At 39.0% G+C, this 54149-nt stretch overlaps 2 protein-coding genes and 1 long non-coding RNA gene across 8 annotated transcripts; 1 reads left to right on the plus strand and 2 right to left on the minus strand.

Moving 5' to 3' along the window:
- Positions 1-847: 847 nt before the first annotated feature.
- Positions 848-39477, minus strand: SPAST (spastin). Of its 5 annotated transcripts, none has more exons than XM_063151886.1 (17): positions 38996-39477; positions 34974-35057; positions 33639-33722; positions 28134-28229; positions 22048-22232; positions 20933-21066; positions 20540-20633; positions 17214-17288; positions 15916-15987; positions 15321-15396; positions 14692-14783; positions 12843-12922; positions 11994-12036; positions 11311-11390; positions 9631-9701; positions 7766-7806; positions 848-6514 (listed from the first exon to the last, which is right to left on the minus strand). In XM_063151886.1, the coding sequence occupies exons 1-17, from the start codon at positions 39399-39401 to the stop codon at positions 6392-6394; spliced, it is 1836 nt and encodes a 611-aa protein (XP_063007956.1). In that variant the 5' UTR covers positions 39402-39477; the 3' UTR covers positions 848-6391. The 5 variants fall into 5 exon arrangements, with proteins under 5 accessions (XP_063007956.1, XP_063007955.1, XP_063007958.1 ...); XM_063151885.1 differs by having other exon boundaries at positions 34974-35060; XM_063151888.1 differs by lacking the exon at positions 28134-28229.
- Positions 39478-41235: 1758 nt separating this feature from the next.
- Positions 41236-42412, minus strand: LOC134416766 (uncharacterized). The gene is made up of 2 exons (XR_010027376.1): positions 42264-42412; positions 41236-41919 (listed from the first exon to the last, which is right to left on the minus strand). It is a non-coding gene; the product is annotated as an uncharacterized LOC134416766 (long non-coding RNA).
- Positions 42413-42497: 85 nt separating this feature from the next.
- Positions 42498-48048, plus strand: DPY30 (dpy-30 histone methyltransferase complex regulatory subunit). 2 transcript variants are annotated; one of them, XM_063151890.1, is made up of 5 exons: positions 42498-42625; positions 43062-43135; positions 43220-43267; positions 44442-44584; positions 47816-48048. In XM_063151890.1, the coding sequence occupies exons 2-5, from the start codon at positions 43100-43102 to the stop codon at positions 47886-47888; spliced, it is 300 nt and encodes a 99-aa protein (XP_063007960.1). In that variant the 5' UTR covers positions 42498-42625; positions 43062-43099; the 3' UTR covers positions 47889-48048. The 2 variants fall into 2 exon arrangements, with proteins under 2 accessions (XP_063007960.1, XP_063007961.1); XM_063151891.1 differs by lacking the exon at positions 42498-42625 and adding an exon at positions 42835-42971.
- The last annotated feature ends 6101 nt before the right edge of the window (positions 48049-54149 follow it).

Here is a 54149-nt window from a genome sequence, read left to right on the forward strand (position 1 = left end):
CTTGTCTCCCCTCCTTCCTTGGCTGGAATGGGAACAATTTGTTGAGTCCAAGATAAACTTCAGTCCAGAGTATGCTGCCAAAACCAAAATCTCTGTAGATTTTAAAATAGCAAATGGTGAGATATGTTTTTTCATGCTCTTCTTTCTTCACTGATTTTAATTTATCTGATTATCTCCTCTACAACAATAAAATATTTGAATGTCTGTAAACTATATGCAAAATTACCAATAGAAATCATTTTAGTGGTTCAAAATCTACCTTCAAGCAGCAGTATTTCAGCCAAAGAGAGATACCTTCAATAGACACCAGTGATGTCTTTCTGCCCTAAGGAATTATTCCTTGACAGAGGCAGGAATAGCTCACATGCCTCTGTCCAAAACACTGGGGTTTTTTCCCCCCTTCCTGTATTGATTTTTATTTGGTTGGTTTGTTTTAGCAGTGATTGACATGATGATGTGTGGAAGGCAGTGGTCATGGCTGTTTTTTGGGGACCCCTAATGCTGCCAGATACGTAATATTAAAATGAATCTTAAAAAAATAAAGTTTGATTAATTTTATCTTCAGGATGTAACTGTAATAACAGAAGTAGCTGTAAGCAGTCCAGATGCAGCCTCAAGACAGAGAATTACAAAGGGTAAGGCAGTGGGGATAAGTAAAGAAATTATATTGTTAACTCAGAATTAACAGCAGCAATCTCCCCCAGGCAAAATTAAAAAAAGAAAAGCCATTTTGAGGCCAAGCAAATTTGCTCCAAAATTTTCAGGACTTCTCCATGACCACCAGAATTAGTTATGTGAAAACTCCTGGTTTTCACCATGATCTAGCAAGACTAGGATGAGCACACACTTTCAGTTTAAGCACATTTATTTAGGAAGTAGCACTTCTGTTTACATTAGTTTTAAGAACTTGAGTTATGTTCTTTAGAAACTGATTTATTTACATATTTATTGTTCCATCATCTGGTATACAACACCTGATGTTTTTAAATGTTTTTTTTAAAACCAGCAGCAATTTAATAGGCTTCAAGTTTAATGAAAAGGCTTTTAGTTTTGGACATTTTATCTGATAAACAGACAAGAAAACAGTAATAACAGGACAAACGAAACATTTTATTGTAAGCTAAAGCTATGTGACTGCTCGTCATGCTTTTTTACATTGCTATTAGTAAAATGGTGTTTAACATTTCAAAAAACATTCTTAAAAGAACAATGAAACAAAAGTGCTTCTAAACAACAAAATACAAAAATGAATCCCATCCCAGACTGGAGTTGTCCAATATATTTTACAGGGGTGGGGTATGGTGTTTAGCTCCACCTTTGGTTTTCATCACTTTAATACAAATTTCTGAAAAATACTGACTAGCCCTTCAGACGACTAAAAATGGGAATCATGTGGCAAGACCAACTTCTGTGTTTGCAGTCCCTTTGACAGGTGTGTGACCGTTAGACAAAATGCTTTCTTCCCCACTTCTAATGGGAGAGAACCTGCACAAGTGAGAGCCACACCCCGGCATCTTTGAGCACCACACCTGCGTTAACCAGCTACAAAGAGCACCGACCTTTAATCCTCAAAGCCACTTCTCTGAAGAAAGGGTTTTTTAACAAGTGTGTCTTATGAAGGCAAGGAAAGTCTTACAGCAAAACAAGGTTCATCACCATAGTTTCCAGAAGTAATGTCAAGCATTTTGAAATCAAACCATCAGACTCTGAAGAATCTGCAGTGTTGAGCCAGTATGTTGTATCCACCGGAGGAGTGTGTACCTTGCCAATTATTGCTGAACTCAGGAGGTAGTTATTGACAAGGTAAGAAGCTTCCACTCTAAGACAGTTAATGATTTACACAAGAAGCAGGAAAAACAGAATACACATTTCCCCATATTTTACAAGATGATTTTGTATTTGCAGGAAGTGACAGCTTAACTTCCTCATCCTGTGGAATTCTAATTACCGTAATTAAAAGAAAAGACACTGAAAGTTATAATTAAATAAGAAATTCTAAAAGAAAATAGGTGATCAATTGGTCATCTCTTAGGATGTCTGCAGATCATCCTAAGCATGAAAATTCACATAGGTCAGTAAAACAACATTCTTCAACACTAAACAGCAGCTCAAGAGAAACTAATAGTAAAACTCTCTAATTAGCACAATGACTGAGATAACTAGTTGCATTGACTACTTGCTTGCTACTCTTCATTCCATTTTTGATATCTGGTAGAAACCCCAACGACTTAAAGCATCACAAAAGCTTGAGGGCACCACAGAAAAAGAATGAAAACCTTTTCAGGTACAGTAGCACTGGCCCCCTCCCAAAGCTGCCACATGCAGAAGCATCACTAAAGCACTGGAGAAGCACATCCTAGGCACAGCTATGCATCATCCATGTCTTGGGCAGGAAAGCACTATGGAAATCTAGGGCACCAAGTCTCACCACAGGTGATGAAGGAAACCCTAAGGAGAACGCTGCTTTCCAGTTCAGAACAGATGTCTCAGTTCCATTTGCCAGCATATATGACTTCAGTATTCCCAGTACAAAGTACTTAAATTTCACAAGAGGGACATGGCAGCAGTACAAAGCAGTGCTAAGCCCCAGTTGTCTAGAATAGAAAAAATACTATTTATCCTACACCAGAAGGTAAGGTTAATTGAGTTATATGTATAAAAACGGTCATTTTAAAAACACTTCCAGAAAGGAACAGAAGAAACAGCAGTAGTCTCTAATTACTGCAGTGACAACACACCTTCTCAGTTCAGAGATCCCATTCTTGCTCTTATTTTAAAGTGTTATTATCACATTTGTTACCTACTAAAGTTGCAGGGCCATATTCAACAGAACTGTACCTAGCAACTGGCTTTGAGTCAGCAATACATCTCAGGGGCACAGTGCCTATTTCTGATACTCTAAAAGCTGTAAAGTCTAAGAAACTAACAGGACAGATTTATTTGTGCATGAATATCCTAGTTTAAGGCTTATCTTTAGTATTCTGTGTTGATTTTGTCTTTGCATACGCAGAGAACCTGTACAGGTTTGCTGTAGTCCACAGAAAAGTCAACATTAGCAAAGGGAGCATCATAACAGAGAAAATATTCTCTTTTTAAGGAGAAAGAGCAATCTACATACTATTCTTCCAGTATGTTGAAAGACAAAAGATGTGGCTCCTGCTTAATAAAAGCAGAAAGATATATGAAGAAGGTTGTTAGAAAAACACAAGGGGTTTGGGTTGGTTTTATTTTCTCCCTCCAGTAACTGCTACACTTGAAAGTCAGTAAAACACGCTGGCAGAGAGCCAGACAAGCTGCTTACTAATCATGTCAAAAAAGTGGGTCAAGTTGCTCATTCACTAGCAGTGGGCAGATTCACAGAAAATAAAAGGCGGGGGGGAAAAAGAAAAAAAGAAAGGAAAAAATCAGTCCAGAGAGCTAATGGACTCGTAGTTTTCACAAAAGTTAAAAGCACCCAAGCTGCTGTCCTGTTTATCCTGATTTGAGACATTGATTTAGAACATAACCTGATTTTATGGAAAATACAGCTGGTAAAGTTCTGTCTAAGTACTACAGCCTTGGGAAATACAGGTAATTTGTGGTTATTTGGGGTGGTTTTTTGTTTTGTTTTTTTTTTTTTGGGGGGGGGGTGGTGGAAGGTTTGGTGGTTTCTTTCTGTTGTTGTGGTTGTTTTTCCCCAGATCTTATATACGGTTAATCCAACATATAGATGGAATCACTGAGCGGGGACTTAGTACATTTAAAATTAGGAGTAAGATGCAAGATAATGCCTTAAGCAGAACAGAATTACTCTTAAAATACACTATTCAGAAAATAGCATAAGACAAGACATTTAAAGGAGATTTATGAACCAAAGAGCACCTGGCCATGGGCTAAGAGTCCAGCAGCTGTGGGGCAAACTGATGTTGCAGAACAAAATTTTCTTCTTTTTACTGTGTTCCAGCAATAATTTATAGGGCTGTAGTTCATCCACTAAGCAGAAAACAATCAGGCATAATGAAAGACCAAAAAGCAGCTGTACCAGTCACACAGATTCTCTTGAGCTGAACTGGTTGTACAAACTAGTGAAAGAGCTGGTCTCTTTATGTAGCAGCTGGTGATTCTGACTCCTTGTGCTGCATACTGGTGCTACTTTAGAGGATGAGGACTTCTAGCTCAACATTTCAGGTACCTATCCCAGGCCAGTGAGTATGCATTTGAAATAAATAACCAGTATGTTCCTCAAAATTAAGTGGACAAAACCAGCCGTTTTGTAACAATCATTTAGGAACACTCAAAACCAGAAGCATTACCTCCAAAGTTCTCATTTGCAAAGGATCTCAAGGAATGTCTACCAGAGCTTTATTCATAAAACCAAGGCCCTTTCTTAGCTGTAGCTATTTGACAGATGCTAATACAACAGTAATATTCATGCTTAGCAATATGAAGAATATTACAAATATGGATCAAGTCAGCCAGGAATCTCCAACAACCAAGATGGTCTACTGAAGGCAGAGCTAAGGCAAAACAAGACATGAGACTTAAGAATCTGAAGTCTTTTAGCATTTCTCCAGAAAAGTGAATCAGAGGAACCAAAGTCACGTTTCATTTACATAAGACATAGAAATTTGAGAGAGTCCTATCCTTAGAAGGCTAGAAGTGGTTTGGTTAGACTATTTCAAAAGGCATAGTAGTGGAACACAATCTTCTCTTATTTGATTGCTTTTAATCTTAAGATCAGTTAAAAGCATCTCTGGTTGGAAAAAAAACAAACAAAAGAATCCCAAACATATTGCATATGTGCATCTCAAAGGTATGACAGAGTTTCTGCTACTTAGTACTCAATACCACACAGTGAGCACAGTCCTCTCAGAGTATTACTATACCTACAACTGCATCTCTCAGCTAGGGTTGTTTTTTTTCATATATACATATAATATATTATTTATAATCAACTTTCAGGTAAGTAGTTCGAAAAATAAGTTAAATGAAAAATTAAAACAAATTTTCTGTTAAGACCAAAAGCAAACAACACAACATATTTTCATTAAAACAACAACAAACAATATGCATTTTCGCAGTAGCGCTAAGTTGGGAGAGGTGTAAAAAAAAACCAAACCAACCAAAAAAACAAAGAACCCAACAACCCACAAACCTGCTTTAACAAGGAACTAGTGTTCTGCCTTGCAAACATCTGTGTTTAATCTGTGTAGAATTTGTAAACAAGATGTTGGGCCTTTAAAAGTAAAGGCAAAAATGCTTTCCTTTATTATGGTATTTAAAGGCTATCATTTAAGAGTTTGTTTTTTTAATAGCTTGTCATTTATATAATAAAAACAAGTATTTGTACAAAGATGCAGTTTCTTTTTAAAAAAGCAGATCAGTTGAGTGTTTCATACTTTAATATATAAACTGAAACATATGAAAGCTATAAAAACATTAATGTGTGCCATGTATTAAACATGTAGCCTCATATTTAAATGCTTACATGTGGAGATTAAAAAAATTATCACAATGGAAATTTTACTTTCAATTATCATAAACAGACCAAAATACAGAGTAGAAACACGTCATTTCTGAAACTCAACAATTAGCATCACCTACTCTCTCAAACATCAGCTGGGCTCAAGTTGTACACTGAAAGCATAAGCTAACATTCTACCAATGGAAGCGTTACAAAATGCATTAAGAGAAAATACTGCCACTAATGAGTATCTCAGTCTATTCTTTTATTTAGTAGTTTTTCTTTTAAAAGGCAGTTTGAATTGGTTTTATAAGGTTGGGGTTTTTTGCTGTTCTGCTATCAAAGGTCTTCTTTAAACCTATCCTGTGAACAACTCCGTCACATTACAACAAAACAAAAAGACAAATAATAACAGACCAGCTACTTTTAACATTTTAATAATCATAAGTCCCCAATGCTGTTCTTCCACTCTGCACAGGGAAATTGTTTTATTTGGCACATTAAGGATAAAAAAGTCAAAAAAATGAACTGCAGTTTACAAACCTCAAATTGAACATCATTGTTCCAAGTCCATTGTTCATCAATGTCATGGCAAAATTAAAAACAAAAAAAACCACACACACAACATAGGGAAAGGTTCTCCAATGATCAATATCATCAGAGCCTTGTAGCAGAAACAATATACATATATTAATGTTCAAACCAGGATCAGATTGCTAGCAATCTTACTTCTCTCAAGTCCTGTTGTGCTCTTACTTACAGTGTGTAAATCCTCACTAAATGGCAAGGAGGCTTTGATGAACACATTTCATATTGTATAATTTTCTCTTAATCTCAAGTTTTAATGCAGATACTTAAATATCTGTAAAGTCCTGTAAACTCTGGCTGCTTCCCAGTTGTCTGCACCAACTGCTCCCCAGGCAGGAGTGTTTCACTTCAAGCAGTGTCTCACACTGTGGTATCTCCAAAGTCCTTGTTCCAGCGGATGTACGCCTCCAGGGTCTGAGGGCTCAAACTGCGCTTGATCTTCTTCAGAGACTCCGTGAAATCTGACAGCTTGATGTTTCTCATCTAAAAGGAAAATGAAAGACATCAGGGTCATAAGTGGTTTATGTACTTTGGTTTATTCAGGAAGTACTTGAGTATTCACTTTTAACAAAACATATTCTATGAGTGCTGCATCTTAATGTAAGAATGAATTTTTTTTGCAGAGTAGACATTCACTGCAACGACCCCCCAAGAATGTGGTAGAGTCTCCATTGCTGGAGGTTTTGAAAGTATGAGTGAGCAGGGTGCTAAATAATCTCATCTAAGTCCCCCTTCTCACAAAAGGATGGATCAGGTGATCTTTCAAGGTCCCTTCCAAACCAGAGTGTTCTATTATTCTATGACCTGATGCACGAATCTTGTAATTTAAGACTACCAGTAGGTACCATTTTAATAAAATAACTTGGCAATAGTAAGATCTGCCTTGTTACTTAACAGCTCATTAGACTGTGTCATTTCTTCCTGTTTCAGTAGGTGGTGTGAGCTGGTACATATGAGGACATCACAACAAATTATCACAGATGCTGTTATCCTCCTGCAGCAAATCCTTCCAGCTTATAGCTTTGGCCATGACCTCAAGCTAAACACAAAAAGCAACTGAGAAATGAAGCTTTGCTTCATTTTCTCCTGTGTAACCATGCTTTGCACACACCTGAACAGAAACTTCTGAACTTCTGTACACACAACCGATCGCTTCCTTTTTTTTCCATATTTACAGTACAGCTGCAGTTTGTGGTCAGAAGCTTAATCTTTCTCTTCATGATGGCACATGTCAATGAATGCAAGTATTATACATACACATGCACAAATCTGTTTTAGGTTCTCCCCAAGTTAACCTCCTTTGTGTAAAGATGGGGTGGAGGGGGTAGAAGTAATTTCACATAATACTTCTGGGAATGTTCTTGGGAAGTAACACTGAGTAAATAATAGCCAGTGCTCTGACATCATCAGCTAGGTAACAAATACTGCAGTTCAGTGTGAAGGAAAAGACAGGACAGTCAGATGAAATTAAGAACAGACTTACTAACAGAAAAAGAAGTGCTCTGAAGCCTGAAAGCCAACAAACTACCCATGAACCTCTGACATCTGAGGACAGATCTTCTCAATCTCTATTTCTACAGAATTTTCTTTAAGGATGCAGCGATTAAAAAGGATGATATCCCCCAAAATTATCCTATCTTGTATGATACTACACATAAAAAAAGGGACTTAAATAGTTTCTAGTGAGAAAACCTTCTATTGAAAGGGGAATATACAGCTGCTAAAACAGCTTACCTCACTGGCAGACATGTTCTTCACCTGTTCTGGTTTTAATTCTGTAAAAATAAAAATAGATGGGTGAGTTTAATAAGAAAACTTTCATCACTTCTGACAAATAAAACATGCTAAAAGCACTTATATTCTGGAAAAAACTCCTGCAGCTAAAAATTACACCTTTCTGCCTCAACACAGTCTCTTATAAAGAAAGGTACATGGTGGTTTTGCCTCCTCCTTCCCCATTTATCAGCTCCTCAACCAGGCTGCTCCCACACTCAGTTACTGCAGGTGCAGCACAAAGTGATAGCAGAATTATTCCTTCTTCCTAAAGTATGGAAAACACACAAGCCAACAGAGCTACCTCCCCCATATTAATTGTGGTATCCACAGCCTCCCTACTGCATTTCAGGAAACAGAAGGTACAGTCAGCCAAGAACACTGAAACAAAATCAGGCAGGGCACATCAGAGTGCTTCTTGCCCTATGCTGCACTCATGGGATCTGAACATTCTTGCATCATTCACCAATTTTTTTTTCCTTGGAACTTGCAATAATCTCATGATATCAACACGTAACAGCAAACATTTTGCTAGGAGAGTACAAGAAAAAACCTAGACAGGATTGGCAAGGATAATATCACAAAACATTTTCCAAAATATACTGTTTTATATGGAAAACAAGTGAAGGAGCAAGTGAAAGAATGTGTTGCACAATGTTACAGGGTCTCTTCTTGAAATGGACTCGCGTGTGAAGTGAGCTGTCAGCAAAGTAAAGCCTGCATACCTAAATGCATACATTATTAATTCCACCACTCTAAATAAATATATTCAATGCTTAGGAGACATGATGTCTCTTATGAGAGCCATTTAATGCAGTTCTGTTTCCCAGTTATTATGCAGGATTGTGAAAGATGTGCTTTACAAATTCAGCAGCTGAAAGAAAATGTGTAAAAACATTACATTCCAACAGCTGCTTTCAAAAGGGAGAGTGCACTGGCAAAAATGCATGCTACAGGATTTAAAAAAAAATAAACACACCCACAAAACATGAACAGACCTCTCCTCCCCGTAAATAATGTAAGAGAGTTGCAATAATTTTTATTTACACATAGGCTGATATTACAGAACACTTCTGCTCTGCCTGCCTTTAGTACCTTTCTGTAAAGTAGGACAATATGTCTACAAACAGAAAACTAACACCAAACCTTCATAATCTTTTCTACACAAAAATCCTGCTACTGATCTCCACTAAACCAGATCAGTTCCCTCAGATGTGGCTACTGGACACATAATTAGCTAGTTAAAGAGAACAAAGAGAAGAGGTTTTGGAAAAAAGTATTCACATTAAAACTGGGTTTTTTCTAGCTGAACATGTCAGAGAAAGAACAAATATAAGCAAAACTCTAGATCATTCACAGTTGTCATCTGGATCACAATTCACCATTAAGAGTTAAAGATATAAAAAGCTATGCCATTCAAACTGTATCTAGAAAAATCCCATAAAATAGCTTGTTTCAGTTTTCTTTCCCTTAGACTTCAAAGACATTTGACTCTTTTATAAAGGCAAGTAACGCAAGTAGCAATTGCTATTCAAGTAGTAATTTAGCTACAACAGAACTGACACCAGCCTCAGAAAGACACTAGTTAAAAACCCTAAAAATCAGCAAGAAACACTTCACACTGCTTTTCTCCTATGACACAAAAGCTTTGTTTCACATGCTGAGATGCTGAAGGGTTTTGTGTAAGTAAATCTTATAAAGATGCTATTATGACGAACAGACTAAAATCCAATGAAAAAGTTAAATTCCAGAGGTTTGAGAATTATAAAGATGCAAGAAAATGTAACTCTAATGTCAAAACCTCAATAAAAATCTCTGCAGCTTACCTCGAATGGGGCCAAGTGCTGCATCCTTCGCTAATGCAGTGAGGTCACTTCCAGAGTATCCATCTGTCATTCTTTGGCAAAGGAAAAAGTGGGGTCAAGGAGGAAGCAAAAAAACCAAAAAGCTGCTTCAAATCAATTTAATTGCAGATAATCAAAGTGTTGGTTAATCAGAATAAGTATTACTTTGATGTTATTTTTCAAGTTTAAAAAATCAGAAGTGTGTTCAGTATAAGTGATCTTTCACAGATTAAAGTACAGATATTCAAGTCCCAAATAACATTCTAGAAAAAAAAAAAGGCAGCACCTAGGATTTGTAGATGAAAACTGATTCCAATCACATTTACTATTTCTGTAGGAGAATTCTGTACCAGTAGTTTATCAACATTTGTCAATTACCATAAAACCAAAACTTCTATTGTCCTGTACACTCTGTCAGAGCTGTTCCAGAATTAGACTTAATATCCAAGTTAACCACTGAAACACTCTGGAGAATAAAGGCCTCCACTGAACCAGGAAGCCAATAATACCAAATGCCAGCATAAGTGAAAATCAGTACTTCAGGTTACCTAAAGGAAAATTTAAAAACAAAACCAGCACCCTTGTAAGAACAGTGGCTAGCTGCAGCAACATGAGCTTAGTCTTCTGGAGATCATAAAGTCTGTAATAGCTTGTAGAAAAAGTTGCAGAGGGGCAAAGGAACACAAAATCATAATGGAAGTTAAATACTTCTCTCTTTCAAAACAATGTAAAGATGTAAAAAGAAGCAGGCAGGATGCTCAACTTTTACATTTCCTCTAAACCCTTTAAAAAAGGTTGCTCAAGTTGCATTTGTAATTTGGTTCTTACATTTGCAGTTAGAATACAGGACACTGACTGCGTTTTTCCTCCATTTAGCTATTACTGCAGCTTAAACAAGGCCTGAGCTAACAACCTTCAAGCACAGAGGCAATATATTCAGTTGGATGACACATCAACTTCTGCAACATTACTAAGAGGCTGACAAATGCTACATCCAAGACTGTACTAACCTATGTTGTCCTACCACAAGGAGAAACAGACTGAAGTACATCCACCTGTCCATCTTTGCTATCTCACAGAATGTCTTCACTCCTTCCTGCCCTACCTGCTTTTTAGTCTAATCTCCTTCACACAAATTATTAGATTTAGGTGACTAACAGCAGTACTGTGTCAATCTCAAAAATGAAGAACATAAAACAACTCTATTTCATAAGAGGAGGGAAAAATTAACCCACATTTTCCCAATCAAATTTGAAAGTGAAAAGAACCTAAAATTATCCAGTGCTAGCAAGGCACCAGCAAAGAGAACTTGCCTTTTATGCGAAATGAATGCCAAGTGCAAAACTGGTGCTATCTTTTTGCATCAGGGAGGAGAGCTGGACTCCTTGAGGGACGGGTGGAAAGAAGCATCCTCCTCCCTCCTCCTCAAAGGAAAGAGCTGATGAGCATGTTTCAACAACAGAAACCTGACTGGGTGTATCTTATATATGCATATATAAAACCACTCTCATACAGCCTGACAGGGAACCATCTTCCCCAAATAAATGAATTCATGTTGTTGCTATTGGATGAGTTACATGAGTTACATTTTGAATGAATTAAACAGTCTGAATGAATGCAGTAGAGGAACATATTTATTTAGTATGGTTACAAAATACTTACCTAGCTAGTTGAGCCAACTCTTTCTGGGTTAATGGACTTCCTTGCTTGCTTAGAAGATTTTTAAGCAAAATCAATCTTGTCTGAAAAGAAGATAAAATTATCAGATGCAAAACTCGTTTTCACGGAACACTTAAAATTGTGTTGCAAGAACAGAACAACGCTTTTGTCAGTTTTGCTTTTGTGCTTCACCAGTTTAAACTTGCCCATAGTGCTTGTGCAATTAGACTGTGCAGTATCATTCCTTCAGGAGCAGAGATAAGGACTAGGTAAAATCAAGACCAAGAGCCTAACTATTAGTATCAAGAAGAATTAGAATCTTCATCAAAATTCCTGATCTCCTGTTGAACTGACAAACATTAGGAAAATTACTTCTGTCTTTAGCAATAAAACACTCCTTCAGCCAAACAAACATGCTCCTCTAAGTCCTACTTCAGACTTGCCCACGTCTGCCAGTCTGTCAGCAACACCTCACTAGTCAAGAAGTACTGAGCAGCTACCACCAGATCTGCTACTAGTATGAGTGAAAAAACCCCACAAATCTTAAAATACTTCTCAGAATTAATGCACCGTGTATATGGTCAAGGTGAGCCAGAAATTAGTTCACAGAACTGTAACCATCCACAAGGGCAGGTTAAGAATTGCCTAGAAGTGTCTTAAAAATGTGAGTAGAAAACAATACTTACCTCCTCGTTTGGTAAAGACACATATACCCGTTTGGTGAAGCGTCTGAAAAAAACCCAAACATGTATACATTGTTCACACTATTATGTAACTATTTATCCCATACAAATCTAACATTTGGTTTGGTTAAGTGACAAAATTTCACTTTCAGCATCAAATTCTAGGAAGCAGAATTGGAGATTTTGAAAAAACCAACAACAACCAAACAAAAAATATGTAGAAACTACTGGTGCCACCTTACTCTTATCTGAATTTATAAGACTCCTCCCAGAGGGGAAACATTCTAAAGGCAGAAATACCACTGACTACCAGCAACGAAATGAAGCCTCTCTTAATTTTTACACAAGAAAAGTCTTTGGAATAATTTCTTCAGGCAATGCTGACATATCTATTTTCCTCAATCAAGAATGAAAAGAGAATAAAATATGAGTACCTTTAACAAAAAAAGCCCTAAGGCAAATCTACAGCAAATCTGTAATTGCATGGGATGTCAGAAGACAATATTCACAGAGAAGAAATACTAGATTTCTGGTCAATCTGGAATACTGATCAAATTTTCTCCTTTATTTTGCCATTAAGATCCAAATAACAAAAAAGTAAAATATTAAATTAATTTAAAAACCACTGACGTGACCTCAACAGGTACTACTGTTTCAGACTATTCCAAGACCACCGTGATTGTGCAGATGCATCTCAAAAGAAAAGAGCCCCTCCCTCTTTGAGAGGTTAAATAATTTAGCCTTGCTGAACAGCTTTTACATATTACAAAACTTCACTGAGACACTAGGCAAAACCTGTTCTTCATAATGAGTATCACCTTACTGTGTATTCAGAAAAAGATGTTTTGATACCTGAGAACAGCATCATCAAGCTCCTGAGGCCTGTTTGTTGCTCCCATCACAAGTATTCTGTCCTCTCCAGAAGACTGCACCTATATAATGTGGGAAGGCAAGCCAGCTCAGTTCACACACTCTACATTAGGCAGAAATACAACAAAACCAGTTAGAGACTTGTCATGGATTCAGCACATTGATGGGATCTTTATATATATACATATGTATGTATGTATATGTTTTGGGTTTTTTTCCCAATAAAGTAGGTTTAAAATATTCCTTAGAAAATTGTAAAGTCAAACCAGGAAAAGGTAAAAAAAACCCAAAAAAACAACAAAACCAAAACCAAAAAAAGGCTTTCTGAAAAAATCTGAGACCATAAAGCTATAAAAGGCACTCATAAGTTTAGTTACCAGGAGATAATTATGTTGAAAAAAAAGAGAGACATTCTGCTGTTCTGGGGTTTTTACACCAAACATTGTTTTGAAGCTGATAGGGTGAGAATCAAAACTTTAAACTGAAGTATAGCCAGAACCACAAAATCAGAACAGAGATCCATCTAACACAGGTCTCACACAAATTCAGTAATCAGGCCATAAAATAACCATAATAGCAGAAAGGCACAGCAAATTCCTTCCCAATTCACTTATTTTATACCCCAGAATATGGAGACTTACACCTTCCAAACTTTAGAGGAAACTTTATAGATTTATGCTCACTGCTACCATACCATGTTCAAAAGGTTCACCAAAAATACTCTACGACATAGATACACTTCAAATATTAAGTCAGCAGACTTTACATTATGCTTATTTTTCTCTTTTCATTTTAAGGGAAAACTCTGCATGTGTGTGTAAATAATCTCAGCATATCACTGTCACATTGCATCACTTGTCCTGATTCATCCACTTTGGAGTTTTTCCCAACCTTGCTGCCTCTCCATGTTGTTACCTGCTCCTCCTGTACCTCATTACTATTGCTTCACCACTGCAGCAATATTCCATTGTGCTAATGGAAAACAAACTAAAATTATTCACTACAAGAACAGTGCTGTAACAGAAAAATACTCTGATATCATTTGTGTCTGTGTCCCACTATGAAATCCAGTTCCTCTTCCTGGGTATTGCATTCATGCCATTAAATACTTCTTACTGAATTCTGTCTTCTCTAGCTTATGATACCAAAAAAAAAGTTATATAAAGCTGTAACAAAAGGTGTACTAACACAGAAATTAATCCTTCTGATGTGTCAGAACTGTGTATACGTGAGATATATATGTATATATATATATATATGTTTTTATATATGTGTATATATGTTTATATAATACCTGAACTGGTCTCTTGGAAATCCTCATACCTCAAGTCTCACCCCTTGACAGTGCACGTTTGTGATACACATTCCTTTGAAAGCAAAAACTATTTAAATGGTTTTTAATCTTGTTTTGCTCTGCCAGAATAAAAAGAAGTGACTCATGAAGCCATACAATTGCAAACATGGATTCAGCTCTCTGTGACCCTCAAATGTCCCTCTTGCCCTGTAAGAACAGCTGTCCTCACGGCTCCTTTGCTACTGCCATCTGTTATCCTTTCTTCTCTGTCCATAATCTTCCAAGACATTATTACAGCTCATTTCCAGATCACTACCTTTCAGTCCATCAGTGCATATTCCAGAATATCACAGTAAGCAGGTAGAAAATTAAAAACAACCAAAAAAAGCTGTTTAAGCTGTTTTATGGTGGGGTGGGAGGGAGGCTGAGCTAAGCCTCAGCAGCCAAACCCTTTGTAATTCACCTATAGGTTTTACTGGCACCCATCACAATTACCCAATTTAGCTAAATCAAACAATACCAAGATTAAATACTTACACCATCAAATTCTATTAAAAACTCTGTTTTTAGACGCCTGCTAGCATCATGTTCACCTTCTCGTCTTTCACACAAAAGGCTATCAACTTCATCTAAAAAACAAAAATACATCTTAACTAAGCATACAACATCAAAGTTTTTGTATTTGCCTAAGTTCCTTTGCTAATATAAAGCTCCTTTAAGGAAGACCAGATCTTCATTCTTTAGGAGACAGACAGATCTTAGGAAAGTTTTAAAACCTGCATGATGTGTTGGCCTTTGAATAGGTAATACCAAGCACAAATGAGAGGGGGAAAAAAAATATCTTTCTGATGATAAACTACTACTCAGGACAAGCAAAATATATTTTCATGTTTGAAGTTTAATGGACTCAATCTGTAAAGGCAGTATTTTTCTTTTAGAGAGCACCTCTTCCCACTATTACCACCAACTAAATAACATAACAGCAATCTAACATGCTTTATATGAACCACTGATTGCCCAGCAGGTGATATCTGAGACAGCTGTCCTGAGCTGCAGAATTACCCAAAAGAAGTTTACCCAACTATTCCAATAGTTAAATACTTACTAATCTTTGGTAAGTAAGATTATTTAAGAAAGTAAATAGAAGTCAAAATTTAAGGTCTTACCAATAAAAATTATAGAAGGTTGAAGTTCTCTCGCTACTGCAAATAGAGCACGCACCAGTTTCTCCCCTTCACCCACCTAAAATAACAATAAACTGGTTTTTAGGGGGTTAAACATTTTTACTACAAGACAGCTAACAGAAGGACCTACAGAAAATCTTGCTAGTAACCTACACTACCTCAGTCCATTTATACATATTCAGATTATCACTGGTTCAGTACATAGAATGGAACTGTTTGCATCTTAAAAGAAACACTACAACTTGTCTTATGATCACAACTGAGTTAACTGTCAACAGATTTTCGTGCCTAAATTACCAGAGTGAAAAAGAGCTGGGACCAAACGAATTCACTTTTTAAGGATGGAAAATCCCACAACCACTCACCTGCAGTACTGCCATTGCCGAGCTGAAAAAACTTTTGACACTGCTTTATCACAAGCACAAACCAAAATTTTTTTACTTCACTAGTCACTTTAAAAAATATGTTCATTATAGGCTAACAGTTCACCAAGGACTCATCAGAAGTCTCTGGGTTTCTTAAGCCTAATTAAAGCATGAGTGTTTTCAAATCAATATATTTTACAGCCACTACTTACGTATTTTGAAGTCAGACTCGCTGCACTGATGTTAAAGAAAGTAGCATTTGATTCTGCAGCAACTGCTTTGGCCTAGGAAAGGAGGGGAAAACAAAAACACTTTTAAAAGCTATCATATTGAAGATAGTTCTCTGCATCTGCAGTGACCACTCATGTCCTGATGGACAGTTTTGAAAACCCCTATTTCTTCAAAGGGAGCACCTTGTAAATGGAACACAAAACTTCTGTCCAGGTCACTTATAAATGAGAATGGCTATGCAGTCAAACCAACAGAGAAATTTCCAGACTCCCATAGACTTTTCCAATCCCCTTAGCTCCATAGCCAACTACAACTAGCTATGGAAGAATAAAAGCCTCCAGTTCCTTTCAATTTATCCTGAATAGAGATCTAAGCCAGTTTTTACTAATTTAGGGTGGCAATTTAAGGCATCGGTTGGATCAAATCACATAAAAAAATATGGTATTTTTTCCCCTTCTCTATATATGCAAAAGCTGTTTTCAGAGGAAAGCTAGAGAAAATAATCAGTTGGAATGCTCATTCTCCTTTAAGAGTTTCACCATATTCAAGAAATTATGATTCCCTGCTTATAGAATCTAATTTTAGTGATTAGCAATTATGTTCCAGTATGTCAAACATAACAGATGAGCCTACACGAGCTGCTCTACATTCACACTCCTGCACTTGAGAGCTGCTCCAGCTCCAGTGTCAGCAGGAGTGCAGCTGCAGCCACACCATGTGATCAGGACGATGTGCCCGGCTCAGCCGCATCAGGACACTCGATGCTCCCTGCCTGATGCACAGCCATGGAGCTCCAGCTCCCTGCAGCTAGCACAGCAGGCTGAGGAAAAAAGCTCTGGCTAGGCAGTTCCACAGCTCTTACACTCTTTGCACAGCAGTGTGCAAGTGAGACAATCCCTTTTTTTTGCTACTGTGCTCCCTTCTCATTTCCAAAATGTACTTCTAGTATGTTTCAGCAGAGAGCAGATAACTTCTGATCAATCACTGCTATACAAAACAATGACCCCACTTCCTTTTGCTCTCTCTGAAAATGAAACCTGGACTTGGTGGTTTAAAATATTACTTGTCATAATGAAAATAATTAAAGAGAGAACAGTTTAGCAATTCCCTCTGTAAAGTCCACGGTTAAGAACAATTTTGCCCTTTTATGTATGAAATGACACCATAATATATATTCTGTAAGAATGTACAGTTTTCTAGTCCAAGCCCCACACTGAAAGCCATCCCTTGTGGTTACATTTTAGGCCCACCAACTCATGCAGGAAGTTGATTTTCTCACCAACATTGTCTTCCCATTTCCTGGTGGGCCAAACAGCAATAAACCACGTGCAGGAGCTCTCAGACCTGTAAATAACTGAAAAGGACATCATCATAAGTTATCATCAAAGACCTGAATATAATGTTACTTTACCTTGGCAAGAAAATGGTTTAAGACTGAGGACACTGGCTAGTACTGATAGCAACAGTAGCAGTGAGTGCCACAACAGTGCAGGCTTTGAGAGAACCACACTCTGCTACTAACTTGACCTAATGCACACCACTATTGTTTCCCAAGCAGCAGCTAAATTATGTTGTAATTGTTCTGTGCCTGGATGCACTGTGCAAGCAGTTTAAAACACTTTCCACAAGACAGACTAGCCTATCAAGTTTAAAGCATCAATTCCAGTTAAAAAGGGACTAATGAAGGTGTACAGTAGGAGAGTTAGTGTTCTTAGTAATTCCATATGGAACTGCTCCTTAATCTTTCCTTATTAAATGAAACTTGAGAAGACAAGCTTTCAACAAAATTACTTAAAATATTACTTAACAACCACCTACTCTCTCTATGCTACTGACAGTCATCTCTCTCACTTTGCACTAGATTCATCTTCCCTACTCTATAAAATTGCTCCCACCACACCTAGTGCAAGCAAGTCTACAAATTCTCACAGAATACATAACTTTCAGTTATTACTCTTGCCTATTTTCTCTAGCACTTTGTCTTTACCCCTTCCCTCAAAAGTTTCAGAGTTTCTCTTTTGGTCTCATACTCACCCCTCCCTTCCAGCTTCCAATAATTCCAATAAACAAGCAAAAGCAATAGGAGGGTATCTGTAAACAGCTCTGTCTGCAGGCATTTCTTTCCACAATATCCTACAAATAGCTCCATTTCTAGTGTTATATTTCTGATCTGACTGACCAACATGTGTTTTCTCTTATCATTTCATCATCCACAGCATTTTGTTTGTGCTTGACTCTGATCCCTAAAAGTAGTCACCCAGCTATTCACTAAGTGAACACTCCATGGCTTACCACAATGTACATTTTTTGTCTGACTTCTTTTGTTTGAAATAATTCTTGCAAAGTTCCACCATTTTCACACAGCCCAGATCAGATCTGTAACTTTTTCTCACCTTGACCATTACCTACAGTTCAGCTGCACTGACATTTATTACTGAGAGACACAAAGCTTTTCAAGTTTTTGTTAACAAGGTAATTATCCTTAACATGGTCTGAACTGCTAGCATTTCATTAGCATCTAACCACTGAAATGGTTTCAACCAATGTTTCCTGCTTATGTACCCCAACTTTTGCTCTCCTATAAAAATACCACTGGCTCGTTAAACATGAATTTGAGTTGAAAACTCATTAAGACTAAAACTGAACTAGTGTTAATTTACTAAGTATCCCCCTACAGTTGCCACATCTACTGTGCTCATTTATAAGGAATAAAACCAACCCTCTCTACTTCCAAGGAAAGTTTAAAAATTCATGGGATTCTCTGTCCTTATTACATCTCACCCTACACCAAGGTCAGGCCCAGTGCAATATGAGACAACCTCATTGAAAATACCATGTTACTGGAAAAGCCACTCTAAGCCTCCCATCTCCAAGTCCTTCCCACCCAGCTCACAGTGTTGGTGTCACTGAACAACACCCTTGACATGCTATTGCACTGTAGTAACAGAGATGCTGTAATGACATCTTCCTTTTGCATAACATCTGAGCACACACATTTGTTGCCAAAGCTTTTTTCTCCTTACAGCTCATATTTCTGTGATGCTATGCCAGGTTTAAGGTTTCTTCTCTATGCTGCTTCAAAACCAGTAGCTGCATTAAGGGGAAAACCACAGGGCAACTCCAGTCACCTGTCCATGTAACAAATGAGACACACTAGCAAACAAAAAGTACAAACAGCATTTTTTCTTCAATAATCACAGAATCACAAAGTGGGACTGGGTTGGAAAGAACTTTGAAGATCTGCTTCCAGCTTCCCTGTCATGGATAGGAACATTTTCCACTAAAGCACACTGCTCAAAGCCCCTTCCAATCTGGCTTTGGACAACTCCAGGATGGGGCATCCACAACTTCTCTGGGGAACCTGTTCTAGTGTCTCATCATCCTCACAGTGAATAATTTCTTCATAATATCCAAATCTAATCCTACTCTCGGTTTGAAGCCATTTTCCCTTGTTCTGTCACTACCTGCCCTTGTAAACAGCTCCTCACCGCTTTTCTTTTAGGTCTCCTTCAGGTACTGAAATAATGCAATAAGGTCAGCCTGGAGCCCTTCTCTTCTCCACACTTAACAACCCCAATTCTCAGCCTTTCCTTACAGAAGAGGTGCTCCAGTCCCCTGATCATCTAGCTGTTCCTCCTCTGGACTTGCTCCAACAGGTCCATGCCCTTCCTGTGCTGGGGACCCCAGAACTGACACAGCAATCCAGGTGGGGTCTCATGACAGCATTGCAGGAAATCATTGCATGCAATTTCCTCAAAAGTACGGCAACTTTTAGTAAGTTCAGCTGTAGAAAATGACCAATTTTTTTTTTCCTTAAAAGTAGCTCAGAATATTCCAGCACTATGCAGACTAGGCCTGAATTTAAACAGTCACAGTAGTTGAGGTACCATCTATGATAAATAAAAGTCTAAATTATCAACTTCCATACAGCCAAGTAAAGAGGAAATCTGCCCTCAAATGTTATATATATCAGTGTATTTGGTTGTTCACTACACTTCTTTGTATCCCTTCCATCTGTGAATAAAATATTCAGTGTTTGACCAACATCCTCACAGTGAGGATGACCACAATAAGAGTAACATATTTCCAAACAGAGAGTGTCACAAGCTAATTTACCTACACAAGCCTCTCCCATTTCACCCTTCCAGTTTGGGGCTTTGTCCCTTACATGGCCATACAGGGTTGGAGACACAGCTATAGCTATCTGGAACAGTCAGCCTGACAAACAGTGAGAATTTTTGTTTGTTTGCTTTTGCTGTTTGTTTTTTTTTTTTTATGGGGTTGTGGGGGTGTTGTGGTTTTGGTTTCTTTTAGGGGTTTGTGGTTTGCTGATTTGATTTGGGCATGGGTTTTTTGAGGGTTTCTGTTTTTTTTGCTTGCCCTAGTCACCTTCTGCAACATCGATTAACCAGAAGACAAGGAATTTCATGGCAGTATTTTACACATAAATCCTATATTTCCCTTTTGCAAGATGGCTAGGACCCCACAGCTACTCATAGCTGCATAATCAGTAAAAACAGGATTCAAGAATCATCATTTCATGTGTGAAGCACAGCACATCTATTTCATCCTGTCACAGATTGACAACAATACCCAGTTGCTTACCTCAGGTCTAAGAGAAGGAAGGATAACAATTTCTTGCAAAGCTTGTTTAGCCAGTTCCTGCCCTGCGATATCATCAAATTTGACAGCTGGCCCACTAACAAAGAAATGGAATACTGATTAGTCTAACAATGAGATACTCTTTTTCAGCTGCAGCTGACTAATTTAATGCATTTGACTATTTATACAGAACCCTTTTGAGAAAATCCACAATTTATATTGTTAAGTATTTCAAAACATTCTTTTGCCAAAGTAACAATAATAAAAACCCAACCAAAAAATCCCCAAGAAAACCCAACAAAGTAGAAATACTAATTTCATTCCAATTGGACCAAGATTGTACTGAATGCAAAACTGATTTACTGGATTGAAAAGCCTTCTTTTCTTCATACTCACCTATCAACGACTTCATTTAGGATAAGATTAGCCAGATTGCTGTCCACATTTCTAAATATCTTAGTGTCTTTCTTTTTTCGAGGAGCAGTGGTAGGAGTAGAAGGCTTATTTGCTCTGCTATTTTTAGGAGCAGCCTGGACAGGGGGAAAGAAAAAAAACCCCAAACCCCCAGATTAATACTTTGAAAGAGTAGTGTTAAACAAAGTAATATCTACATCTCATTTGCTCCAGTAAAAAGCATGTTCACAAATACCCAATGTTCTACTGCTGCATTTTGCTACGAATCATACTGTCATATTAATCAGCCATAAGTAGGCTATCTTAGAGTCCAGTGGTTAAACATCTTTGGTTTGAGGTTTTTTTGTTTGATAATTCATTTATTTAACTACAGTATTTCCCCCAGCATACCCTGGAAATAAGCATCACAAAGCATTTCAGGTTCTCAATACCTATAAGCAAGAATTTCTACTACTGTTGTACTTTGTAACAGGCCACTTTTAAGTCTTCATATTATAGCAGCAATAATGCTTTAGCAGAACACTTAGGTTCAGTCCATTCTGCTCTTTATTCCACTTTACTGGGTAACAAGGATGGAAGGGAAAAAGATAGGTCAAAAGAAATGCTGTAATTTTCTGTATTCTTACTGTAGGACTTCTGTGCTTTAGTTCCAGCCTAAGTATAATTTGCTTTTCAATGTGGTTGCAAAACAACCTGTGTGTGCATGCATGCTTTGGAAGAGAAGAACATGTAGGGGGAAAAACCTTGTAATTCTGGAATAAGAGGTTTTCCCCTCTAATCTTTTACATACTAGAAGTAACATTTATTTTTCTTCTAGGTAACTTTCATTCACTTCCCATGCAATTTAAAAAAAGTAGTATTTATTACTGTGATTATACTTAAAATCCTTTTTCCCATGCACCCACCTGATGCCCTCCAATTTCTAAAATCCACTCTGCAGCATACCTCAAGAGGCCTGGCTAAAAATTTGGAGTTTCAGTTTTTTCAAAAACTTTCTGCTGCTACAATACTGCAATTAAGGCATTAAATCCAAAGCTTCTTCAGGAATTTACACTTGATTTTTCAAGTGTATGCTTGCATATTTATCCTCACTATACCTTGTGAGCTGAAGGTGTAGGATTAGGTGCTGGTCTAGACACAGATGATGATACCCCACTGTAGCTGGGCGTTCTGTGGTGACCTGAAAGGCCTGTGGATCCAGTTTTTGCAACAGTCTTTGAACGAGGAAGGGAATTACTCGTGTGGGTTAGGGGGTCCTTCTTTTTTGGAACTGCTCCACTTTCTATAAAGAAAACCAGTGTTGTAAGAACATTTGCAGCAGTCATACTTTACCATCAACTGCAAGTAGAAGATAGAATTGTTGAAACATGTAATACTGCATTATAGAAGAACAACACACATTTCTAAAGAGATTTAGTGTTTTTAAGGGGATATTGACTGCTGTTTTCACCTACAGATAAAATTCAAATTTTTAGTTCTCAAAATTAACCCTAGTTAGCCATCTTAGAAAAGTCAGAGATAACTTAGTCCCGTTATCAAGGGAAGAACACCACCTACTCCTTACGATGCAAAGTCCTCTGCTGTCTTCTTTCCCAAGAACTCTTAAAAATAATCATCAGACTATCCCCCAAATTTCAAGCCTTTAGATTCTGAGTATTGATTCTTTAAGTGATGTTAGCAGGCTAGTCAATTGGATGCCAGTTAACATTATCTAGCACCTTCCACACAGAAGCTTCACCAAGGCATTTTAATCTGGAAAAATTACAGTAGTAGTTATACTTGCAAGTGACTGTCAGGTGTTTTTTCTTTCAACTTGCTTCCACTTTAGCAATCTTGTGGTGTAAGTAAATTCTGAATGGACCAGTCTGAAGCAGCTTACTTTCCTACATTAAAAATTAAGTCAAACTACATTTAAACATCACCAGACATTCCACTCACACTACTTATTCACCTCCATGATGAAGCAGAAAAGTCTCAAATTAGGTGACAGATAAACTTGAAATATTGGCCACAGGCCATCAAACTAGAAAGAGTCATTCTGGTTCAGAGTAAACAAAATAGCACTTGATGTTTACATTCTCCATATGGGATACATGGTAAAATAAAGTTCCTTAGCACAGAAATGACAAGCGTAAAACATCAAATCAGAGATTAAGAGGTAAGAAGGTGATACAGCAAGCAGGCAGGTTGGTCAGGCTGGTTAATGATTAGAGCATAGCTTCAGATTAGGGTACTTTTTGTGGTGGGAATACACTACTGGAAGCTGTCTAGTACAGTACTGTTGTTTGCAATGGAAACTATAAACACTGTCTTATTTCATATCCTTTTGAAAGGATTAAGGAGTCTTTTGATTAGGTAAGAGAAATAGGGCATCAGAGGTAAGGAAGCTCAAAATAGATTTGAGCTATTTCAGTGTCTTCACTAGGATTGTAGAAATTTGCAACTCAATTTGACCTGCTAGTCTTAAGGAACAGGCCAAAGAACTCTGATTTTTAAGGAAATTAGTGACTCTAAGAAGAATTTTTAACTTAAAACATTGCAGTTCAATGAAAAATACTTTAAGAAATAAACCTCATAATTTTAAATGTTGTGTTTAAAAAACTCAAAGAATACTTCAGTCAAACAGTATTATGGAAGGATCAACTAAGTACTGCTATGTTCTCAGCCTCTTTAAACATACTACAGGACCTAATCTCTACACAGCCTGCAGATAGCCTTAACAATTCAGTGAAAAAGTTTCTAAAGCCCTTCTTTAGTCACCAATCTATTCCTTTTTAGAGTTACAGAAACTCTGCTGGGGTCACAATAAACAGTGCAGATGTATCAATATGCAAGAAACAAGGCAACTTGACTAATATAATTAAGTATATTTACCTGTAATATGTTTCTTCTTAAAAACAAATGAACAAACAATAAACAAGAAAAATCACCAAAACTGGCTACTGTGACTAAACCACACACAGCTCCAAAGCTGGATCCAATTATTTAGACATTCCTGCACAGGAATTTCCAAGTCAAAAATGAGGTATACTTACTAACTTCCAAGTTCAAAGAGCAGTATATGAATCTGCTAACATATCTAGCTACTCAGCACTTTGACTGGTCCAATTTAATCAAAAGGTGGCATGCAGGTTGGTTGGGTTTTTTTTAGCCCACCTCAACCTCATTTGCACAGCTGGCTTGAAGTCAACATGGGAAGGCTTCAAAAACCAAAATTAGTTTTTCTCCATGTCCTTCACCCTAACATGCTGCTCAATTACCCCACTCTCCCAGAACCACTCCCACACATTGAGAACAATACACAGATACTGCAATTTTGAAGGTCATAAAATTGCACAGGTAAGGAGTATTTCAGGAAGCTGGAAACAGATGGGAGAAAAGAAGGGAAAAGAGACAAGGTTTAATTCAAATTATTATTTACTCTAACTGCACCTCCAGGACCCAAGACCTGTAGGTTTACATGTTTTGTTGTCAGTCCTCAAGGGTAGCACATAAAGAAGCACTGATGAACAGCTCCAGAACAGAGCTGTTTGCTGAATGTCAATTCCAGAGGGAAGCTTCATTTTATATACAAATTTTCATTGAAGTAACAAATAAAAATGTTATCAAATCATTCAGAATTACAGTTTCTATAAAGCTTATCTATTTCTAAAGCATGAGGTGTTTAAGTGAACATCACACATCAGTCAGCTCCTACTGTTCCACTATGCAAGACACATATTTTGCTGAAAAACCCCCCCAAACACATTTCTTACCCATTTTTATTTGTTATCTACTGAAAGTCTGGAAATACACAGCAAGTGACTTTAATGGCTTCATAATATCTCCAGCAGCATTTTGCCAAATGTTTCACTGTTCTGCATAAAACAATAAGGAAGTACCTAAAATATGTTCTAATCATAAAGAGACACCAAGGAATTGTTTCAAGTGTATTTGAAACACTGAACAGTTCAACTGTCTGCTTCATACATACTTATAGAATGGTAATAGATGCTTAATCAGTTTGATTTTACTCTCCAATTCAGGACAGAATAATTTACTTCATAGCTCCAGGCCAACACCACTGGATTACACAGACATAATAGCTGTCTGGTCCTGAAAGCATCCCTGCAATTTTCATCTGCCATCCAAATACACACACAACACAAATTACAAACAAGCAAGTAGAAAAATTTTGTCTGAAGTTTTCTATTGGCTAAATTGTGATAAGATGCAGACACAGGTGCCCAATTTCAGACTTCCTTACAGAAAGAATGTTATAAGTTATTATATAATATAGATACTTATTATGTTAAACTGGCTTTAAAGATAAAGTACAAATATGTTTGAAAAAATTTAAGAGAAGCTTGATTATATTAAATACCTGGAAATAAAAAAAAAAAATCTTAAAATTATTCAACTGTAGCTCATTTATTTAATATAACAACATCCTTTATATTTCCAAAAAAGCAAACCCATTGGTTTTTTTTCTGCACTTAAAGTAAATTAAAGCACATGTCAATAAACAAGTTTCTACTAGTCTCTAATTTCTTAAGCATCCAAAATAAAAGTTTAAATTCAAATTAACAGCAGCAATTCCAGCACCGCAGAACAATTTCCAGCCTTCAGTTGTGACATCTTAAAAATCATCAGGGAATATTCCTCAGAAATTCCCTACATATGCCTATTGAGAAGTAAGATAAAGGGACTAAGACAAGTTATTGTACATGGTCTATGGACACTAAGTTGGAAGAAAAAAATCTACCAGCCTAAAATTATCTGTAACTTTATGTATGTCATTTCATTTAAAAAAAAACAACAAAACCAAAAAACCTTAAATTGCTGCTTTAAACTTGCAGCAATTGCAAGACTGATTGTTATTCAGGATCAGCATTCACAACAGCCCCCAAAATCGCAATTCTTCAAAAATTCAATTCAGATTTTTCAAATAGGTAGATGCAAGTAATAAAAGCTATTTAACAGAAAGCTCCAGGAACTAAGAAGGACATGCTGCCTGTTTTCAGTGGTAGCACAGCTACACAAGCCAGGAGTTGCAGCTGCTTTCCTTTCTGAACTGACAGATCCAAATTAGTCAAAGATCTGCTTTTGTCAAATTATGCTGTTAAAAACAATATTATCACTACTTGTTCTTTCACTCAGGGAACTCCTTTGAAAACTTCAGTATTAAAAATAGAACTTCTGCACCATGACAAATACTGCCAGTATATGCCTACTATTAAAGACATACCAGCAACTCCTTCCATGTGAAAAATGAGAAAATACTAGCGAGCTGCACAGTATTCATGTTGAGGTAATAGAAATGTAATGCTCTGTCTGGCCATCCTTCATGCTGGCATTTACACATCAAATGGTATACACTGGAATTACTGTAACACTAAGTATTGTATGACAAGTAAATGAGTTCATAAAACTCAAACTCTGCCTTTGGCAAGACTGGCATAATCTCTTTCCCTAGCTTGTTAAAAAAAAAGAAAACAACAATCCACAATGAAAAGGAAAACAACCACATTTAGGGGGGAAAACACAGGTAAATTGTTTAACATCTTATTTAAAACTACTATGAGAAGAAGGATGATGAATAATAAATTAATATTATTTCCAAGTACAGGTTGGGTTCAAGGCTACTTGTTATTACTCTTTATACAAGTTACTGCATAGCCCTCTGCAACTGAAGGGGAGGTGATACTACTGCCATGAGGTCTTGAAAAACCTCAGCATAAAACTGGAAGATAAACTTCCAAGAAAAATCTCTACCTATTCATGTAAGTTTGGGAACCACAAATGCTGAAGACAGGGATGGGCAATCATTTGTGTTAGAATCAAGTAAATTGGGCAGGAAGGCTGACACAAATAGTGTCTTGAGAGAAGGAAGAATCTCAAATCAGTAACACTTTGGAAATAGAAAAAATGTGCAACATAGCTGTGAGAATAGTACCTTACTCAAAATTATGAAGCAAAAACATCTGTAAAGACTTTGGCCTTTAAAGGCAAATAAATTAAAGCAATGTAATTTTAGACCAAATGATAGGGGAAAAGGTACTTTGTTTATGTTAAAACTAAGAATGACCATGTATCATACTTCATAAAATCCTTAACTTTTAAAAAGCCCAACCTGATTAGGCAACAGGGCAGGTTAACACTTGCCACAGATAGAAAACTAAGCTTATGCCAGAGCCCTGTGGCTCAATACCTCAGAAATACCTCTACCTTCTCAGATAGAGACAACAGCCCTCTTATCTGAAGTAGCCTGCAAACTGATTTTGTAGTTTTCTAAGAAACCCTGCCATCTACTTTGTGTTTTTAAATTATTAGAGCTGTCCATATGAAAATATTGTTTTACATGTATAAAGGAAAAACAACAGCAAGATGATTAACAGATTAAATCATAACCACCTATTTGCATTGCTTTTAAGAAAAAAAGTGTATTACTTATAGAAATCACTCCCTCATCCCACACCCCAAAAAGACAGAAAAAGCAAACACAAGAGCATAGGCACCAACCATTTCAGAAATCCAGATGCCTGCTAATAACCACACTGGTACTATACCAGGGATCCCACAGCTGCAAACATTCCATACTTTGGGTAACCCTTGGACTTGCACAACTTTACACCTTGTTAATGGACACAAAAAGTTCATTTCTGCTATATTAGTAAGTTTGGTTCAGTCTTCTGGGAAAGGATTAAAACAATGTTCTTCAACAAAATGCAAGAGCTGCTGTCATTCTCCCCTCATTTCAATTGCATCTCACTTTCTTGATGTAAAAACCCCAAAATTTTTAAGTTGCTCAATGCATATTCACAGTATCATAAAGGAAAAGCTAATTATTGTAGGCACAACGTATAACCTATATATCCAACACTGACACTTTCTACAACAGGTTTAATGTAATTCCTTGAAGAATATTACATGAGAATTATTTTCCAAAATCTTGCCTTAGTAAATAGATTTGAATTCTAGGACAGTCATTTAAGAGAAAACTGAATACTACAAAATAAAACAGTGTTGTCAAAGCCATGGAAAGGATGGAATGTATTTTACACAAAGCCTTTAAAAACAGAAACATAAATAATTTTATTTTAAAGCCGGTGGGGCCAGAATACAGCATTGCATTATTTTGCCTTGTAACACACCAGGAACTGAGAGACATCCCCTCAAGAGGTGCTGGTAAAACCAAACCCACCTGACTGGAGATGTCCATTGCGGCATGCCAGGTTAGTACTGTCATTATAGACCTCCATTTGCGGCTTGGAAATTTGCAAAACTGCCTGCAGCTTCTCTACATAGTAGAACAGAGGGGAAGGGAGGAAAAAGGACAAAATAAACAAACAAAAACCAAAAATGAACCAAGAAAATTTATGTATGTTGAACACAGAAATGTCAAGTTTGGCTTTGTTATAGTTAAAGATAAAAGGAATATTTCTATCTATTCTACACATTCAGCAAATGTGTAAGAAAACTCTGTTAGTATGAGCATGACTGAAAACAGCTTTAAAACTCACCCTCTGTGGCTGAGTTAATTACAATAATCTTTCCAGTCGAGTGATTGCAGTTACTTCTAAACACAATGTTCAGGATTAACTCAATTTAATTTAATAAATATTCATGTAGATAACACATTTCTGAATGTCCTTCTCAAGGTGTTACTTTTGACCAGGTGCAAGGAGTCCTCACTTCTCTGCATAATAAATGTTCCACTTAAGTAGTAACAGCTAGTCAACATTTTACAGAAACCTTCAAACTTCAAGCAGAACACCATATACACATTACAACGATGCCATTTGACACCTCTGTTTGGATATTTAATTGCCTTGAAATTAAGTATAAAATTGTCATGCAAATTGTGTTCTTTAGGAAGATTAACAGAAACATCTGAATACAGTATTTATAAAGCCAAAGATTAAGGAGAAAGTAATGAGAGAAGTAATGAGAAACAGCCAAACCACAAGTCAAAGAGGTGTAAGGCTGCAAACACCAAAGAAAAGTTAAGTTCTCTGCAGTCCAGCTCCACTCCTGCTTTTCCCACTGCAGTTAAAAACCTCTAGGCCATACCTTTGGGTACCTCTCCCATCTTTATTCCACACACACCCCTCTTGTTTTAAAAACCAACCATGGTCTGCAAGGATGTAAGGCATACACTGTCAAGCTCTCTCATTCCCTCCTGCTTTTTTTCCCTTCTGCTCACCCCACAAGACATAACACTACCAAGAAACTGCAAGAGAAGAGATGCCAAGTAGAAAAGCAAAAGCAATGTTCTCTGGTACTATGAAAGCATATATTGCAAAAGCAGACAAATTCTACTGAAAATGTACACAATTAAGGTCATAAATAACCTGGCTGGAGGAAGAAGTGCCATTCAGAGCCTGCAGATGGTATAACCAACAAGCATGAACATCTCCTTCCTTAGGGTTCTTTACCTGTTACAGATCTCCCCCTAATCTTTCTGTTTTGTTCCTTTCTTCGTCCTGCTCTTCATCACTCACTGCTTAGCTTTCCTGAACAGTATCCTTACACTTCATAGTTAAAGTGATGCCTTAATAACATTTAGGTTCATCAAGATGTAGCTTGGAATGAAAACTTTTTAGTTACAGGCATTCATGAAAAGCTAAAACTCAAGATTAGAATGTGTACACAAAGTTTACTTCATTTTAAATTCAAGGCTTTGAAGAGACAGAGTGAAACAAAAAAATGTCAGTCACACAAGAACAGCCTACAAACAACCACAAACCCTGCAACTTCCCAGAAGTTACCCTCATAAGCCTTCCTCTCCAGACAGGTAAGGAAAATCCCTTTGGCAGGACTGACTGCAGACAGTGCACTACTTTAGTGAACACAGCAGTACCAAAGGAGGAGCAGAATGGTCTACTCCCTGCCCAGTGCATGCAAAGAACATTCAGAAAACTTAGGAAACAAAATTAGTATTCATAGACTTTGAAGATATTAGATAATCAGCTGAGTTTTGGAAAACATTTCTGAGCTTAACAAAAGAAAAAAAAGAACAACTTCCTAGTGAGCAACCATAATAACATCAATTGGCTGGTGCAGGAGTTCAGGAAACGCTACTTGCTTCAATGCTACAATCTGACACCAGGGTTCTACTACAATTACCAATGCTTAGCTAGTTCCATATATTCAGGAACTGCAGCCAAAGAAAAAATGTAATCCAACTGTTGCCCAGCTTCAATTCAGAGTCCTCTCATCACATTACCTATCAACATTTCATTTCAGTATTGCACATGAAATTTCAAAAGGCAAATATATATCATCTTTCTTTAGGGACAGTATAGCTGTAGGCTCCTCTGGGATATCAAAAATAAATTGAGCTTTTAAATATTATTCCAGGGAATTACAGGATACCATCATCTTCCATTTAAATATTTTCTCCCTATTTTTCCAGACACTGACAGAAAGTTCACTGATTCTCATTCATTATTTCACTTTCATGACACAACACTGACATAAACCTACCAAACAAACAGCACTGCAGCCACTACTTTATTCAGGCAACACTAGAGCTTGAGTTCAAGGAAACTAATTTCTACTAAAAAAATGCTACCCTGTAACATAAGCCTGAAGCAAAAAGCACCATCTCCTCCAAGAAGTTACATATTCCAAAAGGTGTCCATTGAAGACTGTACCTACACAGGCAGAATAGAGGAATATCAATACCCTCCAAAGAGGATAATGATGACAGATATTTGAATTACGTGTCACATAACACTCTTCAACCAAAATACTGGAGCTACACTAAATACACAGGAAGGCACTTGTGACAGAAATCTGTGCCCCTACATTAAGTCTCTCTGAAATGAGATAACACAAATTGGTAAAAAACATAAATAGCATTAGAATTGAATAGTGCTGCACTGGCCATTACAGCCATCTATCTTTAGGAACAACAAGCTGCCAAGCTCTGTGTGTCAACTGTAGAAAACAAATATCCTCCTGTCACTCTAAATATAAAAAACTTAATGACTCTAACGTGGGTGATCAGTCATCCAGTGGAGACCGGGTGTGTGAAGACCATCAAAGAAAGATTTAACCACACAACTAACACACCCTAAACCATCTCAAAAACAGGGAGCCACCACCAAATCAAATGGAAGAAATTACAAGTCCCCTGACAGCTTGCACAACCCAGTATTGTCAATGGAAGCCATCAAGTCCCCTTGGGTTGACCTGAAACATACCAGCAGTCACTTTAGCTTTCAGACTGTGTTACAGGACAGCTTCAAACAGAGTAAGAGACATAATTTAGACCCAGGATGAAAACAAGGCTCAAAGTAGAAAACCCATCATCCACAGTGGGTAGCTCCACCCTCTTCCAACATTGGAAGGCATCAGGGGTGTGATCAGACATCACACTCTCACCAGCAGTGTCCAACACCCCCATCAGTGGGGTCATGCAAATTAAAGGTATGTGTGATGTAACACAAGTGATGTACCAACACCTCAAAAAAAGCAAACCCTAAAAAAACAACAGCTCTGAGCACTTTCAAGGGACAGCTGTAATCAGCATGATTTAATTTTCGTTTTCTATGTACTATCCATGTAACCTGCTTGACTGGATGGCATTTGAGTTAGATAGTCTGCAATGTCATCTCCCTCTAGCAAGCAGGATGAAATATTTGGCACTATTGTCTGGTTTGCTTTATCCTTTCAGCTAATGTAATAAAGCACTTGCCTATTTTGACTTAAGGAAGGGAGAAATTCCACAAAGCAGACAACCCTTATGAGTTCAATTAATAGAAAAAAATTACTTCATTAAACTGTAATAGCTTCAAGAGCCTCATGCTTAATTCAACTACAAAAGGATCTTTACATTGCTCAAAAACTTCCAAATATCTGCTACTATAAATAACAGGCTAAAAGTGTGTTTAGAATGGCACATGGAATTCAACTCTATATTACCTTAAATTTCTACAAAATCCATGAAAAATTACAGACAAAAATAATAAAAAATATGCTGTCAATACTCCAAAGTTGGTTAGATGGCATAGAATATTACTCAAATAGAACCCTAATGATCAAACTTGTAGGGATTTAAAACCATTGAAATATCCCTCCAAACCACATCTTTCGTCTTCTTAAAGGGCACATGACTTCACTTGCTCCTTTTTATCCAAATTTTGCTTTTAGGTACATTGTATGAAGCACATCCTCATTAAAAATTAACTAGAACCTAGGCAAACCAAATCGTTAGACTGATAATTTAAAAATAAAAATAACATGATTTTACATCAACTAACATAATAAACACTATTCTATCTGTTTACCTTACCATCTGCACTCTGAATTAAGCAAACAAATAGCATGTGATCACACATTCTGGTAGTGAAGATGAATATACTTCAACTTCAGGGTTTTTTGTGAGTTTTACCCTTTGTTTCTGTCCAATCAGATCACAGAAATAAGCAACTTATCAACACTGCAAGCACTACTAAAGTAATACAAGCAAGGATGAAGCACTACCCACAAAACACAAACACTGTTGCTTCAAGCCATACCTTACCAAAGATTGTTACATGTAATCCCTTTCACTCCATTGCTCCCTAGTTCATATTACCTCTAGAAAGCAGCCTTTAACCCTAGTAAGTGGAAAATATCTTTTCTCCATATACTAAAACTGCATGAAGATACTAAAGCATAGAAGACAGATGTCTCTTTCACCTCCTGTCCCCTTATTTTTTTTTCAAAAAATATTAAAGACATTAGGAACTCAAGGGGAACAAAAGGGGCTCACTTCCTTGGGGTTGTCACAATTGCCCAGTCAATCACCAGCTAGGACCACAGAACTATGAGGTGTAAGAGGAGAAAAAAGCTCAAGTTTTCCCATCTGTGCTATATGCTCCTAGAAGAATGAGTTAATAGGACTGAACACAGGAGAGTGTAAGACTAAAGCTGAGATATGCAAGTTAAAATCAAGTACATTTGTTAGTGTGCCCTTGAAGAACAATTTAAAAAATATCCCTTATTTTACTTTTACTGACTGAACTGAAAGCATTTTCAAAGTTTTAAATTTAGAAGATGCACTACACAGAGCAATGGGTCTGTTGTTTGATGGGAGGATTTTTACTCTGTTAAGAACTTATATACAACATCTTAATAAAGCTAAAGCTATACAACAGTATGTTTCTGAAAAATGACTGTACCTTCTAATTTTAAAATAGAACGCTAGAAAATAAGAAAATTAGAATTTCACAACTTTATGGTCTACATGATATTAAAGAATTATTATTATCATAATAATTATTATTATTTACCAATAATAAGGAAAATTGTTAATATAAGTGACAGCAAAATCAACAGAATATGAAGTAGTTACACTTACAAGAAGCACACTTGGCACTCATGATCAGCAATATATCATAAATTTCACTACAGTACTAACAGAAAAATCCTGAACAACCTCCATTAGGAGTTAATCAAGACTTCCTCATTTTGTGAGTCAAGTGTGCTACGATATAAAGACTTCTCAGTTACTTTTATACCTGAAAGTGGGTCATGAAATTCCATTTTCAAAATCCATCAACAGCACTTACTCCCAACTGAAAATTAAACTAAAGAGACCCTACAAACATAATGACTCCTTCACTTTAAAAATCAAAGTAATATTTTAGAAGAATACATTAAATGAAGTTTTGCAAATAATGACAAACTTTCCAAAGTCATGAATTGTAACTGGTACCTAAAAGCTGCAAGCGATCCTTGGCCATTGCCAAATTTGTCATCATTTTAGATTGGAGACGTCGAGCCCGTTCACACTGATCACCTTACAAAGAAAAATCCACGTTAAAACACAATCTGGTAAATTAAGTGCTAAAATACTGATATCCAGCCTTCCCTCCTCCTCCTCCTCCCACCCTTATCTATTCCCTCCACTATGGAACTTCATTACAAAACTAATAAAAAAAACTCTAAAGCTTCCATTTACTCAAGAATTTAAAGTTAGTTGACACTCTGTGCTTCACAACGGTGCTTATAGAGTGACAGGAACCCAAACACTGCTTTGCATATTGTCTAACATTTCATGCTGACCTAAAAAGTCCCTTGTCTCTGCATGTCTCTGAACAGAAATCAAATAAAAGATTTTTGAAAAGCTTGAAAAGTGACTGAGAGGCAAGTACAATTTGAAAAAATTCATTTTGGCAAAATTAACAGATTTAAATTCAGTTGACTGTGTCCCTTTACGTTTCAAAACACGTGGAATTAGACATTAACACCACTTTCTAAGAAATATTGTCTGTTCAAGTCAAGGTTTTTTTTTTTACACTGGGCAATTTATAGAGGTTATACCAAAATGCCATTGGTATTGCCCCCTAAGTAAGATCACCACATAATTTTTAACATAGATGAAAGAATAAATAAAAGCCTGCAAAACCACTTAGAGGTTTAGGTTTGGGGCAGGTGATTTGGGTTGTTATTATTACAATATTATTTTGAGGACAGAAATTTTCAGCCAGTCCTTCACTACACCTGTATTTCTATGGTACATACCTGCTTCTAAACTAAAGGTTAAAATGTTTCCAAATAGAGAGATGGCTTTCTTCCTTTGTTGGAAATGTTCAGTTATTTGGCCCTAAGTTATTCAGAAACACAATGTCAGGCCATTCCAAATTGGGGGTTTCTTTTTAGATTATACTGAAGGGAATAAAAAACTCTGCATAAGTGAGAACATGAACTGTCAACTTCAGCAAATCAAATCCAAACTCAGTATTTTGGCACTCCCATTATATAAGAAATCACATGTTTTACTTAACAGTGTTCATGAACTCCTTATGATTTTGTAGAGTCTGAAAATATTTGGAGCAAGATTTGCATGTCATATAGACCAGAATATTAAGGCGGAACAGAGAAAAGGACCAGTGTTCACCTACAGCTAAAACAGGAATAAGAAAGATCCTTATAAAATAATTCATACAGCAGGCTGCTCCTAGCCCCTACCATATTTAGTAATATTGATTTCTCACTTTAAAGAAGCCATAAACCAAAATCAGTTCCACAAAACTCAAAACTGGCTTACCTTGACCAATTACTAAGACAGCTATTCCTTTTTCCAGTTCTTCAATTCCTTTCTTATACCATTCAACAGCTTGTTCCTTTTGTCCTGCTTAAAAAGGAAGTGAGCCCATTATTTTCTTGAACGAATTAAAGCTTAAGAATGGTTCTAAATAATGCTACATAAAACAAGTAAGAGAGAGGAAGAGATATTTGAGCAAAAATCCTGTGATTTAAAGGAAGTCTTAAAGGGACACTGTCAACTTTATAGCTATTTAAATATCAAATAAGCTTTTCTATTAAAAACAGGTGGTACACCAGCCTCAAATCACTTTTGCCTGTTTCAAGAATAATTCTTCATCTGCCTTAAAGAAATAAATCCACCCTCCCCCCCCGCCCCCCAAAAAAGACATGAAAGCTCACCTACACATATTCACTCCCAACATAAAAAGTGAAATTAGCAGTTTTTACTTCTGGAACATCAACTAGATGTTGATGTTCCAGAAGTGCCTCTTAACCTTCCAGCGACAGCCTAATAATAACACTAATAATACCCAAAATAACACTAGAAGCACAGAAACTCAAGAAGAAAAGCAACAAGTCTAAAACACTACATGAGACAGATGAGAGACACTTCTCCTCTGGTTACCTTTTGTCAGGGCAGCTCATTTGTCATGAGGGCATTTCTTTGTTTATGTTATTATGAAACTGCTGTATTACAGATGTGTGCCAGCTTTCACATGAAGCAGAACACAACAGAGTGAGAGCTCACCTCCGTACCAACCATGTCCTGAGTGGATATTGCAGCAAACACAGCCCTGACCATGCCTGTGCCTGCCCTAAGCCATGTGACACCATGCCTGCAAGTCAACCACTGAGCACCCATTAATATCTACTTCATATTGCTCTCTTTCCATAAATACTCTACATTAAAAATTAATATGCCTGCATACTGAAAAAATAATTTTGCAACATAATTATATCACACTAAGCATGCATTTCCACAGAGGAATATAACAAATTAGGTATTAGGACACAAAACCTGATCAGCATTAACAAGCTACTGGTGGTAGGAAAAACTAAAAATGCCTACAATGAAAATTCAGATATGATTACCTTATTTTAAGATAATAATGTTTCACAAAACTATTCCTAAGTGCCAGTTACCAGTGGTTGTGTGCTTCTACACTCAAATGTTTTGAATCTTTTGAAAACTTCAGTACCAAACCTATTTTCTAGCAAATTTCAGTGTTACTAAAAATATTTCAATGAATTTTTACAATACTCTTCAGGGTTTTCTCTTGCTCCTCTTCAGATTACAAAAAAATCCCTTAATAATAACATTTGGCAAGTTCCCCTGTGCAGGTAATTTCATGCTTTGTTCCTCTTACCACCACAAACCACAGACCACCTGCCTATAGTCATGAACACCACACGCTTTGGGAGTTAAATCATTACTGCCCTTTCCTCACCAGCCTCATATGTCCTGACTGTTGAGGACAAAGCTAGATAAATTAAATCACCCAAGGTGAGTGCCTTCAATCCTCTCTTTACACTTTTTCTTTAAGCTGCTTCTCTCTACCACCCACACAAACAGTTTCAACTGCAGTGTAAATCATAAATCTAATACTGATCATAGCTAAATAAAAATCTGATTTGAGATGATTACAGCCACCTGTGCTAAGAAAGCCTGAACAGCTTTGTTATCTTATGGGCAGCTGCAAACATGCCAAGGTCATCATTAAAATTTCACTTCCAGCTTTTAACTGGACAAAGTTTCCAAAGCACAATACCACACCAAACTGTTTGCAAAGGTTGTGCTCCAACTCCACACAGAATGGTTGACTAGTTCTCAGTGATTATGACATTAAAAATAAAATAAATGCCATGGTCCTTGGAAGTTGCTGACTTGCTCTATTGGCTCTGGCAGAATGGAGCTCATTTTCCTCAAACAGCCCCAATGGCACTGTATTTTGGATTTGTGACTAAAACAGTTGATAACACAGAAATGTTTTATTTACTGCTGAACAGCAAAACCTCAAGGTTTTCTTTTTCCCATCTAGATCCCCAGTGAGTAGGCTGAGGGAGTACAGGAAGTTGGGAGAGGACACTGGCAGGATGACTGACCCAAACCGGCCAATGGAAGATTCTGCATCATACAATATAATGCTCATCAATAAAAACCTGGCTGGATGAATAACTGAATGGGGGCTGTCTTCCAAGGTAATCATTGCTTGGAAAGATTTCTCATCTTTTTTTTTTCCCTCACTTTTGCTCTTCCTATGCTCTCCCCTGTCCCACTGAGAAGAGTAAACAAGCAGCTGTGTGGATGCTGAACTGCTTGCAGAGGTCAACACACCACATGTGCCTTCTCAGGAAGAGATATTAAGCTTAATTGTGAAAATACCAAAACAAGAATAACTGCCCCACTAATTCAGAAACATAAAAAATTACCAGAAGTGCTATCAAAATTACTGAAGCATGCAGAGCTCCCACAACAGCAAAAAAATGCCACACAACTAACAGGCTATTAGACAATTCAGAAATTCCAACCATTTCACATACTATGTCTAACATACAGTTTTCTCTTTGAAGATATAAAAAGCTTGTTTACAGATAAAAAAAAAAAATTCAAAGTATTCTGGAAAAATCAGATAAGCAAATAACAAATCTATGTATTAAAGGGAGTTCTTTCTTAGGGGAATGTATATTGCAGTTGCAGGGCTGTAACAGTTGTGTAACTGCTCACATTAGCAGTGCAGCTAATTAATGTATCATCACCCTAAAGACACCTACAGAGAAGTCCATTATTAATATTTGTATTTAAGGGCTTACCCTCTAAACCACCAACAGTTAGAGGTCACAGCAGTGGAACAGGTCCCTGATAAGGTAAGATTTTGCCACTCACAGAGCAATCACCAACAACACCAAAGCTTTCAGCTACCTCACCTTCTTTCATGCTTTGTTCCTGTGACCCTCAGCGCTCCCTCGCTGTACATCTGTGCTGAACTAACCCAGCTGCACATGGTGCAGGTTTTTTTTCTCTCCCAGAGCACACCACTGCCACTCCCAAACTGTCAAGGCAAAGGAGGACACATCCCATGCTTTTATGGTGCTGTCAGCATGCAGCCTCTGTTGAAGGCCTGCTCCTGTATGCTTAATCTCCTCCTCTTGGATAGCAGTTTCATTAGAGCACAACTGAAAGTTCAGAATAAAGCATTCTGACTTTTCCTGAGAATTTTAAACACCAGCACAGCATGCCCCCAAAGCCTACCTTTTGCATGCTGACACAATCATGCTGCTGCATTTAGAATAAATGATTAAATTTAATTCAGTATCAAGTATTTTGTAAAAAATCCTCACTCCTCTGTTTGATTTCATTGAACCCTAAATGCTCTCCTTAAGGTCTTCTCATCACACAGTGGTAGGTTTTTAGGCTTTTAAGAGTATGCATGTCAAACAGTTTAAGAAAAACACATTTTAAGAAACTGCCTAAATACTTAAAATAAGTATTTATTTCCTTAAAAGTCACACCACTCCAAATGGGCATTCTGAGGGCCAAGTAACCTGCAGCCTCGCTTGAGCACTCGCATCATTTGCCAGGCAGTGCACTGTAGGACACATCCTTATTATTGTCCTTGCTGCTTTTGTTGTCCAGCTGGCTTGGCGAAGGCTAGTTACAGTCACACACCGGCCCGCAATTTTTAACCACCTCACCCAGAAAAAATTGAGTTTTTGGGGAGAAATACAAGCACTTGTCTTGCGAGGGGAACGAGCCCGGGCCGCAGCTTTGAGATCCGACCCGCACCTGCGGGCTGCGGCAGGGACGGACCGGGCCGGGGACCAAAGCACCGCCACCGCCTGCGGGCACAGCGCGGCTCACCCACGGGCACAGCGTCCGCAGCCCCCCGCACACAGCCCGGCTCACCCCCCGCATTTCTCCCACGAGCGGGTTTTGTGTGCTCTCAGCCGAAAGCGGTTCCACGGCCCAGGGCCTTGCCGGCCTCCCCCCGCACCCCGGGGCAGCCGCGGGCGCTCCCTCCCTACCTGTCTCGTCCTCGTCGATGCGCAGAGCCATGGAGATGCACTCGAAGGCCCGCTTGTGGCACGCCCGCACCGTCTCGGGCGCCCCGCCGGGCTCGGGCGCCTCGCCGGCCCCGGCCCTGCTGCCCTTGGCGGCCATGAGGGCGCCGCGGGAGAGGCGCTCGCAGAGCCAGGCGAAGAGCAGCCCGAGCTGGAAGGCGACGAAGCGGAGCAGGGCGAAGGCGGCGAAGAGCGGGTACGAGAAGTAGTACAGGTTCCGCTTGTGCGGGGACGCCGCCGCCGCCGCCCCCGCCGGCGGCACGGGGGGCGCCGGCCCGGGCGGCGAGGAGGGAGAGGCGCCGGCGGTCGGAGGCGCGGAACTGGAGCCGGCTGAGCCCTTCTTCTTCCCTCGGCCGCCCGGAGAATTCATTCACCGCCGTCGCCATAACCCGCTGCCAGGGACTGACAACAACCGGCCATGGCGATGGCGGCGGCGGCGACGCCCCTTTCGGCCGGCCCAGGGGGAGGGACGGGGGGCGGGATGCGGGCGGCCCGGCGGGGCGGGGGGAGGCGGCACCGCCGCTGCCACCATGGGTACGGCACCTACAGCGCCCGGCCTACCGTTCCCACGGCCCGAGTGGAGGGCTCTCAGGGGCGCTCAGCGCTGGGCCTGGAAAGCACAGAATGACAGAATCAGTGTGGTCGGAAAAGGCCTGTGAGATCAGCGAGTCTAGCCTTTGACCGATGTGAAACTGGACCGTAGCACGGCGTCCGGACCGGTCTTGAACATGATCAGGGACGGTGACTGTACCACCTCCTCCGGCAGTCCATTCCCTAGTTAAACAACCCTCTCTGTGAAGAAATTCCTTCTAGTGTCCAGCCTGGACCGCCGCTGGCACAGCCTGGGGAAATGTCCCCTTGTCCTTTCGCTGGTCGCCGGGAGAAGAGGCCGCCCCCCAGCTGGCCCAGCCTCCTTTCGGGGATGTGCAGGAGCGCAGACCGACAGCGGCAGCTCCAGCCCCGGCCGAGGCCGCCCAGTGCCGGCCCATGGCCTCACTGAGCGGACGGGCGATGAATAATTTACCAGGATTAGTTATTCTGGCCGGGATTGTGAGCCGCCCTTAGGCACAATGCAGCGCGGGCTCCTGGCGCCGCTCCCGCCTGCAGAGCCCGGGGAATTCCCTCGCTCGGAGAGGCGTGGAGCAGCCAGTCCCCGGCGGTGTCCCTGCCCCCGGGAGGGTGCTGCGGAGCTTTGTCTGCTCCGCAGCTCTGTAATGGCAATGACAGGCTGGCTCCTCACATGCAGGGAGCTAATGGAATTCACTATACATTATAGATAAAGCGCTCTGGAAGAAAAAAAAAATAATCTTAACTCTACTCCACTCTCCTTACCCAAAGTGAACATGGAGTTGTCGAAGCCCTTGACAATTATTTGCCCAGCCATAATATTTATTTGTGTTTCACCAAAGAGATAGATCCTCCAGCTCCCTACTCCTTTGGTTATTGCAAACCTTAAAAACGCTTTGGTACCTTTGGTCTAGCAATCTAGGGGAGGGAGGCATCCATACACCAGCACTTCTGTGCCTGCCGCTATGAGCGAGCACCTCCCTCTCTGCTCCGACCTTCCCACCTTTGTGGGTGCGTTGTCTGATCTTTTTCATCTTTGTTTTGCTTTGTCACACACACTCTGTTCTACAAATAAAATACGGAGTAATACTAGATTATGATAGATCATCTCTGTGCTGCACCCCTGAACTGCACACTGTCGCCCTGATTTGTAAATAATTTATTGTTTTGCATTCTTTTATGGAGAAGGAGAAAATTGATCGACTTGGTTTGTCCAGTGTCATTGGTGAAGTGGCACTTTCACCCTCCAATCCACTGTCACTTTTGGAAATCTATAAATGTTGAAGTCAGAAAATAAACTTCCCTTTTTTCACCTTGAGAACAACAGTGTGAGCGTGTCGTGTTGTTTCATGTCCTACAGTGACAGCACACCGGAGCTGAGACAGTCCCCAAACTGCAGACAGGTAATTCAGCGCCCAAGCAAGTTTCCCCCAGCTTATAGCAAGAAAGGGCAGTTGGTGGGGCATGTTAATTAAAAGGATACACCAAACTAAAATCACTACTGTCTGCAGTATTTTATTCATTCTTCCCAAATTACTATAAAACCACTGGGGTTTTTTTTTCTTGTTTGTTTATGCCTCATTAAGTTACTTCCAGTTGCCCCTGGTGATGTGTATTTATTTTCTTAAACGACAGAGTGGAGTGGTTTTCTTTTAATGACAGAACAATGCACAGTTTTCTTACTGTATGAAATACAGAATGTTATCACATATAAAATAACATACAAGCATATAGCAACTATTCATGACCTAGACCATTATTAGACAGACAGTGAACCTATTAATACTGAAAAAATGCAGTGATGTACATCAAGTCCTTTTTTACTGTGTTTTGTAAGAATGATTATGTACTTCTATTATGAAAATATTATCAAGTGTGAAAAACGCCAATCACTTTTTTTTTAGAATTTTAAAAGTTCAATATTAATAAAACGGTTATAAAAATAGTAATATAATTAGAGTAATAATAATTTGGAGAGTTTGGATTAGGACAATATGAGACAATAAAAACAAAGAGTTATGGACGTCCGGGTACCTTTTTCTGCACAACATAAGCCTGAAAAGGGGCACACGTTAACAGAGGATTAACCCTTAAAAGCAATAGCTTGTTGCATATTCATACACCTCATACATGATGCATAAATTCCATTCAAATACAGGATTCGGTCTGGTCAGTGTCAACTTCTTCCTCTTAATCCTGACAGCATCTTCAGGGCTGAGCGAGGCAGGAAGAAGTTCATTTCTTCTGCTAATGGAGCAATAAATTCTTTTTCTCTGAAAGATTCAGGTGTCCTGTGGCTGCTATCTCAGTGCGAGTCCTCTCTTTAAAAAAAGTATATTACGTAGCATAGTTTCTATTTTAATATTATGTTATAACCTAAAACTATATTTAACACATTACTTAAGAAAATTATACAGCATAACTTTCTAGCATAACACATCTAATATTAATTTTAATATTTGTGAAAAGCCAATCATAAAATACACATTTTTCACATCAAGTATGTTCCAGCCCACTCATGAATTTTCTTTTAGTATATGTAACTGTCCTTTAAAAAAATCTCTTATTTACTGATATAAAGTTTTAACAGATTTTATAATACCAAAGAACTTCCAGAAGCCTCAAGCAGTGTTAACACTAAGTTATTTCACTAACAAAAACCCACTTTCAGCTTCAGCAATGTTATTTTCCGTGAACACCACAGTGACCTCCTCAGACAGCAAGCCGCACTGATTTACGAGCATATTTCTGCAGGCAAACCCCCGGGCTGATTTGGAAGCGAGCACACCCCGCGAGTTTTATCCCGACAGGCGACAGAACTCTCCCGCACACGGCCCCGCCCCGCGGGCCGCGGGTGGCGCCCGCGCAGGCGCACTGCGCCCGGGGCCGGCCGCGCGACCGCTTCACTGACGTCAAAACACTCCGCGACGGCGGCCGCGGTTGCTGCGGAGCGGCTCCCGGTGTGCGTCCCGCCGATCCCGGTGTCCCTCCGATCCCGCTGTCCCGCCCGTCCCGGACCCACCGGCGGTGAGAGCCCTGCGGCGGGGCCGCCCCTCCCCCGCGGGGTGCCCGGGGCACGGCCGGGGGCGCTGCCCGCACGTGGCCGCGGTTGCGGCGCGGCCCCAGCCCGGCCCTGCCCGCGGCGGCTCTCGGGGCGCCGTGGCGGGCACGGGAGGGAAGGAAGGAAGCGGGGAAAGGGATGTCTCCGGCGTCCCGGGGAGATGAGTGCTGTATTCTCTAATCGCAGTACTGCTCCCTTCAGCGGACGTAACTTCAAGGCACTTCTCGGTTCTGCGTGCGGGAGAAACCAGTTCAAGTTTGGCGCGGGGGGAGCACGGAGCGACTCCCTGTGCTTTCTAGTAATTGTGCCTTGGTAACCATTAGTAACCAAGTGATGCAATATCGCTCAGCTCACATGGGCTTCATCTCAGCCTGCTGACCGGATTTTTTATTGCTTTCCTAGATCTTCTTGGACGTCAATCAAATTTCACTTCTTGAATCATGGAGGGAGAACAGATTATGGAGGGACAGCCACAGGTATTATAAGAAATGTTTTATGTGCATTATGTTACATGTGTAAAAGGAGAATTTTAGCTTTGCTAACCATGTGTTATTTTACAGGTTCCGGAAAATCCTCATTCCGAATACGGCCTCACTGAAAATGTAGAGGTAACAAAGATTTTGTTGCAGTGGAAGTCACATCTGTGGTTAGGGGAAAGAAGTTGACTCCTGAGTCTAACTTCAGAAAATGTAATATTCTCAATGGAGTTAAGCAATACCTGTCCCTGGTGGAAATAGCTGTAAATATATTTTCTGTTGTGCTACTTCCATTGTTCTAAATGGTACTGAAGTAGATAATGAGCCTTTTAATGAGTTGAGGTTTTTTTTAAGTATCTTATGATTATTATCTGTTCTGTTGCTGTCTGTGAGAGATACAGATATATATTATGGCACAAAAAAAGCCACCCACATTAGGCTCAACCTATGGTGAGTAGACTGGGAGAATCACTTCCTAACTCTATGACATTTATTTACTCTTCTTATCAAAGAAAAGCTTTCAGCCTCCCTTTATTATAAGTTCCTAGTCTGTGCTAAGCTTTTGCACAAACTACTTTAAAACATTTTCTGGGGCTCATCTCTCTGGTAACTGCTTGTGTCTATGCCTCAGCTTCCATGGTTCCTACAGGCCCATAACACACCGGTCCTGTGCCAGTAGATTCATGTACATTGCACTGAATACTTTTGGTTTACTGGCAGTGGGAGGGTATCACTCTTCAACTACAGTTAATGGTGTAAGGTGATGCAGCACTTTTTGATCAAAAAGTACCCGGAGGCATTTTGCATATGTTTTCTTTAAAGTGTCCATCTGTACTTGAGTAGAGCACAGTCACAAAGTACTTGACTTTGCTAGAGTCTCCTTTGTCAGGCTTCACCTGAATTCCTTGTGCTTTTACCATTTTGTGTTAGAAGCACATGTGTACAGGAACCATCTAACTGAGACTCTTGTTGATATTCCTGTCTTAGTGGTGTAGAGTTCAAATCAGTGAATTTGAACTGAAATTTAAAAAAATGGCAGAAATAAAAATTCCTGGGATTGGATGTCTTCTCTTGTAGAAAACTTACAACTTCTTAACATTGTTTCCCCAAAACATAGGAATTTAACAGAAGGTTCCTCTGAATTAGGTATTTTTGCAAGGAAAAATATGCACTTAATATTGTTAAAAGATGTAAAGAAATTATTGCCATCCAATTGCAGAGATGGGTACTTTGCACACACACTTCAAAGTAGATGTGGCTGCTGTTACCAATGTTCATTCATGTTTTTGGGTTTTTTTTACTTCAGAGGATAGTAGAAAATGAGAAACTAAATGCTGAGAAAACATCAAAGCAGAAGGTGGATCTTCAGTCATTACCCACACGTGCCTACTTGGATCAGACAGTTGTACCTATCTTGCTACAGGGACTTGCTGTTCTTGCAAAAGAGAGGTAAGATGCTTCTGTGTTCCTTCTGTTCCTAGGAAATGCAGGTCTCAAACTCGGGCAGTGCAGCACCTTTTAGGCCTCCCACACCAAATATGGTATTGCTCTTTGTAAGGTCCTCATTATAACAGGTTTATGAACCCATGAATTGCTGTGATTGACCATGCAGGGTGGGTTCCTCACTTAGGCACATATGGCATGACAGGAGTCATTTATTGAAATCATCATCTCCCAATAAGGTTGTGAAAGTTTCAGAGGGAAAAATGGGAGAGGTTTTGTTATTAATTTTATCATGTAATTCACCTTAGAGAAGCAAGGCAAGAGGATGTTCTGGTTCTGAAGATTTTTGTTGTGTGGAATTATAAACAGTTCTGCTTGACATTTAAGCGAAGGAAAGACAAATCAGGCATGACATGCATCTTTGTCAGAGATTAAGATACTTCCCAAAGGGTGTGGCTGAGCCTGCACTGTAAACACAGTCTGCTTCTGTAAGAAGCAGACTGATGGTTTATCTTCTGGATAAAGATTATGCTGCTGAGATGCCCCAGCTCTCTTTACCAGTCAGTATAGACAGGTATCCTTCAATAACAGCAAATATTTGTTCATCTTAACAAAACTAATTTCTAGCCTCTTGGTGTGTCCTCACTAGTGGCAAATCGTACTTTGTGAGCCATCTCTCAAACTGAAATAATACAATCAAAAGCTGATATAGATGACCGTAATTGCATCATGGCACCTACAGTCAGAAGAACCATCAACAGTGAATGAACTTCAAAAGCAGTTGAGAATTTAAACTGCAGTGTACAGACAGCTAATTAAGCAAAATTAGGCACCTAGGAAGGTCCACCCATGTGCACACCTGAGGGATGTGCAGATCTTCAGCTGATATCTGTGGGAGTTCTGCTGCAGACTCAATGTAAAACACAGCCCAAGGTTAATACTCCACCCTTACACTCTGAATACCTGTGTGACAGGCAAACTTTTTCCTCCCTTTCCCTTTCTCTTTCCCTTCCCTTTGCCTTCCCTTGTCTTGCCTTGCCTTTTTTCTATCTTCATTATGGGGGCTCATCACAGAAGTGAAATTGGATCATTGATAGGAGAGGTTAGGAAACATACAGGTAGTATGAACCTACCAGGGCAAACTGTCTGTTGAGCTGAGCTAGTAAACCCTCAGGAGCGAGAAAGCTGAACTCTCAGCTCTGCTGTATAATCTACTGCTTAAAATTGAACAGGAAAATAACTAGTGGATGCTAAGTTATTTTTCAAAGGAATATAGAAATGTTCAGGGAACAGCCCAGTACATCTGATAATCATGCTTGGAATTCAGTAGAAATTACCATCCAGGATAGTGAGCATATGGATAAATGACATATTTGGGAGGAGGTCAGCACAATTTTTGTTAGGTCTTTTTAAGTGTATTGGAGTTTAGTGAAGGAGTCAGTAAGCATACATAAAGAGGAATGCAGATGATGCACTCTGTTTAAATTTCCAAAAAGATTTTCACATTGTTGTTCACTAACAGCTTTTAAAATTAGTTAGTTGCTGTTGGGATTAAAGGAAATGCCTTTATATGGATGAGGAACTGATAGGAAGATATGAGATAAAGGGTAGAAATAAATGTTGAATTTTCGCAGTGAAATGAGCTCAACACTAGAATCATGGAAAAGATCACTTACAACAATTTGAAGAAGTGGCGGACAGAAGTTGAGACTGAGTTTTACAGAATAGATTTTAAGTTGATTAATTGTAAATAATTGCACAGGAACTTCATAAAACTGTGAAGACTGGCATGAAAAATTTAAACTGACAGAAAGTGACATTGAATCCAAATAAACATAAAGTTGTGGACCTCAGAGGGTAGTGAAAAACTCCACTGACAAAATGTTAGATTCTGAGCTGAAAATTACCCTTGTGGAAAAATGATGTTAAACTGTTACATATATATGTCAATGCACTGCTTTAATCAAAAATAAATTCTGAATGGTAGCACTTAGAAATTGAAGGGGTAAAACCAACCTAAAATTAAAGGGGTAAAAAACAAGCATAATGTCACTATTTAAATTAAAAAGTGATGTTCTTATATTTTTAATGTTATGTATAATTTCCCTGTATTCTGGTAGAATGTGAAAAAGTGAGAGTGACAAGGTGGTCATAAGTATGGAATACTATCTCTATATGGAATGACTGACTAGATGATATCTAGAGAAGAGGCTTCTGTGGCTGAACATATTAGGAGCCTGTTAAATCACAGCAGCACAGAGATGATGGATTGGGATGGACTGTTTACTATCTCTTCTGATTCAGTAATCAAATTAAATGAAGCAGGTAGCAAATTCATTATGAACAAAGAGCTGATCCTTCACAGGTCACATAATTAAGCTATTTTTTTGCTTTCAGTTGAGGACATTAACATTTTATTTGTGTTCAAGAGGCAACTGGTCAAAGCTGTAGAGGAATCCACCCCAGACTATTAAGGGTACTAGCTCAGGAATTGGTACATGCTTGGATGCCAAAAGGATGGTCCCGAGAAGTGTCTCTGCATATTTTTTTTGTTGTTGTTGTTTTTGTGCTCTTTATAGGCAGACTTGCTCACTGCCAGACCTTTGGTTTGACATGCTGTGGAATAAGTATGTCATTCTGTGGACAGAATCCAGATTAGCAGGATTCACATGGCATAGCTGGAGGAGTTCTTTTTAAAAAACCTCCAGACTAAGGCCAGTGATCAAAAGCGTTTGTTATTGACTACTTGCAAGTTACAGCACTTCTCAAACTTGAAGATTTGTTGTGTTTGTTTCAGTTGCCAGAAACCATGAAAACAACTCTTAATTAACAACTAAGCTACACAATAACCACTTGAAAAAAAAAAAAACAAAAAAAGCAGAGATTCAGTTTTACTTTAAATAGCATGAGTAAAGAAAGAAGCAAATGCATGTCATATCCAATGATGTACGTACAGTATTTATGCTTGCAGACTGTGGTTTTAGGTATGTCAGTTCTGTTCTAGCAATTTAGTAACATTGAACCCACAGTGACTAAGACTCCTTTTTAAAATCTTTGTCATTAGACATAAACTGGAAATTTACAGAGTCACTCTAGGTAGTTGGTCATCCCTAAATCAATGCTTAGAAGTGTTTGGGATGAGCTGTGTTGCTTTTAAGGGAAAGTGATTGGTTCTTCAGCCACCTAATTCCATATAATAACGAATAATTACTTTTGATTTACTTCTTTTCTTTGCAGACCACCCAATCCCATTGAATTTCTAGCAGCATATCTTTTAAAAAACAAGTCACAATTTGAGGACCGAAATTAACTCCATAAAAATGAGGACAGTTGGGCTGCTAGACTGAAATGCTCATTTGCCGCAATTTGTTTTCTGCTGTAAAAATCCTTTAGCCACGTTGTTGTCTTTCTTAACTGCACAATTTGCTTTATCTTTTGAGTTTATTTAATAAAGAACACTTTACATTTAATTGTTCTCTTGTTTTAAACTAGCTATTAAGAGATTTTGAAAATAAAATACTGAAACTCCACTACTGGATGAAAGTCTGAATAATTCCATCGCATGGCTGATAATTTATATAACTTAATTGGGTTTTATATAGCACCCTCCAGTGCAATATGCCTAAACAGAAAGCAAACAAATGCAGAACAATTAAAATTTAATTGAGAACTTGCTTCAGAACACCAGGAAATGGGTTTAGTTAAAACAAACAATGAGATCCAGCAGCTGAACAGATCACCTAGAGACAGCATCCAGTGTCTCACATAGGTCCATTAATGAGGTGTGCTGTTCAGCATTTGTCATTGCTCCCCTAGGACTGGATTCAGCTGAAACGCAGAATGAATTTGGAAGTGACATATAAGAGTTCTGTAATTCAGGTCTCTGTACTGCTACCCTTAGTTGAATTGTCTAAAAACTTGCAGGGACTGAGGTCTTGCTGTTAGTCTTAGTAGGAAGGTTCTCACTATTTTACATATATCTTATTTTCTTAAAACAGAAACATTGAATTAGTGCAGTCTAAGAGCAGTAAGAGGGGGGAACAAAAATTGAAAGAAGCCTGCAAACCCCAAATCAAGTGTAAAAGCTGTTTTCTTTTGGAAAATGTACCAAAATTTGGAAGGAGATTGCTAATTCTACTGCATTGTGGTGAATACAGTCTCCATCAAACAGTGACACTAAAAAGATACTGAAAGGATTTTAACAAGAGTGTTTTGACTTTCTGGAATGACTAATAACATTTAAGTGAAGACAAGGAAGCACCATAAGGACTTGGTACTGCTATTTTTATTGCTAAAATGGCATTCCAACATTTCATAAGAAACAACTTTGCAAGACTGCAAGAACTGTTAAATGCAAAGGGAATCTATGCTGCTCCCCAGCTTCTGTGTTGAGAATTTGTGTAAGACCAAACAAAAAGAAGCAGTTTCACTTTTAATCCTCCCCAGACAGAGCAATTTTCTTAGATTTTTGTACCTGAATTCAGAATTTCAGATTTCTTACCTGACAGTAATACCTGTCAAGCAGCTGCACAGAACTTGAAACACTCTGGCTTTCTGCACAGCTCTTGCATCAACCTGGAATCTCAAAGCATCAGTCCCAGTACCAAGGGAAGCTGTTCCTGCTAGCAGTGTGCCATCCACTCAGCTGCTGGTGTCACTGGTATGTGGTGTCATCTGCTATTATTTTCCCATCTAGGCTAGAGATTTAATTCAAGAGAATGAAAAAGCCATGTTCACACAGTGATGGTGTTAGAAGATTTACTACAGCAGCTTTTCTGGGCAGCCTCTTCTAAGAAATAAATTGTAATGTGACTAGCAGCAGTGAACTCACCACTCTAAAAATTAAATCTTAGTGATTACTGTGAAGGTATGACAAGTCAATAAGATAAACACAACCATTTTCCTTACTTGTTAAATTGGCTTCACCCATTGAGAGCTTCTGCACGGAAGATACTCTGTAACAGGAATAAGTATCAAGTTAATACCTGTATTATCTAGTTCTCAGTTACAAAAGTAATGATAAAGTCTAAATTTTAAAAGCATTTACTTGTTTTAAACTCTGCATTACAAAACCATGAAAATTCTGTGAAGAGACGTGACACATGCTTGCGATCCCAATTTAATCTAGAAAGTGGTACTGTTTTTCCACAGGAAATAACAGTTCTGAAAGCTTCAAGACAAATTGTATTAAATTTTGAAATACAAATACTTTTAGAGTAAAAGCTTGAAGAAGTACTTAAAAATGGCAACTTTAGATGTATGACAGGCCAACTGCTAAGTATCTGAAAGCCATTATATCTTTTTTAAAATTATTTTTTAGTGTTAACTACCCCAGGTAACCTAGTATATGCTCTAAATGGCAGTAAAATTGAATAGAAAATAAAATGGAATACCTAGTTTACTTGACAACATGCCTTTCAAGATTACTATTTTAGATCTCCAGTATCCAGAAGTCACTATTCAGTAACTGTGAAAGTATTATATATGTGTCATATGTAGTATTTTAAAGTGTGCTTTTTTAACTGCTTCTACTGAGAACATTGTCATTTACCTGGAGGAGAACAATGACAGAAGAAAGGATTTCCCACTAAAAGCAATTCTGATCAAAGGATTCTACATCCTTCTATTCTGAAGCCAGTTACCACCTAAAATTACAGTTTGACTTGCCAAATTCCTTTTTTTTTGGTTTTTTTTTTGCTCCTCTGATTTATCAAGGACTTTCTCCAAAATCAGTACGTGTCTTTGAGCAATCCGTTTTATTTTCTGAAGCACTGTCACCATTGTAAAAGCAGTTTGATCAAAGGAACTTTTCTCTCTCCATCAGACTTTCTAGAAATAAAAGACCTGCTTTTAAACATACGAAAAATCTGAAAAATTCTGAAAGATACAAGCAGTTGAAACCTGTAGGTTGGAAAGGAAACATGAGAAAAATTCCTATGCCTACCACGCTTCATAGAGTGGAGGTTTTGATATATTCTTACCATTGTACTAATTACATAACAAATTATTCTTAGCCAAGCCTTAGCTTGTGTTCCCTATGCCATTTCATAGTCAGGATTCATTTTAAGAGTGACTACATAGCCTAGATCACAGAAATACAGAATGCCAGCTGTTATAGAAAGAGACATTTTACCATGATGAAAAGTCTATCAGCACCGTTTCTGCCAGTGTTCCCATTCAAATACAGTTTTATGCAAGGATTTCAAATGTAAATGTACCATGAATAATTATGGGGCAGTTTACATCAGTGCTAGTGCAGCACTGCCTAGGAAAATGTCACATTCCCATTCCAAATGTGCTTTCAGCTCTCTTCTAGAAGTTTGCTTTGCAATAGTGTTTAACAGACCCGTTTTCCAAAAGGAGCCTAAATTGATGAAAGACTGCTGGGTGGTTGAGCAGTATTTACAAGATGGGTAATTACCCACTGATATAATCTCAGATGCTCTTATGTTGCACAGGAAGTGGAGAGATTTCCCTTGTAAGGACTGTGAAGCTGGGGGTGAGGCGGGGGTGTCTGCTTTTAACAGCAGAAGGAAGGACTGGTAGGAACAGCAGGTTCCTCAGATGCAGAACAACAGTTTGTAAATAGAAAAACCTCAAGTGACAGTGAACAGCTTCCTGAGAAGGGAGGGGACAGGAAGAGGGCATTGTGAAAAACACCATAGGAAAGAACCACGTGCAAGAGGACAATGGGAGCAAAAACCGAGAGCAACAGACCATGAAAGCAGGGCCAGCTGAAATCCTCCCATCCCAGCTGGTCACAGGGTGTTACTGGAGGAAAACCCTGCATGCTAAGGACACTTGCCAGTGCCTTCACCCCGTTTTCCAGGGAAGGAAGAACCTGCCAACAGACACACATGTGCAGCAGAGGTCTGTGCTTTAAGGGTGTGCAAACCTGGGGGATTGTCCATGCATCGTGTCAGAGAAAAATGACTGGAATAACAGCTTGGAACTGTTAGGTTACTGTTCCAATACAGCTTGGAATGTTAAGTCCTGTTACTGTTCCCCATACAAACAGTGCTTGGAAGAACTGTAGATGAAGAAGGAGCATTTCCCAACCAAACCCATGCTTCACATCATTCCACAGAAAGCTCAGCCTAGTTTCTCAGGTTTTGGCTAGAACATTTTGATATTTTGTGTCCTGAGCACCAGGAAACCCAGCACTGCCATCGGTGGGATGGACAGTTCCCTGTGGAAGGGGACCCACAAGGATAAAGTCCAACTCCTGGCCCTGCACAGGATACCCAAGACTCACACCTTGTGCCTGACAGTATTTCCCAAACAGTTCTTGAAGAGCTTTTGTGTTTCTGCCTCTTCCGTGTACAGGTGGTGCAGAGGGAGCACATCACCAGTCCTTACACAAAGAGCTGATGGTAGGAGAGGACAGTTACCAACAGGAACCCACAACTCACTAAACACTGCTCAATGGTATGAGGACCAGTTATGACAGGGTAGAAATGAATATCCTACTGTCACCCTTAGCAGTGGAACTGGCAGAAGTTCCTTTTGTAGTGTTCTGGCTGACAAGCTTTGTCAGGAGCAAGCAAAAACTGGAGGATGTTCTTCAGCTTCCGTGGGCTCTGGACTGACAGCGCCAATTGATAACAGAGAAGGGCAGAGAATCACCTGGCTGTCACAGTGCTTGTGGCACACACCACAGGTTAAGGATTAGCAAAAAGAAAGCCTGTGCTTTCTGTGACCTCCAACACTGAGCTGTAGTGTTCCTCTGCATCTGTGGGGATGCTGTGTCCATGTTACACCCAGCAAAAACTTCATCCTAATCTAGGAGAGGTAAAACTACACACAAGGAAAGAAAGGGCAATGAGGAAAGCAAGGGAGAAGGAAGCTTAAAAAAGAGGCATAAGGAGAAAAGGAATCCAGCCTGTTATATAGCGACAAGAAGAAATATATTTAAGAAATTTTAAAAGGCAAGCTGAAGAGGAAAAAACCACTAATAAAGAAAGGTAGTATACCCAGAAGAAAATACTTGTAAAATGTTTTTACTTACTAAACCACCTGGTTTACTACTCAGTTCTTATATTTTAATTTAATTGAAAGGAAATGCTTAGAGAAAATGAAAGCTTTTCCTCCAAGTTATAGAAAATAATAGCAGATAATTAAAATTATGTTTTATAATAAAATGTTCCTCCTAGCAGCCTCTTCTAACTGTTGGTGATGGACTGTGAAACAATGGTGTACCAAATAACTTGAATATACCCTGATGTGACCCATTTTTAAAGTATATAATCACAACATGTACTTTTCTCCATGCAGTAAACTTTAGCCTCTGCTGCATTTGTTAACTTTATTGAAGGATTAGTTTATTGAAGGATCACTCCAGAAACCAGTCTTACCACTGAAGTTTATGTAAATGATTTGAGAGGTACAAATGGGTATCAATATAGTTAATGGTCAATATAACTACCAAGATGGTTTTATGTTAAAACAGTCAGGCAGGGTATTTTTTCTGGTCTATGCAGCAGTTATAATCTGCATTAACCTTTTTGAAGCCACTGTTTGTAAAATAACAATAGAATAATGTAAGGCTTTATAGAGCAGTGAAGGCTTCATAGAACATTAGACATTTGCTGGAATAATCGGGGCCCATTTCTTCATGGCTACCTATTAGAAATATTATTAATGGGAGACCCCAGTCCTTACCGCCCCTCAGCTGCACTGCCAAGGCAGTGTCATGGGTGCAGAGGAGGATCCTCACTGATATAATGCCTTTGTCCCTACACTTCCTTTGTTTTACTGTAAAAAAATCAAAACCAAAGCAAAACCAAGCAAACAAAACCAAAACAGTCCCCGAAACCTCCGTATTTCGCACGCATTAATAACCGCCTGGAGGTTTTTTCGAAGAACTAGATGACAAAGGGGGAGCAGGAGAGCGTGTTCGCTGGCCGGGCCCAGCCGTGCTCCCCCTCACAAAGGCCCAGTCTGCCTTCAAGGCCTCAATGGCCGCAGCCCCTCATCTCCGCTGTGGTTTCCTCTCTGCATCTCTCGCGTCAGCGGCTCAAATTGCCTTTTCCCTTCCCTCTTTGTACCGGCCCTTCTCCCCTTTTCACTTCTGCCTCGTTAGCTATTTTGAGCCACGCTTGATGTCTCCATGGCAGCGGTCCATTCACCAGATAATAAAAAAAAAAATAAAAATTGAAGGGGTGGGGAAGTATTAAGCTGAGAAGAAGCGGAGACTTCCACACAGTTACACTCCCACGGCCCTCGCTCCGTGCCACGCTGCCGCGGGCGTCACGGCACGAGCAGGGAGGCGCAGGGAAGGCTCCTAGCTCGGAAACACGGAGGCCCAGCGCAGCAAAATCCACGCTTCCAAAGATGCCTTTGGGAACCGGTGCTCCGTCCCTGGAGCCCTCGGCATCCCAGCTGCTGCCGGGGCCGTGCGGGGCGCGGGTGACGGCGGGGGGCAGCGCGGACCGGGGTGCTCCCCGGGGTCTCCCGGCCCCCCCGCCCCGCTCCCCTCACCTGACCCGCGCCCGGAATCTGCCCCGCCACCACGGAGACACGGCCCGGCCAATCAGCGCGCACGGCACCCATCACCACGGCAACGCGCCGG

This window comes from Melospiza melodia, chromosome 3 (assembly GCF_035770615.1).
Source record: "Melospiza melodia melodia isolate bMelMel2 chromosome 3, bMelMel2.pri, whole genome shotgun sequence".
NCBI lineage: Eukaryota > Metazoa > Chordata > Aves > Passeriformes > Passerellidae > Melospiza > Melospiza melodia.

Coding starts and splice junctions, on each gene's coding strand:
- DPY30 (XM_063151890.1), top strand. CDS start 43,100: ATGGAGGGAGAACAGATTATGGAGGGACAGCCACAG. Junction 43,136..43,219: donor TTATGGAGGGACAGCCACAG/GTATTATAAGAA, acceptor GTTATTTTACAG/GTTCCGGAAAATCCTCATTC. Junction 43,268..44,441: donor GCCTCACTGAAAATGTAGAG/GTAACAAAGATT, acceptor TTTTTACTTCAG/AGGATAGTAGAAAATGAGAA.
- SPAST (XM_063151885.1), bottom strand. CDS start 39,401: ATGAATTCTCCGGGCGGCCGAGGGAAGAAGAAGGGCTCAGCCGGCTCC. Junction 28,230..33,638: donor GGATCGCTTGCAGCTTTTAG/GTACCAGTTACA, acceptor TCTACTATGTAG/AGAAGCTGCAGGCAGTTTTG. Junction 11,391..11,993: donor TGTCTTTACCAAACGAGGAG/GTAAGTATTGTT, acceptor TCTTCTTTTCAG/ACAAGATTGATTTTGCTTAA.